Here is a 72,089-nt window from a genome sequence, read left to right on the forward strand (position 1 = left end):
TGTTGATGCTCATCAGGCTGGAAAAGGTTACGAAACCATCTCTGAAGAGTTTGGACTCCACCAATCCACAGTCAGACAGATTGTGTACAAATGGAGGAAATTCAAGACCATTGTTACCCTCCCCAGGAGTGGTCGACCAACAAAGATCACTCCAAGAGCAAGGTGAGTAATAGTCAGAGAGGTCACAAAGGACCCCAGGGTAACTTCTAAGCAACTGAAAGCCTCTCTCACATTGGGTAATGTTAATGTTCATGAGTCCACCATCAGTAGAACACTGAACAACAATGGTGTGCATGGCAGGGTTGCAAGGAGAAAGCCACTGCTCTCCAAAAAGAACATTGCTGCTTGTCTGCAGTTTGCTGAAGATCACATGGACAAGCCAGAAGGTGATTGGAAAAATGTTTTGTGGACAGAGGAGACAAAAATAGAACTTTTTGGTTTAAATGAGAAGCATGACATTTGGAGAAAGGAAAACACTGCATTCCAGCATAAGAACCTTATACCATTTGTGAAACATGGTGGTGGTAGTATCATGGTTTGGGACTGTTTTGCTGCATCTGGGCCAGGATGGTTTACCATCATCGATGGAACAATGAATTCTGAATTATACCAGCAAATTCTAAAGGAAAATCTCAGGACATCTGTCCATGAACTGAATCTCATAAGAAGGTGGGTCATGCAGCAAGACAACAACCCTAAACACGCAAGTCGTTCTACCAAAGAATGGTTAAAGAAGAATAAAGTTAATGTTTTGGAATGGCCAAGTCAAAGTCCTGACCTTAATCCAGTCGAAATGTTGTGGAAGGACCTGAAGTGAGCAGGATGTGAGGAAACACACCAACATCCCAGAGTTGAAGCTGTTCTGTACAGAGGAATGGGATAAAATTCCTCCAAGCCAGTGTGCAGGACTGATCAACAATGACCGGAAACATTTAGTTGCAGTTATTGCTGCACAAGGGGGTCACACCAGATACTGAAAGCAAAGGTTCACATACTTTTGCCACTCACAGATATGTAATATTGGATTATTTTCCTCAATAAATAAATGACAAAGTATAATAGTTTTGTCTCATTTGTTTAACTGGGTTCTCTTTATCTACTTTTAGGACTTGTGTGAAAATCTGATGACGTTTTAGGTCATATTTATGCAGAAATCTAGAAAATTCTAAAGGGTTCACAAACTTTCAAGCACCACTGTCTGTGAAAGGCAACTTATCTCATAAATACTTGACCACCGGACAATGAAATCTGTATCTTTATTTCCACTTGTAGATATATCTATTTTTTTTTTCAATCCAGCGTTTCTTTTTAATTTGCTTTTTAAAAAGTAACTTGGGATTATTGATGAACACATTTTGCACTCATTGGGAGCTTGGCTTTTAGACAGTGCTTATTAAGCACTGCCACAACAGCGCTGCAAACTTTATCTATCTATCTATCTATCTATCTATCTATCTATCTATCTATCTATCTATCTATCTATCTATCTATCTATCTATCTATCTATCTATCTATAATTGCATGAATACTTTATTGTGAATATTGTGTGTGTGTGCAAAGCTCTTATAACATTGCATGACAAAACTTTTGTTCCAGAAGATGGTGTCCAATTGCATCATATTGCTAGCTATAGTGTACCAATTAGCTGGCTATTTAGCTAGCTAGCAGCAGTTTGTCTAGTAGCATTTGAAAAGCAAAGCAAACAGTTGAAATATTTTCTGGAGTTACTGGAGTTTGGTGATAGAACAGAAGACATATCTCACATGTTGGGTTAAGACTCATATATGTACAGACAGCTTTTTTTTTTTATTCTGTAAATGCTAATAAAATCTCAGATTGATGACACCGGAGCCTACGATAAAATTGCTGCATTTAATTCTGACACATAAAAATCCATCCATGCATCCATTATCTGTAGCCGCTTATCCTGTACAGAGTCGCAGGCAAGCTGGAGCCTATCCCAGTTGACTATGGGCGAGACGCAGGGTACACCCTGGACAAGTCGCTAGGTTATCACAGGGCCATATAAAAATCCCTCGATCCCAGTTGGTGAATTTAAATGATAAACCAGAATTAAGCTTGAGCCTTCCAGCTACAACAAGTGGCTTTTCTTGTGATTCATGCTGGTTATATTCTGAACTGTAATAATCCTGATCATTAGCCCAGAATGTTCCAGAAAAGCTCCACCAGCAGATTTCCTTCCCGATGCTGGAGAGAGAATAACATAATTTATCTTTAATTACACAAAGCTCTGTGTGTGTGTGTGTGTGGGCACTGTTGTCAATGCTAAGCATCTTAGGTCTGGTCCAAATATTATTTTCCCCTGTTAAAGCCTTGCTTCGGTCTAAATTGTGTTACTTCACCCACACACACATACACAACACAACCCCATCTCACAGTGGAAAGCCCCTCCAAAAAAAGCCTGCCTAAACATGAGACAAGTGCAGCCAGCAAACACAATACAAGCACTTTCTATTCAAGCAGATAAACCATAAATAACCCCAACAAGATTAAGGACCATCTCGTGGTTACACAATATACCAGGTGTTCTGGTCTTGTTTGTGTATGTGGCACAAATGATTATCCATATCTGCCATTTTCCAGTCATTATATTTGCTTATTAAACTGCCACGCTAACATCGGCTGTCATGGTGAATGGCAGTCTTCGTGAGAAGCCACAGAATTTTGGGCTCATTTCTGTAGCAATGCAATATATTTATATATTTAAGTATCACATTGCCATTCTGATATTCTGACATGCATAAAATGATGTTTTAAAACTTGCTAACATAGCCTGTGTCACTAAGAAGACAGCAGCAAAAGCTATGCGTTGTGATTGGTCGCATGAAGACAGCACCATTTTTAGAAACCTCAAGCTCAACTCGATCCTTCCTCAACCAATTCTTATGAACACTAAATGAGAAATAGTGACAGCAACAAGCAAAAATGTTTTCCTCTTGCCAGGACTGGTATAATTTATGGAAGTGTATTGCTGCGCTGCCAAAAAAACACAAAATGGAAACACGGCTCAGTATCACATTATAAAGTAAAAGGTTATTGCTTTATTTTTTTTTTTTTGTTGTAACAGAATAGTTTCATGCTATAACAAGATTTTTCAGATTATTACAACATACAAATTATCATATTATAACAAGAAACTTTTTTTTATAACAATATACACTGCAACCCTGCTATGATGAACTCCTGGGGGGATGTCTGAATGGTTTGTTATACCGAAACAAGTGTTGCCAGGCAAAACAAACATCACCCAGCAGCACTTATTTTATTATATGTTGATAATGATAATATTTCTCGGGTGGTACGGTGGTGTAGTGGTTAGCACTGTCACCTCACAGCAAGAAGGTTCTAGGTTCAAGCCCAGCAGCCAATGGGGGCCTTTTTGTGTGGAGTTTGCATGTTCTCCCCATGTCTCTGTGGGTTTCCTCCGGGTGCTCTGGTTTCCCCCACAGTCCAAAGACATGCAGGTTAGGGTAATTGGTGGCTCTAAATTGACCGTAGGTGTGAATGTGAGTGTGAATGGTTGTTTGTCTCTACAGGTATGTGTCAGCCCTGCGATGACCTGGCGACTTGTCCAGGGTGTACCCCGCCTTTCGCCCATAGTCAGCTGGAATAGACTCCAGCTTGCCCGCAACCCTGCACAGGATGAGTGGTTACAGATAATGGATGGGTGAGTAATATTTCTCAATCATTAGCTGTCAGATTATAGTCCTATGAAAATCCATGACCTTTAGGTTGACATTTCAAAGCCATTCAAGGTCAAATGTCATGGTGCCAAATGAAAGCCCATATGGCACTTCCTATCAGTTGATAATGGTAAATATCTGTCTACCATCAACCGTTTTCACATTACAGCCCTCTGAAAATCTGTGACCTTAAGTTTGACCTTTGAAGGTCACTCAAGGTCAAAGATCATGGTGCCAAATGAAAGGCCATATGGGAGTTCCTATATGCTCATAATAGTAAACATTTGTCTATCAGCAACCGTTTTTGAGTTATAATGGAAAATATGTTATTTTGACTGAAAGATTGACCTTTCCAGTGACCTTGACCTTCACCTTGACCTGATTACCCCCAGAATTTAATCAGGTAATCTGTGGACCATTGCCAACCTTCCCTGAAAGTTTTAAGTCAATCAGTGTAACTGTCTAGATACCAGATTGTTAACAGACAGACAGACAGACAGACACACACACACACACACACACACACACACACACACACACAAACAAACCGCACTGATAACAATACCTCACCCTGCTTACTCTGTCGTGAGCAAGGTAAATATCGTAATACCGAAATGAACCCACTTGACACACCAAACACACATTATATGCGAAGTTTTAGGCATGTTCTCCTTATCATGAATTTCTCCTTCCAAGTCACTACTGCAGTTCATTAACTGAGTTAAAGAATCGCAAACAGAGGCAATGATTTCTTCATCTGTTATAGAAATGACGGAGGTGACCAGTGTGTCATGGACAGTGTCGAAACACTGACTCGATATGCTTTCTAAATCTTCACCATTCAGTTCATTCATGTGGTGCAAACCACCGATGATGTCATTTATGTCATGCCATAGGACTTGGTGGGGTGGGGGGGTATAAAAACACCACCAGTACATTTTAACTAGATAGTTTAGTTTAGTGGTATCAGCAGTCATTTCATCCTTTTATTGATCCTTTGATCAACGTTCTCCATAATTGTTCATAATTGACACCTGAGCGAGGCTCATTCAGCCTTTGTTTTATGATGTGAACATGTATTGTTAACTTGACTGCGGACTTGATTACTATTGTTTGTCTCTGGTGGGAAGACGAGTGTATGGCTCAGTGTGTCATGTTAGCAGGTGAATGACAGATGTAATTGCATGAAGAGTGTTGATTTACAAACAGGCAGGCGCGCAGGACAAAAACATAAGACAAAAGCAGGGTTGTGAAACGGGCAATGGTCACGTGAGGCATAAGCAGAATGGCAGAGGCAAAGATGAAAAGCAGAGTCCAAATCCACAAAACAAAGTCAAAACCAGAAAGGCAATACCCAGATACAATACACAAAGGCTTGATAATGTGAGACACCGAGTACAGCGCGTATTCTTCAGCAGGTCTATGTGTTTAGAGATTCCTTATAAGCAGATGCTGTGATTGCACGCTAATCTGGAACAGGTGCTTAGTAATTAGTCCTAGTGGAGCTGTGTGCTCCGAGTGCCAATGCGTATGGACATGACAGTGATTTTTTTTTTTTTTTAAGACTCCAAATCATTGTCACTAAAGATGGGGGACATAAACTTAGTTCCTGAGATGTGAAAGTTAGTAGTAAATGAGTTCATTATAGCAGGGCTGCTGTGCACTACTTATCTTGATATACAGTAACATGCTAAATTATAGTTATAACATAAAACATCCATCTATGCATTATCCGTAACCATGTATCCTGTGCAGGGTCACAAGCAAGCTGGAGCCTATCCCAGCTGACTATGAGTGAGAGGCGAAGGTACACCCTGGACAAGTTGACAGATCATCGCAGGGCTGACATATAGAGACAAAACAACTATTCACACTCACATTCACACCTACGGTCAATTTAGAGTCACCAATTAGCTTAACCTGCATGTCTTTGGACTGTAGGGGAAACCGGAGCACCCGGAGGAAACCCACAGAGACACGGGGCGAACATGCAAACTCCGCACAGAAAGGCCCCCGTCAGTCACTGGGCTGAAACCCAGAACCTTCTTGCTGTGAGGCAACAGTGCTAACCACTACACCACCAACAAAAAATTCATGTTATAACAAGATCATTTACATTGTTAGGCTATAAGGGGAAACTCATGTTTGAATTATGGCTCATTTACATAATTAGATTCAGTTCTACTTCATGCTTGGGTTGAGGCATGGCTGTAATAACAAGATAATTTTACTTTTTAGGTGATATTATAATAAGATTTTTTATTATAACGTGATAAGTTTGTGTGTCATAATAACATGAAAATATCTTGTTATAGCATGAAAAAAAAACGTATGTTATACTGATCTGATTTTCTTTTTCTGGCAATACACTTCCTTTAACATTAACACCATGCATGATGACAGTTGTTCAGAAGCTTTGGCAAACAGGTTAAAGGAGAACAATGAATGTTTGATGCATTTTCATCAAACACTGGCATGGCACAGGTGGAAGTCACATTGTCACTTTGTTTGAGTATACAATGTTTGATCATTTAAAACAGTTTATTGCATTATAGTAACTGGTGTGTCGAGTACATGTACATGTAAAATCATTTCTTATGTGCTTTATTTGCTACTTCTGATTCAAACAGCCAAGACATGATGCATATCTCTGGAACTAATCAAATAATTTACAGTAAATGGTGTGATGAATTATCATGCATAATTGTTCTAACTGATTATACATTATGCAGTTAAACTTAACCAGGGCAACTAGCATTGAAGGGGTGCAAATGAGTTAAATACAGTGACCTAAATGCACTTAAATGATGTAGTCATGGCATATGTGACAAATGTTAGAATGTTAGTTGACAATCCACAATATTTAAGCTTTCAACAAAATCTGTTTCTGTATGCAGGTATGAGAATTATATAGCGCCAAACTGACAGCCACGTCAGGACGAAGGTTCAGGGATGTGACAACACCTTTGATTCACGAGGCTCCCCGTCCTGAAGCTGGCAAGTGATCATTCATTAAGCTGTCACTCGCATCACTGAGTGTATTACTGACATCTGGAGCAAAGATTACAGAGCAAATTTTGGATTTTAAGTAGAAGAGCTTTAATTGGGTGTGAAATGCTTATCTTGGCAATAGCATAACTTTGAAACGCCTATAAGAACACTAGTGGAAACTGTGATAAAATAAAATAAAAGCTGTTTATTAAGTGACTTTACCAAGTATGCAGTGTCTTGCAAAAGTATTCATCCCCCTTGGTGTTTTTTTTTTTTTTTTGCATTACAATCTGGAATTAAAATTGATTTTTTTTTTTTTAATTTACACAACATGGGTGGCACGGTGGTGTAGTGGTTAGCACAGTCGTCTCACAGCAAGAAGGTTCCGGGTTGGAACCCAGCGGCCGGCGAGGGCCTTTCTGTGTGGAGTTTGCATGTTCTCCCCGTGTCTGCGTGGATTTCCTCCAGGTGCTCCAGTTTCCCCCACAATCCAAAGACATGCAGTTAGGTTGACGTGGGGCGGCCTTGGGCTGAGGTGCTCTTGAGCAAGGTACCGAACCCCTGACTGCTCCCTGGGCACTCTGGTGTGGCTGCCCACTGCTCTGAGTGAGTGAGTGAGTGAGTGCGTGTGTTCACTGCTTCAGATGGGTTAAATGCAGAGGATGAATTTCACTGTGCTTGAAGTGTGCATGTGATGAATAAAGGTTTCTTCTTTCTTCTTATGCCTACAAATTTAAAGGTGCAAATTGTTGTTTCTTTCTGAGACAAACAATAATTAAGATGAAAAAACAGAAATCTGGAGTGTGCATAGGTATTCACCCCCTTTCATATGAAACCTCTAAATAAGAACTGGTTCAACCAATTCACTTCATCTCATCTCATCATCTGTAGCCGCTTTATCCTGTTCTACAGGGTCGCAGGCAAGCTGGAGCCTATCCCAGCTGGCTACGGGCGAAAGGCAGGGTACACCCTGGACAAGTCACCAGGTCATCACAGGGCTGACACATAGACACAGACAACCATTCACACTCACATTCACACCTACGGTCAATTTAGAGCCACCAGTTAACCTAACCTGCATGTCTTTGGACTGTGGGGGAAACCGGAGCACCCGGAGGAAACCCACGCGGACAACATGCAAACTCTGCACAGAAAGGCCCTTGCCGGCCACGGGGCTCGAACCCGGACCTTCTAGGCTGTGAGGTGACAGCGCTAACCACTACGCCACCGTGCCGCCCCAATTCACTTCATAAGTCACATAATTAGTTGATTAAGATCCACCTGTGTGCAATCAGAGTGTCACATGATCTGTCACATGATGTCTGTATATATCAACCTGTTCTGGAAGGACCCTGACTCTGTAACACTACTTAGAAAGCAACATGAAAACCAAGGAGGCTCCAAACAGGTCAGAGACAAAGTTGTGGAGAAGTATAGATCAGGGTTGGGTTATAAAAAATATCCCAAACTTTGAATATCCCACAGAGCACCATTAAATCCATTATAGCAAAATGGAAAAAACATGGCACCACTACAAACCTGACAAGAGAAGGCCGCCCACCAAAACTCACAGAACAGGCAAGGAGGGCATTAATCAGAGATGCAACAAAGACACCAAATATAACACTGAAGGAGCTGCAAAGATCCACAGTGGAGATGGAAGTATCTGTCCATTGGACCACTTTAAGCCATACACTCAACAGAGCGGGGCTTTATGGAAGAGTGGCCAGAAAATAGTTATTGCTTAAGAAAACACGTTTGGAGTTTGCCCAACAGCATGTGGCAGACTCCCCAAGCACATGGAAGAAGATTCTCTGGTCAAGTGAGACTAAAATTGATCTTTTTGGCCATCATAGGAAATGCCATGTGTGGTTCAAACCCAACACCCTGAGAACACCATTTCTACAGTGAAGCATGGTGGTGGCGGCATCATGGTGTGGGGATATTTTTCATCTGCAGAGACAGGAAAGCTGGTCAGGACTGAAGTAAAGATGGACGGCACTAAATACAGGGCAATTCTGGAGGAAAACCTGCTTGAGTCGGCCAGAGGTTTGAGACTGGGACGAAGGTTCACATTCCAGCAGGACAATGACCCTAAGCAGACTGCTAAAACTACACTGGAGTGGTTTAAAGGGAAACATTTAAATGTCTTGGAATGGCCTAATCAAAGCCCAGACCTCAATCCAATTGAGAATCTGTGGCATAATTTGAAGATTGCTGTACACCAACGCAAATCATCTAACTTGAAGGAGTTGGAGCAGTTTTGCTTTAAGGAATGGTCAAAAATCCCAGTTGCTAGATGTGCTAAGCTAATAGAGACATACCCCAAGAGATTTGCAGCTGGAATTGGAGCAAAAGGTGGCTCTATAAAGTATCAACTTTGGGGGGTGAATACCTATGCACACTCCAGATTTCTGTTTTTTCATCTTAATTACCTCACCCGAGACAGAGTCCACCAGGGGGCGAGGTATTATTTTAGGCGGGGTTTGTTTGTTTCTTTGTTAATGATATTACGGGAAAACGTCTGGATCAATCTTCATGAAACTTTCAGGATAGATGGGCATTGGTCTCAAATAGAACCTCCAACATTTTGATGGTCATCCGGTCAAGGTCACCAAAAAGGTCAAAATCATTTTTGTTGTGGCTACTGCCTCATATAGAGACGCTGGTCACTATGTCATCATGCTGTAAGAATGTAAGAGTGTAACAATCACGCACTGTGCATGCACATACACGTGATCTGATTAAAATGGCTGGTGAGTGTATACAATTCGGTTCACCATTTGAAATAAATGGACTCGACTAAAGAAATCGCTTTCAGACATGTTTATGCTTATTACAGAAGGAAAGTGCGTTCCACTGAGCTCTAGTGCCAGGCCATTTCTGGGAAATAAGAGTTTGGGTCATGGCAACAGTGTGTGTATGTCAGCCTTGGTTCAGAGGTTTCAGTTTTGAAAACTGTAAGAGGTAAGAGTAGAATAATATAAAGTACACACACTTGGTATATTTTACTTCTGTGATTTTTAAATTGCTCATTTTTGGATTACGCTTCATTTTTGTGGCAACTGCCTCATAGAGTAAATATATGCTCTATTTACTGTATGGACATGGGATCAGAAAACACTTTTATTTATAAGCAGTAGCCACATGTACCCATAGGGTACCTATTTTTTCCCCGATATCTTTCTTATAGGTCGGCACGGTGGTGTAGTGGTTAGCGCTGTCACCTCACAGCAAGAAGGTCTGGGTTCGAGCCCCGTGGCTGGCGAGGGCCTCTCTGTGCGGAGTTTGCATTTGTCCGTGTGGGTTTCCTCTGGGTGCTCCAGTTTCCCCCACAGTCCAAAGACATGCAGGTTAGGTTAACTGGTGACTCTAAATTGACCATAGGTGTGAATGGTTGTCTGTGTCTATGTGTCAGCCCTGTGATGACCTGGTGACTTGTCCAGGGTGTACCCCGCCTCTTGCCCACAGTCAGCTGGGATAGGCTCCAGCTTGCCTGCGACCCTGTAGAACAGGATAAAGCGGCTAGAGATAATGAGATGAGATGAGATCTTTCTTATATTCATCATAAGTGCTACCAGGAGAGGTTTGTTTGCCTGGCACAATCAATAAATAAACAGATAAATAAAATAGTATCTCATCTCATCTCATTATCTCTAGCCGCTTTATCCTTCTACAGGGTCGCAGGCAAGCTGGAGCCTATCCCAGCTGACTACGGGCGAAAGGCGGGGTACACCCTGGACAAGTCGCCAGGTCATCACAGGGCTGACACATAGACACAGACAACCATTCACACTCACATTCACACCTACGGTCAATTTAGAGTCACCAGTTAACCTAACCTGCATGTCTTTGGACTGTGGGGGAAACCGGAGCACCCGGAGGAAACCCACGCAGACACGGGGAGAACATGCAAACTCCGCACAGAAAGGCCCTCGCCGGCCACGGGGCTCAAACCCAGGACCTTCTTGCTGTGAGGCGACAGCGCTAACCACTACACCACCGTGCCGCCTAATAATAATAAAATGCACCTTTAAAGTGGTTGGCATGTTGTGTCAGTCAAATGCTGCTAACCCCCCAAAAATCCATTTAATTCCAGCTTGCAATGTGACAAAACAGGACAAAAACCAAGGAGGATGAATACTTTTGCAAGGCACTGTATAAACATGTTTATATATACCGTACATGCAGTGTCTTGAAAAAGTATTCAACCCCCTTGGTGTTTGTCGTGTGTATATATATATATATATATATATATATATATATATATATATATATATATATATGTGTGTGTTAATCCTAATTCATGTGAATTTATATGTAATCCTGCATGCTGTATGGAAGAAACACTGAGGTAAATTAACTTTTAAATACCTTATATGTTACTTTAAATGAATATCAATAATGAATGTTGAGTGCGATAAAAAATTAGTCAAGGGGACTTGAAAAATTAAAGTGTTATCCATTATTTAAATAAATGAACACTTGCTTTTAAACTTGAAAGATTACACCCGTTTAGCACAAGTTGATTCAGTTCCCTGAGATCTTCATGAAATGTCTGTGACAGGCTTTGGTCAAAATACCACAAGGATAAAGCACCCCAGCTCCCTTCTCCCCCTGTCTAAACAGCCCTGTTCAAAACAGCTCATTTGAGTGCCTGTTCCTTGAAATGATAATGAGTCACTCTTCACCCCACCCCCCTCTTCAACTGACCAATCAGGTAGCAGATTTTCATGAATATTAATTCACAAAAGCAGTTCTCAATACATGAGTGGAGATACTCAGATGAGGGGGCGGGATTATTCGAACGAGCTCCGCTTGTGACATAGAAACAGGAGTCAAATCTGAACGGCTTGTTGAAGCACGTTTTCTGAAACAGGAGCACAAAACAAACTCACTGGGTCGTCTTATTTCAGATTCGGTGGCTTGATAGGCTCCAGATACCCAATTGACTGCACAAATAATACTGTGTTCCCTTTATAAGTTATTAAATTATTCCAATTTTTATTGATTCACGTAAAAAAGGCGAACTTGTAATTTTGATGATTTTGATAAGTAGCAACAAGAATCTGTATTTTCGTAGTCACTGATTCCACTGTGCTGTGTGAAGGCTGCCTTTGCCATGGCAACACGAGCATATGCTCTGTTCTTCCTGACGCTAATCCAGCACCTGTTGTGCATATGCAGCTCCATCCAGTCTGGACCTACAGCTACTCCTAATGATACACCTACTAAATTGAGATACCACACCGATAAATTTGAAGTCGTACTAATGAGGTATGCACACACACACACACACAATTGTAAAGCTTGCCAATAAAAACTAGAAATTAGGAAACTTTTTTGTTCATTCTGACCATTAGTGCTTGGCAGCTCTGGAGGTGGGAAGAATGACTAATGCTGTTGCTGTGATTCTGTGTGTGTGTGTGTGTGTGTGTGTGTGTGTGTAGTCGACCTGTCATTTGCAGCCTCGAATTCTCTGTTGGTGGAAACACTAGTCTTAAAGCAATTTCATCGGTCAGCACAATCTATAACGATTTACTCCCCCAAGCCTACACTTCCTTCCTGTTCCTGCTGAACCAGCATTACCTCTCACACCTTACACACACACACACACACACACACACACACTATATGTATATATATATATATATATATATATACACACACATGCAGGTGATTTTACACTAATCATTCCTCCTGATGAAGGGCCTCAAAGGCCCTGAACGTCAGCTACTAATATAGGCCTGGATGCTTCCCCTGTGAATTCCCAATGCACTGGCTGTTCTCGTATAGACTGAGAGAGGAAATGCTGCTGGTTGCTTGCTTTGGCAGACAGGTGCGGCTTAATGGGAGCTAATGGAATAGCCATTGTGAAACTTCCTGTTGGAGAAATTCCCCATGGGATTATATATAGGTACTGTGGCCCCGACACAGGAAGTGAGCTCAGTGCCAGTAGCCAGTGGTAATAAGGCACTTCCAACATGTCTGGTGCACCCAGATAAAAGCATGCAAAACACACACACACACACACACACACACACACACACAGATATGCACATCCGTATCTAAGATGTAAGATCTTTTCTGTATTTATTTACTTGACTCTACATTGTAATTGAATGCTTATGTGCCAACATGTCCAGAGGCTTGCACTGTGAAAGCCTTTTCCTCATGGGAACCAGACAAATGTCCCCAAAAAGTCAAAACTATCAGATATTCCTTTCCCTGTCAGGACAGTTGATCCGTACCAAGCTATAAAAAACATACCTCCTCTCCCACCCCACCCCATACACACAGCACAACCCTTGTCCAACCCACACTAGCTTTGCCATCCAGTTCACCTATCTTTCCCACCCATCCAGATGGAAAACATTCACATTTTAATGTCCCACAAATACTGATTTTCTCATTTTCTATATATAGAGGCCACTGTGATTTCTATTTTAGAAACGTGAAATAGGCTCTCGCTTATTAAAGGATTACACGCCACTAACAAAACACTTCTGGGACACGCCGTTCAGGGAAAAAAAATACCATTAGAAGTCATTCAAGCACAACAGGCAATCTCAGTGATGAGCACGCAGTGGAAAATTTAAATTCCAGATAGCTGGGTGTTTTTTATTTATTTATTTTTCCCCCACATAACGTAGAACAAAAGGGTTTGACTAAATGATTGCAGAAGTAGTGAACAATGAAGTGATAATCAAGTGTCTTTAATCTAGTAGGATAGTAGAATTGTTACTTCCTGTATTTATAAGATAATAAAAAAATAATGTGTTACTTAGTGCTCCTAATCTGTGCACAGAGGAAACATTGCCAAGTGTCTCATCCTGAACCAGACACATTGGGGGGGGGGGGGGGGGGGGGGGTCTAAAGAGATCTCTGTATTATCTTTATAATTTCGCCTAAACTGCAAAGAGATAAGATGGAAATGAAAGAGCGGAGTCTGCTTAAGTCTCAAAACACCTAAAGTTCTCAGATCAACCAAGTTAATGATTCACTCAAATTCATTGAACAATATTACCAAATTTACAACAAACAAAATAATTTATATTTGGATATAAAAAGACACTCGTATAAAACATATTTAGGTGTGCTAAACTCTCAGGTCTACTTATTTAATTTCCGTATTTAATTATTTATGGTTTTATGTGAGCAAGTTTACATTCTGTAATGCTATATTAATATGTTACAAACACATTATTTTTTTTAAATCAAGCTTTAACTGCATTTTGGGAAGATATTTCATTTTAACTTGCTTTTTAATGTGCATTTCTTCAGCCAATGCCTGAAAAAAAAAATTCAATACAACTGGATTCAATTTGATTGATAAAGCACTTTTAACGAGAGACACAAAACAACTTGAGAGAAATTTGGATATAAATTTAGATGTAGGTCTGTAATCAGCAAGCATAAGTATTTATTTATTTATTCATTCATTCATGAATACATATCAAATAATATCGCCCCATATGGAGCCACAGGAGTGCCATAAAAAGAATAGATATGTATAAATAAATAAATAAATAAATAAATAAATAAAAGAGACCTCCCTCCAAGGAAATGAAAATGCAATTGGAAATAAAGACAAAACAAAAGGGGGGGGGGGACAATAGGGAATAGCAAAAGCAATAAAAAAAAGCATTTATTTTCTTATTTTTAGTTTTATTTCTACATTATTTTCCTGTTCCTTTATATTCATAGATAGATAGATAGATAGATAGATAGATAGATAGATAGATAGATAGATAGATAGATAGATAGATAGATAGCGCTCACTTCACATCTGATGAAGACTTTGGAGTGGCTCTTCCTCAGCCTCCTCAGACCCCAGGTACAACATGCCCAGGACTGTCTGCAGGTGTTGGTGTGGAAGATGCCATCCTCTACCTGTTACACCGAGCCCACTCGCATCTGGATAAGGGAAATGGCACAGTGAGGATCCTCTTCTTGGACTTCTCGAGTGCCTTCAACACCATCCAGCCCCTACTGCTTCAGGACAAACTGAACAGGATGCGAGTGGACCCCTGCCTGGTCACCTGGATCTCCAGCTACCTCACTGACAGGCTGCAGTACATCAGGCTGAAGAACATCACATCTGACACTGTAATTAGCAGCACTGGAGCACCCCAGGGCACAGTGCTGGCCCCTCTTCTCTTCACCCTGTACACCGCGGACTTCTGCTACAACTCGGAGCTGTGTCACATTCAGATGTTTGCCGATGACACAGCCATCGTTGGATGTATCAGTGACGACAAAGAGGAGCAGTATAGGAGCCTGGTGAGGGACTTTGCTGTGTGGTGCAACAGGAACCATCTGCAGCTCAACACCTCGAAGACCAAGGAGCTGGTCATTGACTTTGGGAGGTCCAGACTAAGGTCATGACCAGTTCTGATTGAGGGAGTTGAGTTGGAGGCTGTGGATTCCTACAAGTACCTCGGGCTGTGCCTGGACAGCAAACTGGACTGGACTTGCAACACCAATCACTTATATAGGAAGTTAAAGAGCAGGCTGTACTTCCTTAGGAGGCTGCGGTCCTTTAACATCTGCAGGAAACTCCTGTGGATGTTCTATCAGTCTGTGGTCACCAGTGTCCTGTTTTACACCGTGGTGTGCTGGGGGGGCAGCACATCCAAGAAGGACACATCCAGGCTGGACAAACTGATCAGGCGGGCCAGCTCTGTGGTCGGCATGAAGCTGGACTCTCTGGTGACGGTGGCAGAGAAGAGGTCTATGGACAAACTATTGAACATCATGGACGATGCCAGTCACCCTCTGCACACCGTCATCAGCAACCAGAGGAGCCTGTTCAGTGACAGAATGCTCCTTCCCAAGTGCAGGACGAACAGACTTAAAAACTCCTTTGTCCCTCACGCCATCAGACTGTACAACTCCTCTCTGGGGGGGAGGAGGGGTAACAGGAGGACAGAGGATGGGAAGGAGCAGTAGCCTAGCCTAAGAATAAGCAATACCGGACAATGTGCAATATAAAGTGCAATATCTTTCCTGCTCCCCCACACACACACACACTTACCCTAACCCACTTCTCCCCCCTTTCCCCCCTCCCCCTTTCCTCTCTTCCCCATATCTTCTCATCTCATCTCATTATCTCTAGCCACTTTATTCTGTTCTACAGGGTCGCAGGCAAGCTGGAGCCTATCCCAGCTGACTACAGGCGAAAGGCGGGGTACACCCTGGACAAGTCGCCAGGTCATCACAGGGCTGACACATAGACACAGACAATCATTCACACTCACACCTACGGTCAATTTAGAGTCACCAGTTAACCTAACCTGCATGTCTTTGGACTGTGGGGGAAACCGGAGCACCCGGAGGAAACCCACGCGGACATGGGGAGAACATGCAAACTCCGCACAGAAAGGCCCTCGCCGGCCACGGGGCTCGAACCCGGACCTTTTTGCTGTGAGGCGACAGCGCTAACCACTACACCACCGTGCCGCCCTCCCCATATCTTATTTTTTTTATATTTGTATATGTAAATACTAATTTATCTAGAAGTTTTTCTCTATTTCTTTTCTCTGTTTATCTGTAATGATGCTGCTGGAATCTTAATTTCCCTGAGGGAACCTGCCCAAAGGGATCAATAAAGTTTTATCTAATCTAATCTCTAATCTAATATATGTGTGTGTGTGTGTGTGTGTGTGTGTGTGTGTGTGTGTGTGTGTGTGTGTGTGTGTGTAATTTCTGCATTTAATTTAATTTTTTTCCTTTTTCTTTTTAATTTTTTTCTTATTCTTTTTTTTCATATTTCACATATTTATTCTTCATTATGGCACCCCATAACTCCTTAGTCCCAACTAGTACAATTAAAATAAATAAATAAATAAATAAATAAATAAGCTGCTTAGTTGTTAGAAGTTTTGAGTTCAAATCCAGGTGTTTGTTGTTGTTGTTTTTTTGATTCTGAAATGGGAAGAAAAAAAAACAAACCAACCTCATGTCACTTTCTGTCTTGTATTGTTTCTCTGAAGACAGTGGTTTCTTCTAATGTAGTACCTACATGAACCACAAGTGCGAATCCACAACAAATCTTTTGAGATATCAAAGACAGTCCTTTAAGCAAAACTAACCACTACACCACCATGCCGCCCTGCAATACACTGCAAGCCTCTAACAAACTCTTCTACTACAAACTTTTGCATATAATGAACTTAGTTTGTGTCCCCGCCTTTAGTGACAATAAGTTGGAGTCCTCAAAAATACATCACTGAGCCATGCACTCACTACTCTTCCCCCAGAGACAACAGTAAGTAATCAAGTCTGCAGTCAATTTGTCAATACGCATCAACACCATAAAACAAAGGCTTAATTTACCTCACTCAGGTGTTGATCAGGGGTGGCACAGTGGTGTAGCAGTTAGCACTGTTGCCTCACAGCAAGAAGGTCTGGGTTCGAGCCCCGTGGCCGGCAAGGGCCTTTCTGTGTGGAGTTTGCATGTTCTCCCCGTGTCCGCGTGGGTTTCCTCCGGGTGCTCCGGTTTCCCCCACAGTCCAAAGACATGCAGGTTAGGTAAACTGGTGACTCTAAATTGACTGTAGGCGTGAATGGTTGTCTGTGTCTATGTGTCAGCCCTGTGATGACCTGGCGACTTGTCCAGGGTGTACCCCGCCTTTTGCCCATAGTCAGCTGGGATAGGCTCCAGCTTGCCTGCGACCCTGTAGAACAGGATAAAGCGGCTAGAGATGATGAGGTGTCGATCATGAACGATTATCGACAACAGCAATCACTGACTTAAAAAAATCCATTCAAAGGACATTATTTTACAAGCTAAAAGCAGTTTAACTCGAGTCTTTATTCTGTAAGCACTGTTGTCATGGTTACTTGTAAACATCCGATACTGTCCGTCAGAGACAAACGTATCCTAAAGCGTGGTGAGAATGCAATGAATTTGTCTAAAGAATATGGCATCCTGAAAAAGTCAATTTCAACTTTTAAAGCAAAAGAAATAGAGCTCTGAGACTTCGTCCATCACTGCAATCTGCATGATGGGCTGAAAAGAAAGAAAATAAGGCAAGTAAACGATGGTGAGTGTGTCTTATTTCCTTTACTCAAGAGTGACTTATTTCCTTTACTTCATAATCATGTAAGTGAATTAAGTGTAAATATAAATTAAGCACAGCTGGTCTTGTTTTAGGTAAGAGTTAGTGTTTGGTGTGATAAGTGGGTCCATTTCAGTATTATGAACTCTTCGGTAAAACAAACTCTTTGGACATCTCCCAAGGAATTCATTATAGCAGGGTTGCAGTATAGAAATGTTTCAGGGGGAAAAGAAAAAGAAAAACAAAAAGCTGCGTGCATTAGTGTGCACACCCTTCCCCATAATTATGAATTTGTTATTACTTTGTATAAGTAATACAGTATGGTGGAAGAGTCTACCATGAGAAAGGGCTTCCATTTAGCCGCTCTACGCCATAATCCAGATCTGTGAAGAATACAAGAAATTGTTTTCACATCTAGGGGAGTGCTATGGCCTTTCACATGATGTCATCATAACTGCTGATTTGTTTATACGGCCATGTTGCTGGCCAAGCTTTGTGTTTGACAACAACCGGCACAAGTGTACACAAGTGATTGTAAGCCCAATTCAGTAAACATCTACAGATAAACTTTTAACAGTTATATCTAAAAGAACAATGCCACCCCTCCTAGAACTGCCACCTTATTGTGGTGGAGGGGTTTGTGTGCTTGAATGATCCTAGGAGCTATGTTGTCGGGGGCATTATGCCCCTGTTAGGGTTTCCCAAGGCAGACAGGTCCTAGGTGACAGGCCAGACCAAGAGCAGTTCACCAAAAAACCCCTATGGAGAAAAAATCCAGGACCGTGACGTCGCCCGGTAGGACGCAGCCGGGGCCCCACCCTGGAGCCAGGCCCGGGGTTGGGGCTCGTATGCGAGTGCTTGGTGGTCGGGCCTTTGCCCATGGGGCCCGGCCGGGCTCAGCCCGAAGAGGCGACGTGGGCCCGACCTCCTGTGGGTTCACCACCCACAGAGGTAGCAGTAGGGGTTTGGTGCAGTGTGGATTGGGTGGCAGTCGAAGGCAGGGGCCTCGACGACCTGACCCCCGGACACAGCGGCTGGCTGTTGGGACATGGAATGTCACTTCGCTGGGGGGGAAGGAGCCTGAGCTTGTGCGGGAGGTTGAGAGGTACCGGCTAGAGATAGTCGGGCTCACCTCCACGCACAGCTTGGGCTCTGGAACCCAGCTCCTCGAGAGGGGCTGGACTTTCCACTTCTCTGGAGTCGCCCATGGTGAGCGGCGGCGGGCTGGTGTGGGCTTCCTTATAGCTCCCCAGCTCAGCCGCCATGTGTTGGAGTTTACCCCAGTGAACGAGAGGGTCGCCTCTCTGCGCCTTCGGATTGGGGAGAGGGCTCTTGCTGTTGTTTGTGCCTACGGGCCAAATAGCAGTATAGAGTATCCGGCCTTCTTGGAGTCCCTGGGAGAGGTACTGAGGGGTGCTCAGACTGGGGACTCCATTGTGCTACTGGGGGACTTCAATGCTCACGTGGGCGATGACAGTGACACCTGGAGGGGCGTGGTTGGGAGGAACGGCCTCCCCGATCTGAACCCGAGTGGTGTTTTGTTATTGGACTTCTGTGCTAGTCACAGTTTGTCCATAACGAACACCATGTTCGAGCATAGGGGTGTCCATAAGTGCACGTGGCACCAGGACACCTTAGGTCGGAGGTCGATGATCGACTTTGTAGTCGTGTCATCTGATCTCCGACCCTATGTCTTGGACACTCGGGTGAAGAGAGGGGCTGAGTTGTCAACTGATCACCACCTGGTGGTGAGTTGGATCCGCTGGCGGAGGAGGAAGCTGGACAGACCTGGCAGGCCCAAACGTATGGTGAGGGTCTGCTGGGAACGTCTGGCCGAGCACTCTGTTGGGGAGGTCTTTAACTCCCACCTCCGGGAGAGCTTTTCCCAGCTTCCGAGGGAGGCGGGGGACATTGAGTCTGAGTGGACCATGTTCTCTACCTCCATTGTGGACGCAGCTGTTCGGAGCTGTGGCCGCAAGGTCTCCGGTGCCTGTCGTGGCGGCAATCCCCGAACCCGGTGGTGGACACCGGAAGTAAGGGATGCCGTCAAGCTGAAGAAGGAGTCCTATCGGGCCATGTTGACCTCCGGGACTCCTGAGGCAGCCGACGGGTATCGGCAGGCCAGGCGTGCTGCAGCTCGGGCAGTTGCGGAGGCAAAAACTCGGAACTGGGAGGAGTTCGGGGAGGCCATGGAGAAGGACTATCGGTCGGCCTCGAAGAAATTCTGGCAAACCGTCCGGCGCCTCAGGAGGGGGAAGCAGTACTCTGCCAACACTGTTTACAGTGCGGGTGGGGAGCTGTTGACCTCGACTGGGGACATTGTCGGGCGGTGGAAGGAATACTTTGAGGATCTCCTCAATCCCACCGTCATGTCTTCCACTGAGGAGACTGAGGCTGATGACTCAGAGGTGGACTCGTCCATTACCCAAGCCGAAGTCACTGAGGTGGTTTGCAAGCTCCTCGGTGGCAAGGCACCGGGGGTGGATGAGATCCGCCCTGAGTATCTCAAGTCTCTGGATGTTGTGGGGCTGTCTTGGTTGACACGCCTCTGCAACATCGCGTGGCGGTCGGGGACAGTGCCTCTGGAGTGGCAGACTGGGGTGGTGGTCCCTCTTTTTAAGAAAGGGGACCGGAGAGTGTGCTCCAATTATAGGGGAATCACACTTCTCAGCCTCCCAGGGAAAGTTTACTCCAGGGTACTGGAGAGGAGAATTCGACCGATAGTCGAACCTCGGATCCAGGAGGAACAATGCGGTTTTCGTCCTGGTCGCGGAACACTGGACCAGCTCTATACCCTTCATAGGGTGCTCGAGGGTTCATGGGAGTTTGCCCAACCAGTCCACATGTGCTTTGTGGATCTGGAGAAGGCATTCGACCGTGTCCCCCGTGGTATTCTGTGGGGGGTGCTTCGGGAGTATGGGGTTCGGGGCTCTTTGCTAAGGGCTGTCCGGTCCCTGTACGAACGGAGCAGGAGTCTGGTTCGCATTGCCGGCAGTAAGTCAGACCTGTTCCCAGTGCATGTTGGACTCCGTCAGGGCTGCCCTTTGTCACCGGTTCTGTTCATAATTTTTATGGACAGAATTTCTAGGCGCAGCCAGGGGCCGGAAGGAATCCTGTTTGGGAACCACAGGATTTCATCTCTGCTTTTTGCGGATGATGTTGTCCTGTTGGCTTCTTCAAACCAGGACCTTCAGCATGCACTGGGGCGGTTTGCAGTCGAGTGTGAAGCGGCTGGGATGAGAATCAGCACCTCCAAGTCCGAGGCCATGGTTCTCGACCGGAAAAGGGTGGCTTGCCCTCTCCAGGTTGGTGGAGAAGTCCTGCCTCAAGTGGAGGAGTTTAAGTATCTCGGGATCTTGTTCACGAGTGAGGGAAGGATGGAGCGTGAGATCGACAGGCGGATCGGTGCAGCCTCCGCAGTGATGCGGTCGCTTTACCGGTCCGTCGTGGTGAAGAAGGAGCTGAGCCAAAAGGCGAAGCTCTCAATTTACCGGTCGATCTACGTTCCGACTCTCACCTATGGTCATGAGCTTTGGGTAATGACAGAAAGAACAAGATCGCGGATACAAGCGGCTGAAATGAGTTTCCTTCGCAGGGTGGCTGGGCGCTCCCTTAGAGATAGGGTGAGAAGCACAGTCACTCGGGAGGAGCTCGGAGTAGAGCCGCTGCTCCTCCACATCGAGAGGAACCAGCTGAGGTGGCTCGGGCATCTTTTTCGGATGCCTCCTGGACGCCTCCCTGGGGAGGTGTTCCAGGCATGTCCCCCCGGGAGGAGGCCCCGGGGAAGACCCAGGACACGCTGGAGGGACTATGTCTCTCGGCTGGCCTGGGAACGCCTCGGTGTTCTTCCCGAGGAGCTGGCCGAGGTGTCTGGGGAAAGGGAAGTTTGGGCTTCCATGCTTAGACTGCTGCCTCCGCGACCCGGTCCTGGATAAGCGGAAGAAGACGAGACGAGAACAATGCCAGAGACCTGTAGTGCTTTTGGATGTAATAACAGAGGTGGAGATAAGCCTGGTTTAACTTTTCACTGCTTCCCAGTGAACCCAGAAAGATGAAAAAAAATGGCAAGCTTGAGTTAAACGGGAAGACTGGATGATAAAGTATTCCCGTGTGTGTGGAGAACATTTTATATCAGGTTAGTATGAAAGCTCTGTGCACCTGTTATTTCTCCTAACAATTTTTCTATCTCGAGGCCATTCCGTTATAAAAATCCATTAGATCTAGATCTAGCTTCGGTGTACTCAAGTTAATGTTCAACAAGTCTGTAAGTTGGAGTAACATGGACAGAACTTTGGTCTAAATAATAAAGTTTTTAACTGCTTGCATGTTCTGACATGACTAAGTACAGTCTACTGATACATATCCAAGTGTGTCACACTTAGCAATTCTACTGCAATACAAAAAAAAAAACATGCCAAATGGTAAATGTATGAACATTAACATCTATATCTGGATGTGGGCTTTGGATGTGATATATTTTATTAGACCTAAAGCTTGGCGAGACTTGCAGCATGTTTGTTCTGTAGTGATAATGCAGACTCAGCTAAACACCATAAATATGCTAGATCTTGGCCCTGGCTTGTTTATTACTATTAAAAGTCCATGTTTGAACTTACCTTTGTCATAATAAGGTACTTTTTTAATCAGGAATTTCTCATAACATTCCGGCTTGCACGAAAGCTGCCTCGAAATATTGGTAGGCATCTGTACTTTTCTCAAGTGTATTTAGAAATCCCAAATACTAAATAGTTCAGGATGTTGTAGTGTCCCAAATCCAGTAGCTGTCTTGCCATACACTTTTCAAGCTGAATAAACACATTTGTAGGTAAATTATATGGATCTGTGATGCCTGCATGTTTCAGATTTTGGATGCAATGTGATCTGCTGGTATAATTTAAATTTTAATTGTTCCCAAGAGATTGTACTGATTGCAGTTGTCACGATTTTCATTATTAACTGTCACGGCTGTGTTTCTTTGTTTGCCTGGCAATATGGCAGACGCTGCATGAAAAACAAAAATCTGTGACTTCAGTGACATGCCCCTATAGGTCTCTTGGCAGCTTCCCTGGTACAAGTTTTCATCTTATCATGTCATCAGTTTTATAGCCAGCCCCCCCCCCCCCCCCCCCCCAAAAAAAAAAAAAATCATTTATATTTGTTGGTTGCGAAAACATAGATATTGAAGGATTTATCTTTATTTTAGGCGGCACGGTGGTGTAGTGGTTAGCGCTGTCGCCTCACAGCAAGAAGGTCCGGGTTCGAGCCCCGTGGCCGGCGAGGGCCTTTCTGTGCGGAGTTTGCATGTTCTCCCCGTGTCCGTGTGGGTTTCCTCCAGGTGCTCCGGTTTCCCCCACAGTCCAAAGACATGCAGGTTAGGTTAACTGGTGAGTCTAAATTGGCCGTAGGTGTGAATGTGAGTGTGAATGGTTGTCTGTGTCTATGTGTCAGCCCTGTGATGACCTGGCGACTTGTCCAGGGTGTACCCCGCCTTTCGCCCGTAGTCAGCTGGGATAGGCTCCAGCTTGCCTGCGACCCTGTAGAACAGGATAAAGCGGCTACAGATGATGAGATGAGATGAGATCTTTATTTTAAAATGTATAACTTTTTTACATCACAAAAACCTGCCATTATAACAGAGACATTTTATATCCACTATGTTCACACTGTCATCTAACTGCACTTTATTCAGCCCTGTGTCCCATGCTTAGCCCCCCACTGTAACCCTAGCTGTATAGGTGAGAGGCCGAGGGCTATTGAAACCGGCGCTGCACCCATACGCCTAAAAGAGTTGGTTAGTACTGGGACAGAAGACTGCCTGGGAAGACCAGATTCTGGCATGAAAGATACTTTGACTTGACTTGACTTGTATCCCATGCTACTGCAAGGTTTATATATAAGGGAATACATATAAAAAACCCACTTGACTTGAACATTGGAAGCTGCGACCACTAATTTGCAGTGAATGCTGTGTCAATAAACATGATGAAAATGTCAAACTTGAAACTCACCTCTGAAACTTTCCAGTAGAACTGCTGTAAAGAAGATGCAAGCGAGACATCTGGCAGTGAGTATACCAGAACAATCCAGAGTAAACATCTTGCCTGTTTTGAGCCAATGCAGATGTTTTAACAGGCTAGAAATTCTCACGTTACATGACAATTATTCTTATTCTGAGAACACTTTTTCTTAACACACAACACACACGCACACTACATGCAATAAACGGCAGGTTGTGTGTTAAAAATTTCAAGTTATACAGAGATAAAATAGTCAACTGGCAACATGAGAACAAGTGGCAATGTGTTTCGAACATTATTGTTAGATTTCGATCTGTCTTTATTGAAGGAGGTTGAATTGACAAAGTATGATTGAGGAATGTAGACCTCTGCCGTCTAAGAGATTCTGCCTCACGGATTGATCCGGAAGCAACCAGTCACTGACACAGACACAGCTGTTCAGAGAGGTTTCTCAATTTATTGTAGGACAAACGTGAGTTTATACAAGTATATTCACATTCAAGAGTGTGTTTTAGCTATGTGATTGGATGATGATCATGTGACTGATGAAGTGAAGTTATCTACTGTACGGTATGTATAACATAAATGGGTGATGAAGCATTACATCACTGATTTAGACTACACAACTTTATGAAAGAAGAGAGACATTATGTACCATTATTATACATACAGGACACTTTTTCGATTGAATAAAAACATGTGTTCTATTCCCTTCTGGCAGGTTTCATTCATTTGGTTTGACAGTATGCAATATTGTTAGCATATTGCTTATCCTACATGTATTACATCACTCTATCCAATGGAGAATGAGCGTTGGATATAATTTATGATATTGCCTGGTTGTCAAGACCACATGACATCACACGTTGGAGCTGATATCAATATCTAATGAGAATTTTCTCCTGTGCATGTGCAGAAGCATTTCTTTGTTTGCTGGGAAACAGAAAGACACGTTGAACACCCGAAAGGCTCCCAAAACCTCATTAGATATTCTTCATGCATATTTACAAGAGAAAAACACATCAGCGGACATCGAAAAACTGGAAGAGAGCGTATAATAATAATAATAATAATAATAATAATGCTTTTTTTCATGGTATAGTAGATATACTCCATTCAGCTAGCATGATATTGAATTCATCTTCAACTCGTTCAATATCATGCAAGCTGAATGCAATATATCTGATATACCACATAAAAAAGCCAGCCAATATTATTTAATTACATCACCCATCAGAATCGTAGTCTTATGAAAAGAAGAAAGACATTACTAGTCAACATCACCTTCATTAAGCAGAGAGAAGAATGTGCAAATCATTGAGATAATGCTCAAAGATTTAACTTACCAAAACAAGTAGCAATCAGGATTGCCTGTACCAGTTTCAAGAACAGGTCAAACAAATATCTCTATCAATTATTCAAACACCTTTTTTGAAGTTAATGGAAAGGTTCATGTTTACACTACAGTGCACGTATCAGAAGAAGAAGAAGAAGAAGAAGAAGGAGGAGGTAATAAAACATCTCACCAGCTCCCTGTTCTGCTGCTAGAGCAATTTTACAGAGGTTAACAGTGTGTGGATTGACTGCTCGAGCCTGAAAAGGTGCTCTTCAGGGATCCATTATGCTGGCCTGGAACTGACACTGACCCTATGAAGGAGAATAAAAGGAAGGTGGCTGAAGAAGTAAGGTACATTCAAAAAGAAAGGTAAAGCTGCACTTTGGCTGAAGTAATTTCCTCTTCACACTGATGTTACAGTCTTGAGTGTAAGCCTCGACAAAAGCATATATCTTAGGTGCAATGGTTTGCTTTCATCAAATCAAATTAATTCATTCTGATTGTGTATTCTAAATAAACTCCTTACATCTCCAGGCACAGGTATGCACGAATAGATGCAAAGTGAGGTGAAGTGTTAACATTAGCAAGATTAAAAGCTTGAGAGATTTGATATTGTATAACAAGTTGCCCAAAGCATCTGAAGGGTTATTTACACTGTTGTAGAATTCTTTCATTGTGAGTTAAAATCAGCGGCCTCAGGTCGCTTACAGGTAGGGTAGGTCATTTATTTTAGAAGCATTTTTTGTTATATTTCTTGAAATTCTCATTAGAGCCTGACAGCAAAGAATAAATCAAATGCTTTGACAATAAAACAGAAAAAAAATCTGTCATCCGTGGCAGTCACAGGGCTGTAAAAAGCCTGTCCAGTCATTTCATTTGGTCTGGATGAAATGATTGAATGGCCTACCTACCTTCCTACCTGTGTATACTCTGCCTGAGCACTCTTTGCACGTGATCAGAGTCTTCCCCAAGGGTTAGGCATATATATCACAGACATACTGCTAAAGCTAGTGTCAGCACAGTGGTGTAGTGGTTAGCACTGTTGCCTCACAGCAAGAAGGTTCTGGGATTGAGCCCAGTGGCTGATGGGGGCCTTTCTGTGTGGAGTTTGCATGTTCTCCCCATGTCTGCATGGGTTTCCCCCACAGTCCAAAGACATGCAGGTTAGGCTAATTGGTGGCTCTAAATTGACCGTAGGTGTGAATGTGAGTGTGAATGGTTATTTGTCTCTACAGTATTTGTTCAGCCCTGCAATGATCTGGCGACTTGTCCAGGGTGTACCCCACCTCTCACCTATAGTCAGTTGGGATAGGCTCCAGCTTGCTTGCAACCCTGCACAGGATAAGCGGTTATTGATAATGGATGGACACTAAAGCTAGTGAGCTAGTAGACAGCTGTGATGACTAACACTAGCCATGTTCATTGGTTACATTTATTATGATCATGTTAGCTGTTTTCTTACATGTGAATGAGACATGAGGTAGCTGGATATGACAAATGACACACAAACTATCCCCCCCCCACCCTCTCACATGGCCTCATCTACCAGCAATAGAGATCTTGCAGTCACGTGACCGGAAAGTACACAGACGCCATCTTGTCGGTAAAAAACACAGCTGAATACTGCTGCACTCGTGTACAGAATGGATCAATTTCAACCGACGGACTACACGGCTTTTTTCTAATGAACAGATAACTAGATATATGTCTAAAATAAACAATCTACAGATTAGTGACCCTTATGGCTTACCGGACGGAGTTTTCACGCCCGTGTCAGTGGATATGGAACTGCCAGCGGAATACCCAGACGTGTATAATTACCTCATTAACTTTCCCTCGCTGTTCAGTGGTGAAGCACTGCGTGCTTATAAATCTCTGCACAGTTATCTTTACAGAAATTCAGGATTTGTCAGCGACTCAGATGTGGCATCTTGTAAACAAGAAAATAATCCGCATTGGATGGGTAAGTCACTTAAGTATTACTAGTACTGCACTGACCAGCCGATTATAGAATAGAATAAGGTAATTCCAGCTGTAATTCCAAATCATCCGTTTTGTTTACCATGGATCTGGCGTTGGAGAGATAGAGGCTTAGCAGTGGAGATTTGAGTGGCTGTTTTCTGAGCTTAGTCAACAGGCCGGCTCTGCAGCCTCGCTTTTGCTTCCGCTCCCGATGCCGCCTCCTTCACTTTGCTTCCGATAACAATCCACGGAGACCCCGCTGGTCTCGCTATCTCATCCGGAATGTTGTTTTTTTTTCTCGTCCGGAATGTTGTGCATGCGATGGAAATCGCTACAAACCGTCATTTTCTGCTGGAAACCAATGTCCAGTAAGTCCATACGGTTGTAGTGGATATTGAAGTCCGGTACAGATGAACAACACGCAAAAATACACATAAAAAACGTGCACAGGTAGGGAGAGCTTGTAGCCGCAGCCGTTGTAGTAGAATTGTATATAGTAGGGTTTTCCAGAAGAAAAGGTAGAAGCAGAAGTAGAAGTAGAAGGCGGAAATATGGCGTTTGACCGACAAGATGGTGTCTGTCACAATCTGGATCGGCTGTGACGTCACATGCAAGTGCTCCATAGTCAGGCAGTGCATGTTCAAATGTTCTGGAGAAGTGGCTTTGGGGGGAGTGCTGAAGGAATGGAGTGGGACTTTTCAACTGGATGCTTTCAAAATTTACCTTACTCTTGCTGTTTGTTTGTTTGTTTGTTTGTTTGTTTGTTTGTTTGTTTGTTTGTTTGTTTGTTTGTTTGTTTGTTTGTTTGTTTTTCCAAAATTACCTACCCTTCAATGATTTGCCCACTGGCAGCCAATTAAACACCTTCACAACCAAAAATGATAGAAAAATAATTTTGGACCATGGTTGGTGCTAGAGCTCACATCTAACTTTATTGAATAGTAGGAATCAGGAGTGGCTTATGACCAGAGATTTTGGTGAGGCAGGATGATATTATTAATGACATAAACTCGAGCAAAATTAAGTTGAAAGGTGATAAGCTACTATCGAGTAAATTTTTAGAGGAACCCAGTTCAGGCTCAAAAATATACAGCCATCCTAGTTATAGTCTAGCAGCGATTCTGGATGCTTTTGTTCAACTATCTTCAATATAGCAGGTGTGTTTCCTGTTACCAATGTGTGAGATGCACACAGAAGCACTAATACTATTAGCAAGGGTTGCCAGCTTAGGTACATCTAAAAACAACACAAAAAATCCGAAATTAGCCCAAAAAATTCAGGCATTGGAAAATGGAGATACATTTTTTTTTCTTTTTTCCTTGCCTTTGTGTGGGAAACAAGTTCACTATGGTGTGCAAGCATTTCTGATGGATGAACATTATCTACTTCATAATCTACAGTTTCCTCTCACAATCCATGCAATATATCTTGCAGCCGAAATGGTTCTGTACATCATAGGTCATTTGTCGATACTTAAACTTTGCCTTTGTTTGCAGAAATATATGGATTTCATTCCAATCACTTGCTATCAAACAAAAATCCCTGTAAAAATAAAGTACCCTGATTTTGCATAAAACATGATCCTGTCATTAACTATTCTGTCTCCTGCTCCATTTCTCCTGAATCTTAATTAAGCACACATGGGGCAGTGCGATTCATACTCCAGTGGGCCTCTATTAATGCTTATTGCAATTCCCATTTTGACCACTAGGTGCAATCATAACTCTGTGGAGCTAAATTGCTGGGTTTCAGTCATGTGACTTTTCTTAGTGGTTTTACCGGAAGTGAAATAGCTGGTGGTCTAAACGGCTGCCATAGTGCAAACAACTAGTGATAACTTTTCATTACTTATGCTGGTAATCTAGAAGCCACTGCTTGCTTTAGATATATTCAGGAGATTGCTATGTGCAATGGAATCGACCCCTACAGTCTGGAAAAGAAGGATTTGTCATACAATCTCGAAAACTACCCTTCAGTCGAGTTCCCCGACATCTCGAACTATCTGGTGTTGCAGATTAGCCTTTGTTGAGCAGCTGATATAGTAGGGCTGTGCCTCACCTGCCCCTGTGGACGAGCCACCACTGGTAGGAATATTCTAAGAGAATCTTAATTGTAATCTGACTTGAAGCACTGATATTGAATAGGGTACACCAGAATTTAACCAATATTTTATTGTCATCATCTCGTACAGCGTGACAATTTTGAATTGTGACACTCTGTATAAAACAGCCTGTACAGAGTTCTCAATTATTCTGCTTTCATTTTCAGCCTTAACAAAGCTAACTGAAAAATGTAAGAAAAAAAATTGTCACATCATTCAGATTTGAAATATTATTTGGACAGTCATCCCTAAGGGCTCTAAGGTTTACATGGTGGTTATTCCTGTCTAATGGTTTATTAAACAGATTATCCACCTCATTCAGTTTGGATGGAATGCAAATCATTTGGATTCCCTTCAATAGGTTTACCCTTTCCTGATTTAGTTGTGTACATGAAGCTTTTTTTTCTTTCATTTTAATTGAGCTATCAATCAAATGATGAACGGATTATTAGGCTGCATGCAAATGTAGTGAGCCAGCCAGGTCAGGAGTGACATTTCTGATCTTACAATACTGCCATGGAAAAGAGAAGGCATCATATGCTTATATTTCCTACAGTTAAAGATATGAAAACACTTTTATATAGCAGTACATAATATAGCAGAGCATTAAATATGTTCTGCAGGTAACAGAAACAATGAGCTCAGACTATTAAGCTTCTCATTCCCCATGCTTATATCCAAGATATGTAATTAAGGTGTAGCATGTAACAAAAGAAGGTTATGATGGATTGCATATAAATTACAGGGAAGCAAAGGAAAATAATAAGTATCATATAAATAGGAAGATCCATCACTCAGGAATAAAATGAAGGGGAATAAGCCTTTCTACAAGAATGAAATTGGAAATAGCTTCGCAAAAGTACCTTGTTTCTTGCCTCTAATGTGGACATGCTATCCAATGTGCATAATAACAAACACTTCTCACTGGAGTGTCACGTTTTCTTTCTTTCTTTCGTTCTTTTTTAATAATGGAATATATTACTTTCAAGCAAATGTAATTTTTTTTTTTTTTTTTGGGGGGGGGGGGTCTCTGATGACATCAGAACCCATAAGCATTCATGCGGTTGTGTTGATACTAAATATTTAACCGCACCTCTGCTCCTTGTCAAATCCATTTTGCAGAAGATGCAAGTAGTGCCAAATCCATTTCCATAATGAAAGATGAACACAAAGCGCTTCTTCTCCTCAGGCAACTGGGGAACAATGAGGAGGGAAAGGGAGAAGGGCTGCATCGATTCCTCACATAAGAGGAAAAAAAAGATGGGGCAGTATAAAAGATCAGCCTCAGCAGAGGAATCTTTGTGTCGCTAACCTCTCCTTCCACCCGAGGGAGGAACGAAAAAAAAAATGAACGCGGTTTCCAAGGCGACAGCAAATCCAAATGCTAGAGCGTCTTTATTGGAAGTGACATATTAATAAACTGTAACCTCCCAAGGGCCCATAATCAAGCTTCAATTAAGCTCTCTCTCCCTCGTTCTCTCTCCGACCAACACTTTCCCCCTAGTTTTTCCTCTTTTTTTATCCACTTTAAAGATAGGAGGCCTGGTCTGAGGCGTTTAATAATGCACAGGGACACAGCCGTTTGTTCTCTCGATGCTAGGCATTATCCCAGTGTTTTATCGATCTGCTTGATGGAGTATTTCAGTGGTGATGTCGCCAGCCTGCTGGGATCAGATGAAGTTATGCTGATCATTGTTTTTGCCATTGGTGGGGCTGAATGAGTGTTGAGGATAACAGTGCTGGAAGTGGTATGAAAGAAGAGAACAACTGGTTTGAGAATACAAAAAAAAGTATGTGAATATAAAGGGAAAAGGGAAAAAGAAAAAAAGAGAATTTTTGAAGCAGGGAGACCATCCCTGGGCTTCACCTCTGTGTGGTTTTACAGCACATTACCCCCATCCTTAGAGATTTGGAGGAAAAAAAAAATGATACCTCACTTTAATTACAACCAGATAATCATAACATCAAAAATGAGCCTGTTGCATACTCTTTAAATAGAGATAATCCATCCATCCATCACCGCTTATCCTGTGCAGGGTCGAGGGCAAGCTGGAGCCTAGCCCAGCTGACTATGGGCAAAAGGTGGGGTACACCCTGGACAAGTTGCCAGATCATCACAGTGCTGACACATAGAGACAAACAACCATTCACACCTACGGTCAGTTTAGAGCCACCAATTAGCCTAACCTGCATGTCTTTGGACTGTGTTGGAAACCAGAGCACCCGGAGGGGACCCACGCAGACACAGGGAGAACATGCAAACTCCACACAGAAAGGCCCCTGTTGGCCACTGGGCTCGAACCCAGAACCTTCTTGCTGTGATGCGACGGTGCTAACCACTACACCACCGTGCCACCCTAAATAGAGATAATGCTAATGACATATGATGTGAGGATAATTACATTTGTTTTTTATCAATACAGTCAGCACCATGCATGTTGGAATTGAGCTAACAGACTGGTTTGAGGGAAAGGCCAGGACGGGGCAAGCCAACATTCAAGCCCCACCAATCTTCAACATTGTTCTGAACTGGGTAATTCCATTCAGGAGGAATCTGTTTCAAGAGGCTTTCTTCTCCAAAACCATAGGAGTTTGCAGTATCTGGCTCTTTACATGACTGACACAGACTATGCAGATGACATAGCCGCTCTAGACAGCTTTGCTGCCGAACTTCAGGAAACCACCACTCATATTGTGAATTTTGGTAAGGAAGCTGGCCTGCAAATTGGTGTAAACAAGATCAAGACCAGGCTTATTGGAAAGTTCCATAACCAGTGCCCTTATCACTTCTCCGAGATGCTGGACATAGAAGTTGATGGAGAACACGTAGAACAAGTCAATAATTTTTGCTACCTAGGATTCACTATTTCCAGCAATGGCTCCATTGGTAAAGAACTTAATGTCACGATTGGTCTAGCATCAAGCACTTTCCACACACTCAATAACATTTGGAAGAACAGGAGGATATCACTTGATACCAAGATCAAAATATATGAGTGTGGAGTTATTATAACACTTCTCTCTGGCTGTGTCACCTGGGTGCTGAAACAATAGCAGTTACATCAACTGAATGCCTTCCATCATAACTGTCTGTGCAGAATCCTAAAGTTACAGTTTCATGATAACATTTCAAATCTTGAGATAAGAAGGAGAACTGGTTGCTGTAGCCTGGGAATCAGCATAATCTACTGCTGTCTCCTTTACTTTGGGCATGTGGCACAAATGTCAGATGGCAGGCTCCCTAAATTCCTGCTAGATTAGGTTCCTGTCCATGGCTCTAGAGGTGTTGGATGCCCAAGACTAAACATCCTGAAGATGCTGGGTAATGATCTTGAGCTGTGTCTAGGAGAGGATTACAATATTGCAATGAGGAAGGTTTGTGCACTGGATCGAGCTAAATGTCGCTGAATCCTACGGTCTATCAAACAACAATTAAGAGATTATGAGCAGGCAGACCCGTCACAAGATGAATGAATACCTGAACAAGGTACAAGGTAAGATACAACCCCGATTCCAAAAAAGTTGGGACAAAGTACAAATTGTAAATAAAAACGGAATGTGGAAGTTTCAAAATTCCATATTTTATTCAGAATAGAACATAGATGACATATCAAATGTTTAAACTGAGAAAATGTATCATTTAAAGAGAAAAAATAGGTGATTTTAAATTTCATGACAACAACACATCTCAAAAAAGTTGGGACAAGGCCATGTTTACCACTGTGAGACATCCCCTTTTCTCTTTACAACAGTCTGTAAACGTCTGGGGACTGAGGAGACAAGTTGCTCAAGTTTAGGGATAGGAATGTTAACCCATTCTTGTCTAATGTAGGATTCTAGTTGCTCAACTGTCTTAGGTCTTTTTTGTCGTATCTTCCGTTTTATGATGCGCCAAATGTTTTCTATGGATGAAAGATCTGGACTGCAGGCTGGCCAGGTCAGTACCCAGACCCTTCTTCTACACAGCCAATGATGCTGTAATTGATGCAGTATGTGGTTTGGCATTGTCATGTTGGAAAATGCAAGGTCTTCCCTGAAAGAGACGTCGTCTGGATGGGAGCATATGTTGCTCTAGAACCTGGATATACCTTTCAGCATTGATGGTGTCTTTCCAGATGTGTAAGCTGCCCATGCCACACGCACTAATGCAACCCCATACCATTAGAGATGCAGGCTTCTGAACTGAGCGCTGATAACAACTTGGGTCGTCCTTCTCCTCTTTAGTCCGAATGACACGGCGTCCCTGATTTCCATGAAGAACTTCAAATTTTGATTCGTCTGACCACAGAACAGTTTTCCACTTTGCCACAGTCCATTTTAAATGAGCCTTGGCCCAGAGAAGACGTCTGCGCTTCTGGATCATGTTTAGATACGGCTTCCTCTTTGAACTATAGAGTTTTAGCTGGCAACGGCAGATGGCACGGTGAATTGTGTTCACAGATAATGTTCTCTGGAAATATTCCTGAGCCCATTTTGTGATTTCCAATACAGAAGCATGCCTGTATGTGATGCAGTGCCGTCTAAGGGCCCGAAGATCACGGGCACCCAGTATGGTTTTCCGGCCTTGACCCTTATGCACAGAGATTCTTCCAGATTCTCTGAATCTTTTGATGATATTATGCACTGTAGATGATGATATGTTCAAACTCTTTGCAATTTTACACTTTTGAACTCCTTTCTGATATTGCTCCACTATTTGTCGGGGCAGAATTAGGAGGATTGGTGATCCTCTTCCCATCTTTACTTCTGAGAGCCGCTGCCATTCCAAGATGCTCTTTTTATACCCAGTCATGTTAATGACCTATTGCCAATTGACCTAATGATATGCAATTTGGTCCTCCAGCTGTCCCTTTTTTGTACCTTGAACTTTTCCAGCCTCTTATTGCCCCTGTCCCAACTTTTTTGAGATGTGTTGCTGTCATGAAATTTCAAATGAGCCAATATTTGGCATGAAATTTCAAAATGTTTCACTTTCGACATTTGATATGTTGTCTATGTTCTATTGTGAATACAATATCAGTTTTTGAGATTCGTAAATTATTGCATTCTGTTTTTATTTACAATTTGTACTTTGTCCCAACTTTTTTGGAATCAGGGTTGTATAACATTTGTCATCTAATGAGGGGGTGGATCAGAGTAGCATCTGTTATTGGCCATGCATAATAAAAGAACATTCAAATCAAGTAGTTCCTTTTGTGGAAAGCACCTTTAACAATAGACATTGTCACAAAGCAGCTGTATAGAAATCCAGATTTAGCTATACATCCCTAATATGTAAACAAGGGGTTACAGTGGCAAGGAACATTAGAATCCACAATGGATTAAAGGGTAGAGAAGCAGCCTTGGGCCCAAAGGGTCACAGGTTTGATTCCCTGGACCAGCAAAAAAAAAAATCCATGGTTGAAGTGCCCTTGAGCAAGACGCCTAACCCCCGACTGCTCTCCAGGTGCTGGTTGTGTGGTTAGCACTGTAGCCTCACAGCAAGAAGGTTCTGGGTTTGAGCCCAATGGCTGACAGGGGCCTTTCTGGGTGGAGTTTGCATGTTATCCCTGTGTCTGTGTGGGTTTCCTCTGGGTTCTCTGTTTTCCCCCACAGTCCAAAGACCTGTGGCTAGATTAACATGGGGCAGCCATGACCTGAGGTTGGGCTGAAGTTCCACTGAGCAAGGCACCTAACCCCCAACTGCTCCCCAGGTGCTGTAGCATAGCTGCCCACTCCTCTGGGTATGTGCATGTGCTCATTGCTCACTTGTGTGTGCATGTGTGTGTTCACTGCTTCAGATGGGTTAAACGCAGACGTTAAATTCTACTATGTGCTTAAGTCTGTGCTTGAGTGTACATGTGACAAATAAAGGCTTCTTGGCTTGGCTTCTTCGTCTACTTGTTGTACATCGCTCTGGATAAGAGTGTCTGCCAAAAATGTAATGTAATCAGAATTGCTTTATTTGTCAAATGTACAATGTATACAAGAATATGACTTGGTGATGAAGGGCAATGAAATGAGGAAATATCCAAATGAAAAGTTGTGCAGAGCAGGATATTTGCGAAAATCACAAAGGAACGGAAGTTATTGCCGATTAGGTATTTTTAAAAGCTTTCACCTTGGTGACTTTGACCTTGACCCACAAAAACGAATGATGTCTTTGTGTGACCCTAGTGAGTTGTCCTGTGCATTTTGGTGAAGATTTGTCAAGAAATGATGATGCTAGTGCACCAACAAACAAACAAATGGACAGATCAACATACTTGCAAAAATCTCAAATAATAAGGCACATAAGGGAGAATAAAAAGAACCATAAGGATCAATGTATCAGTCTATCTTTATACTCCCTGAGACACAAAAGAGAAACTATCCTCTTCTGGGTGACAGTGATGTTATAAGTCACATTGTACAAACTTGCTGTAAAATTTACAGTCAATGAGAGCCAAAAGTAAAGTACTCTAATATCTTACATATCACAATCCAGTATATTTGGCTAAGAAGAATACAACTGAGCTAAAGGGTCATACTCAAGGATCCAACCCAACCATAGCAGCATGGTGGTGCTGGGATTTGAACACACAACCTTCCGATCTGAAACTCAAAGCCCTACCCACCAAGCCACCACAACTTGCAGTAACACAATGACTGCCACTGCTGAACTGAAATAATACCACAAAGAAACTACAAAAAGACAGCTCAATAATGAGAGGGAGAACAGATTATTCGGCATGTCTTTATTCTGTAGTGGTTTAAAATGATGTGTAATGTGATCAGATTGTAAGCACTCGTTGCATCAACTCAGTATAAGTATGTTCTCAATCATCTAATTGGTAATTGAGAACCTGCATGATGATTTTTTTTTCTTCTACAGCTGCTGTATCCTAGAGATCTGACTGTTAAATGATTACCTATTTTCACGTTCAGCTTCATGCCTGGCGTGAGACCACACCAACAGCTGTCCTATGCCATTGTGGCTGAACAATGGCTGTCAGAAGAGGCCCAGTGGCATAAAAGCAGGAAGACGGCATTACTGCGGAAGATAAACACAGGCCACTTCCTTTCTGAGTGAAGCTGGTATCAGCATATTGTTTAGCTCATTTCTTGTTATGAGCTGGTATGAAGAAAAATGCAGAACACAGGTCATTGTTCAGAAGATTATTATTTTTTTCAAACTACCTGTCAAAGACTTGCTGAGAAATGACTTGCGGAACAATTAAACACAAGTTTAATTACTGCAAGTTAATCAACTTATAACTTATATTCTCAGACACTCCAGTGAAAAAGAGAATGAAGAGGTTTACAATGAGCATACTCAAGGCTCACTGTCGCTCAATGACCCCCCCCCCCCCCCCCCCCCCCCCCAGGCAAAACCAAAGAGAAAAAAAAGATACAGAAAAGGGATGATGGATTTCTAATAATATTTCACTGTTATCCACTGCGGCTGATGAGCAAGTGCAACTCAAGCTAACATTGGCTGGTCTATATCCTTCAGAATGAGACATATGGTAATCCAAAGATTACCAAGTATCTACCTCTCTCTCCTTACACACACACACACACACGGCTTCATGTCTCACAATCCTCCCTCTTCAGTATTTATGGCACTGGCTGTCTCTCCTCTCCTCCTCCTGTGACCTGTGTAATTTCAGATGGCACAGGAAGCAGGGATGGATGGAGAGGAGATGTCTACACAAGAAACGATGGAACAGAGGTACAAATGAGGGAAAATATGTCACCAGGTGTGCTGTGAATTAAGCAGGATGTGAGGGCTTGTAAAACACACAACCCCACACACACACAAAATGCTAACATAATGCATTATAATGGCTGAATAACACACAAGTGACATGGCAGACAGGTGGAAATTCGCAAAGATGTGTGTATAACATGCTCAGATTCTCCTGACTGTACATTCGCACATGGAGGACGTTTCAAAATGAATATTCTTCCATTTCCTCCCAGTTACCATCACTGAGCTCATTCTTTCTCTCTTTAACACACAAACACAGAAGAAACTGAGGTCCATGTAAAATCACTGTCACACAACCACACTAAGGAACCCCATTCAACAGATAGATAGATAGATAGATAGATAAATCCATTGTCTTGCAAAAGTATTCATCCCCCTTGGTGTTTGTCCTGTTTTGTCGCATTACAAGCTGGAATTAAAATGGATTTTTGGAGGGTTAGCACCATTTAATTTATACAACATGCCGACAACTTTAAAGGTGAAAATTGTTGTTTTTTTGTGACACAAACAACAATTAAGATGAAAAAAAAACAGAAATCTGGAGTGTGCATAGATATTCTCACACACACACCAAAGTCAATACTTTGTAGAGCCACCTTTTGCTGCAGTTACAGCTGCAAGTTTCTTGGGGTATGTCTTGAGGTATTAGCTTTGCAAATCTAGCCACTGGGACTTTTGCCCATTCCTCAAGGCAAAACTGCTCCAACTCCTTCAAGTTAGATGGGTTGCGTTGGTGTACAGCAATCATCAAGTTATGCCACTGAATCTCAATTGGATTGAGGTTTGGGCTTTGATTAGGCCATTCCAAGACATTTAAATTTTCCCATTAAACTACTCCAGTGTAGCTTTAGCAGTATGTTTATGGTCATTGTCCTGCTGGAATGTGAACCTTCGTCCCAGTCTCAAACCTGGCCGACTCAAACAGGTTTTCCTCCAGATGGATGGCACTGTATTTAGTGCCATCCATCTTTCCTTCAATCCTGACCAGCTTTCCTGTCCCTGCAGACATTCCCACAGCATGATGCTGCCACCACCGTGCTTCACTGTAGGAATGGTGTTCTCTGGGTGTTGGGTTTGCACCACACATGGCGTTTCCCATGATGGCCCAAAAGTTCAATTTCAGTCTCAGCTGACCATAGAATCTTTTTCCATGTGTGTAGGGAGTCTGCCACATGCTGTTGGGCAAACTCCAAATGTGTTTTCTTCAGTAATTACATTTTTTTCTGGCCACTCTTCCATAAAGCCCCACTCTGTGGAGTGTACGGCTTAAAGTAGTCCTGTGGACAGATACTGCAAGACACTGTTTTTCCTAGTTTGTGCATATAATCTAATGTTAAATGTGCTGGGAAAATTTGGATTGATTAAACACAGTAATGTAAAAATGCTCTCAGTAGTAGTAGTAGTAGTTGTATTATATCCACTTTCACTGGATATGAGCGATTGCATGCTCTGATTGGCTACTCTACTACTAGGCTATCAGTTCATATACCATGAGTAGAGAAAAACAAAATGTCAGAGCATGTTGCTGAACCAACCGTGGATGAAATAAAAACTCTACTCAAAAACAAAACCTCAGAAATGATCAAGTATTTAAAAGAAACAGAAATAGCTAAAAGAATATAGTTTCTCCCCCAATATCCCCTGATGGAAAAGAAAGAAAATAATTGTGGTGAGATAATAGTACATATAATCATTCCAATTTCGACAGCAAGCCTAATTCAGGAACCTTACTAAAGAGATTCTCTCTCTCTCACACACACACACACACACACACACACACACACAAATTTGCTCTGGGCTATAAGCATGCATAATAATAAACAGTATGAGCTGGAAAAGCAGATGCTTGTGTCCTGAGCCCTATGCTAAGGTGTGTGTGTGTGTGTGTGTGTGTGTGTGTGTGTGTTCAGTATGCACAGTTAGTAGCGGTTTCAGGGGGGTTAAAGCAGAGGTCTGGAAAAGATCAAACAGAACATCATGTTGAATCAGTTAAAGCTCAGCTCTGGCCCTGTGGTACAACTCCACATCACATCCCTACATTATCTCAAGGGAACAAGGCAGATGATCCTCTACCCACGACAGTGTCTTACTAAAAGGTGTGGAGTGTGTCAGTGTGGCCATATGGAGGTATATGAAATGAATGAACAGAAGAGAAGCAATGTTTCATTTGTATTTTGCAGAAAAAAAGGCCTGAACTATGAAAGAGCTGATGTGTTACAGTACTGTGCAAAAGTCTTAGGCACATGTAAAGAAATGCTATAGACCAAAAATGGCTTAAAAATAATGAAATTAAATGTTTCAACGTTTTAAAAAAAAACAAAACAAAACTATAAACAGTAAGCATAATAAATGAAACAAAGTCAGTATTTGGTGTGAGACAACCCTTTGCTTTCAAAAAAAAAATAGTACTCTCAGGTGCAGTGAGTGCAGTTTTATGGGGAAATGAGCTGTAGGTTTTACTGAGCATCTTACAGAACCAGCCACAGTTCTTCTGGACACTTTGACTCTCACACTCGCTTCTAAATTTTGCACCAAAACCCAGCAGCCTTCATTATGATTTCTTTTTTAATCTGAAAAGTGCTCTCTTATGTAATATGCTGGTCAGATACAAACTTTTTTTTCTGTAACATTTAATTTTGTGCTGGAGAACAAAGTTTGGACTCTGAAATGTTTTTGTACTGATTCGATAATGTAGACAGAGGCGGTCTTACAATAGAGGCGAAGGTAGGCAATTGCCTTGGGCCCCTACAACTTTCCCATTCAGCAGGGGCCCCAGACCAGCTGCCCCTTCCCGAATCAGCTGGGGATTTGGGGGCCTTTGGACAGCGATCCATTCCTAAGCCATTGTGTTTGTAAATTGTAATTTTGTATGTTTAAATCGGAAACAAAGACAAAAAACTAAAATACAAAGGAATGAAATATTTGTACACCCCCCCCCGTTTGTGTTGAAATGGACTATTCCATGCAATGATCACGCGAGTCCGAGAACATTGCGCGAAAGACGAATGTGAACTGAACCTGAGTGAGTGAATTCAGAGAACTTCTAATAGCGACTGTGGTGAATTGTTTTGAACTTGTGATCAGCGAAATGAAGCGCCACTATCCAAGTGGTGCTACGAAAAAGAGGAAGCGGGATGAGGCAAAATCAAAGAATGATGCACTTCCCAAGCCTACAACTTTCTTTAATGTGTCAACACCGTCGGTTGACTCGAATGTTGTAGCGGAGCAGGAGGAGCCTGCTGAGGAGGAAGACATTGACAGTAAAGCAAGAGAGACATTAACATTCCAGGGAGAGAGAAGCAGAAGAAGAGAGAGGAGGAGAGCATAAAGAGAGGGACAAGAAGTGAAGGTAATCATTTAACAGTACATTTCAATGTGATTCATGTAACTACTTGAGTCCTACCGGATAATTAATCATTATCTTCACAAAGAAATGGACTTTGTACAGACTGTGTATCATATTGCAAGATTTTTTTTAAACTCTTGCTATGTTTTGTATTTATTTTCTCTGTTCCAGATATCTACAGATTATACACATCAGTGGCGGCTGGTAGTCTTTCAAACAGGGGAGGCTGGTCGGTTACGATATTTCCAGATTTTAAAAGAAAAAACACATCAATTTTGCCCATACTCTTGCCTCTGATCTGGCTGATTGTTGGCAGGGTCACAAACTGTGAAATAACAGGATCTTTTGGCCCATTAGCCTACTGTCCAATATACATGATGGTGGTGTTGGGGGGTATATTTTAACATTTTATATTTTAAAATTGTGGCATGTTGTTTAAAAATTGATCATTACTGAAAGCAGCTCTTTGTCAGGAACCTCAGCAGTAACAGCAGAGTGTTCTGGAATAGGCACAAGCACTGACCTTGGGGAGCCAAACATAGAGCTGGGTGCCACACACTTCATTCAATGACACTTTCCCTATATTTTACTTATTTTGACTGAGAAATGTTTTATTGACAATTTTGATAACCCTTCACTTTTAATCCAGGTCTGTAGTGTGAAATGTTCTCGGCTGTGTTTTTGTTTAAAAATGTTTTCCAAATTGTAGCTGTGTTTAATTCATATCCAGAAAATATATATTCCAATATAATATACTCAGCATAAACATTTTAAATAGATTCTATATTTTTGGTCCATCCATGACATATTACTAAAGTAGCCTATTTACTGTTGTTGATGTGAGTCACTTGCTGTTAGCCAATTCACTTTCTCGTACCAGGAGAGCTGAAAGGAACGAGTATTATTCCCTACCTTTTTCACCAAGTCAATTTGAGGCGTTGGTCTACCCTGCTCTTTAATTTAAATTTTTTCCTCGAAAGGAAGACTGGCAAATGGCTTCGCCAAAATTAAATCAGCAATGCTTGGCATCCGTGCACAGCTTTCTTGCTAGCTGACTAGCCCCCTCAAGTTCAAGTTCAGTCACTCAAATAAACAAAATTTCTGGAACTAAGATAGCAAACTTGACAACACTATATTTACACTTTATTTACAATGAAAATACATACAAACTAAAAAAGCTGGTAGAAACCGTATGTAATGAATGAAATCGAAATGTAAGCTGATCTCTTACAATACACCACAGCACTTGCGAATCCGCATGGGACTGAACTGAGATTCACCGCTGCCTGTCTATATTTGAAATGAGCTGTCAATCAAAGAAAATATCCGGCCGCTTTCACCAATCACCAGTCTCCTCGCGGAAAGCTTTGCCATGTCCCTCCCATGTGAGGCTGGGAGTCCGTAGGCGGGCATTTTCACAGTATTTGTCCAATAACCATCTTGCATTTTGAGATTGAAAAGCGCATAGCTCCCAAATGCCATTGAAGTCCATTGAGGCTGGGAGTCCGTGAGACTCCGTGGGCGGGTGTTTTCGCAGTATTTGTCCAATAACCGTCTTGCATTTTGAGATTGAAAAGTGCATAGCTCCCGAATGCCATTGAAGTCCACTGAGGCTGGGAGTCCGTGAGACTCCGTGGGCGGGCATTTTCGCAGTATTTGTCCAATAACCGTCTTGCATTTTGAGATTGAAAAGCGCATAGCTCCCAAATGCCATTGAAGTCCACTGAGGCTGGGAGTCCGTGAGACTCCATGGGCGGGCGTTTTCGCAGTATTTGTCCAATAACCGTCTTGCATTTTGAGATTGAAAAGCGCATAGCTCCCAAATGCCATTGAAGTGCACTGAGGCTGCGCTGCATCGCGTTGTCACGAGGGGGAAAAACTCACGCACACATTAAAGCTATAAGGGAATGATTTCGCACTGTAGTTGGGTTGAGCACATATATTTCTATGATTCTGGATCTGAAATAGCAATGTTATAAGGTCGGCTATAACATAAGCCTAGCGCAATTCATCCTACACGATGTTCGTCATTTTTAGAGGAGGCTGCGCCTCCCTCGTTGTCTTAGAGCAATTGCCCGTGATACACATTTCTGAGGCATGAAGACCAGTGACAAGAAATGAAGGTAATCATTTTACAGTACATTTCAATAGGCTATGATTTATGTAACTACTTGAGTCCTGCTGGATATTTAATCATTATCTTCTCAAACAAATATCCTTTTTATATACTGTGTATCATATTTCAAGAAAAAAAAGTTGAACTGTTACTATGTTTTGTGTTTATTTTCTCTGTTTCAGATATCTACAGATTATACACATTCTCGATTCTTGAAGACCAGTGACAGACTTAACAATGTAGTTACAGCTTTAGTTATAGATTAAATGGGCATGACTGACTCACTCGTACATATACTCTCAGTCAAACTATTAAACCATTTAAAAAAATAAATATTCTGTATTTTGGCATACAATTTTTGTCTGAAACTTCTCTCTCACATAGTTAAAGGTCCTTGTTAAAAGAAAGGATTTGAAGGGCCCCCTAGCTAAATTTGCCTTGGGCCACCAAATTTCTAAATCTGCCACTGAATGTAGAAGTCATAAAATAGAAATATATAACAAAGTCTGTCTGAAAAAAAAAAGAAGGTGACTCAAACTTTTGCACTAAAACCACTGGGAATTTTTTATTTTTATTTTTAAAGAGCATTTTTATTGTTATGAAAGGTACTTTCGTTCATGGGTACTGAGTATCAGGCTAATGTACCAGTGATCTTATTCACAAAAGAACTAAAACAAATAACCGGAGATGTTGTGTCAATGTCTGTGTTCAATAATGTAGCTACAGTGTGTGTATATATATATATATATATATATATCAGGGCTTTGAACCGGTTCAAGGAATGAAAACGAAAACCGGGAACTTTTTCTATTTCACATGGAACAGAAACGAAACCAGAAACTTTATTATTTTTTATGTTCCGGAACAGAAATGCTTATTAAAAATAATGGTAACCGGTTAATACCGGTTTTTATTTCGTTCCTCAAAGTTTCCGTAGCCTACAAATAAAAAAGTCATTCTTCTCCTGCGCAAGTTTCTATGACCCGCTGGGGTTCACTTCCTGTGTGACGGTCGCTGACTGAATGGAGAGAGCAGGAAGGTGGACTACTATCACGTCTCCATGTGATAATAAGTGCATTACTGAGTGTCTGAGCAAAGAAGAGCCTGAACGTTGCAACCTCCCTATTGGCTGTTTGTAAAAATGTATCAGTTGTTGCCCTTCCCACGGGAATCATCGCGGACTCGAGAGACGAGACCTGACGAGTTAGTTCGTTGGTAGCAGAACAAAATGTCTGGACACAAATCGGGTTTTCAGAAAAGGAAAGAAAATAAACGGAGGGTCGAAAATACAAAAAAGGAGGCAGAAAATGCAAAATGAGTTTTAAGGTAGGACAAATGGTTACTTTTTAAGGCAGCCTGCCATGGCTGCAGGCTTTCAGTTGTGTCATTGAATGGTTACTTTTCTGAGGCAGCCCGCTGTGGCTGCCTGCAGGCTTATTTATTATAGCCCATTTAGTTAAAATAGTTGATATAAAATGTTTATAGTTATAGTTATGTGATGGTTGTCCTGATTTAGACTGTTTTTTTTTTTTTTTGGGGGGGGGGGGGGGGGGGTGGTTTTGCGCGATGTTGCACCCGGGTCCAGATTAGGGCAGAACCGGCCCTGGCTACATTTCAGGTGTAGTTTGTTTTATGTATGTATGTACTTGCATAGATGTGTACTTGGTCTTCCAATATGGCGCCTAACAAAATCTCGCGGCGCGGTGACGTCATGCGGTAGCCCTCTATAGGGCCTGACTAGCCTTTGGTAACACACTAAACGAATTCTCTTTCATTTTTGGCACTTTTTCTGTTTGTGTAGATGGGAAGACATACTGAGAATCCAAATCGCCAACATTTGAAATAATAATTGTTTTGAATTATTTCTTGTCTTATTTAATGAAGGTTGTAATAGAATTAGCCTACATTTGGCTTAAGCTGGATGAGACAGAGACATAATTTTATAGCCATTTGTTAAACAGCTGACAGGGAACGTAATTAACCGTTCCGGGAACGAAATTTTTTTGTTCTAACCGGTTCGGGAACGTCTATTTAATGGTGGAACCCCAAACCGGAAACGTTAAAATTCCGTTTCTGTTCGGAACGAACCAATAGGAAAAAAATTCTGGTTCAAAGCCCTGATATATATATATATATTATGTCTGTACCCATCTACAATATTTTATCTGACAGTTGCCAGACATATTGTGTATAGAAAAACAAATATGACATCATTGAGTCTCTCGGGGAATAACATCACTTCGCCTGATTTAAATATCAACCAGAAAATAGTGCATTGAACAACCAGAAAGTTCTCCCTTTTGACTTCTTTCTTTCTTTTTTTTTCGACATGAATCTATCTGGCACAGTGAGATGACTCACTAGTTTCCCCAAATGCCTGAGTTCATTTTCTCACTGATGCACTTCTTCGAATGAAAGAGGATAAACATAAGCCCTTTGCTAGCATCTCTCCGCTAGGTGAGAGCACCTCGAGTGCTAGAGTGTGTATTTACAGGAGTCTAAACTCAGAGTGTCTCTCGAAAGACCCAAAGCAAAGATCAGGATATCACAGGAATTGGTGTTCACACCTTTGTCTATTGAGTGCCAAGACAACTTAGCATTCCCTGCTACTTCCTGCTAATACGGCATTCGTGACATCACCTGGAGAATGAAAAACGTCAGATGAGGCCACTGTATAGACAAAGTCAACAAGCACTTGCATTTTCAAGCCTTGAGGAACAGAACGCGGCTCCGAGCCGGCCTTTCTCTCAGAGGACGAGAAGGTGAGGTGTGAGTTAGCTGGAAGCACATGAGAATTACGCAGCCACTGTGAAAGGTGTAAGAGTTTTAATGAGGTTTTCTTTTGCGGCCCTTGATGTGTGAACTAATCTCTGGCGGTGTATGGATATGTGGGTGTATGGACCCAGAGAGAGCCAGCATCTGAGAACAGCCTTCTCTGGTTCACCTGTGTCACACATTGGCTAACAGCTAGTGTTTTTTTTTTTTTAAACTTCCTTTCAACACTTTTAAATAACTTTGCACTTAGGTCGAGTCTGCCACTTTGTGCCGCACTTCTCTGCACTGATAAATTTTGCTAATTAGGTTTCAGTGGAATGTTAGTTAAACGTCATTGACAACTTGTAGCTACATTTTTTCCCCTTTCTCAACTCTTTTCTTTTGAGTTTAATTATAACAGTATGCGCCAACAAGCATAACGTTGGGAAAATGTTTGCCAGGTTTTCATAATGTTTATAGATTAAATTAGAACTTGTGAGCCATCAGCAATGACAGATCGATTTCACATAGCCACAGGCAGTATGTTTGTGGGAAATGTTTGTCAGAGTTGCACATGTGCCACCAGGCCCAATACGAAAGGCTCTGGCCTGGGCGATGCATGCCGAGCAGATGTCGCTGATGTGTCTCACCAAACACATCTCTGTACGTGTGTGTGAGTGTGTGTGGGCCGGTGTGTGTGCCATAGGGAAAATAAGAGAGAGAAAGAAAGATGGTTAGATACTCTGCAGTACCTCAGCCAGCAGATGTGTGTGAGCCACAAGACAAACATTACCACAGTCATTTATCTGTCAGGATCCAGACTGGAAAACAACAAAGCCTGTCACTCTCTCTCTCTCTCTCTCTCTCTCTCAGTCACATCTTTTTTCCAGCACCAACAACTGCACATACACGCATCATCCACTCGAGCAAATTTATCGTTTTGAGTAAAATGCTTCCTCAGATCTTAGTGTCAGGAAAATAACAGCTTTTCTTCTCTTCCATTTGAACATTTCATGAAGTATTGAAAGAACACATGCACTTCATTGGTCTCGATGTTGCACAGATGCTTTTGTTCTTTAAGACCAGAAAATGAACTTAATCTGAAGTAACACTCTGACATAGACCAGGAGTTTTCAAGTAAAAAAATAAAATATAATAATAATAATAATAATGTCCATTTAAGGCCTGCGATGACCCAGTGAATTGTCCAGGGTGTACCCTGCCTCTTACCCATCGTCAGCTGGGATAAGTTCCAGCTCGCCCACGATCCCGCACAGGATAAGCAGTTATGGATAATGGATGGAAGGTCCACTTAATTTATACTTGTGGCTTACAAAAGTACAGAAAAGGACTAATGTGACAAAATGGCAGCAACAGTTACCTTTGACAATTTTACAGTTTATATAGTTTATAAATAAGACAGTTCATATATATATGAACTGTCTTATTGTGTGTGTATATCTATCTATCTATCTATCTATCTATCTATCTATCTATCTATCTATCTATCTATCTATCTATCTATCTATCTATCTATATACACACACACAGGGTGTTTCAAAAAAATTTATATTATTTGAGATGTAAATATCACAGAAACTACATAGTCGAGGCAAATGAAACTGAACAGGCTTAATTTTGAGCAATATAAGATTTATTCCTCAAAATTTGAATGAAAAATTCAAAGGTATGTGGATTCCATGAACGATTTCACAAATTTTCAATATTCGTGAACCAACTCGACCATCTTTTCCAACGCTGGTAGTCATCCAGATCCTTTTGTCCTGCACAGACAGCCTTCCTCTTTGAATTTTTTTGTGCCGTGTCCAAATCTGCATTGCAGTTGGTGCATTTTTAGAGAATTCTCTCACAAATGCACACTGCGCAGTCTTGTTCGACTGTGTTCGAGCGTACTCTAACACACACAGCGCCTTTTCTTTTCCAGTGAATGGCATTTCTATACTTAAAAAGATAAAAACAAACAAAAAAAACATTAAACATAAAATTTTGACCTGTTTCCACACATGCTGTTAAAATTTGAGGTCAATTGAATGAGAATTGGGAAAGTTATTAGATTGTGAAATGATATTTTTTTTTTGAAACACTCTGTATACTGCCGTTACTACCTTACCACTCTGTCATGAAGCATCTGTTTTGAGCTTGACCAGGATAAGCATATTATTGATTTATTTGTTTATTTATTTACTTATTCATTTATTTGTCATTTTCTTTGCCGTCGACTTTTCTGTCATCAATTTGCCAATCAGACCATGAACTAAAATGAAAAATGTATCTGTCGAAATTTTCCCCTTTTCTGATCTAATATCTCTCACCCTCTAGATGGACTCTGGACCAATGAACTGCTTTCAGGTAAATTTTCTTCTTCTTCTTCTTCTTCTTCTTCTTCTTCTTCTTCCAGTTTGTTCCACTTCTGTGTGTGGGGTCACTGCCATGTCCTTCACATGCCATATTAATTGGAGCCTAGTTTTACGCTGGATGCCGTTCCTGCTACACCCATCCCATTTCTGGGTTTGGGAGCAACCATTCACACACACATTCACACCTATGGACAATTTAGAGTAGCCATGGAACCTAATTGTATGTCTTTGGAGTGTGGGGGGAAACCAGAGCACTGGGAAAAAAACCCACACAGACATGGGGAGAACATGCAAACTCCACACAAAAAGGCCCCTGTCGGCCACTGGGCTCGAACCCAGAACCTTCTTGCTGTGATAACCTGAACTTTCAGCTAAATAATTTACATAAAAGCATTTGATTGATTGTAAGCCTCATTGGTTTAGAAAACTGGACAATTAACCACATCCTTATTTATCTCATCTCATCTCATCTCATCTCATTATCTCTAGCCGCTTTATCCTTCTACAGGGTCGCAGGCAAGCTGGAGCCTATCCCAGCTGACTATGGGCGAAAGGCGGGGTACACCCTGGACAAGTCACCAGGTCATCACAGGGCTGACACATAGACACAGACAACCATTCACACTCACATTCACACCTACGGTCAATTTAGAGTCACCAGTTAACCTAACCTGCATGTCTTTGGACTGTGGGGGAAACCGGAGCACCCGGAGGAAACCCACGCAGACACCATGCAAACTCCGCACAGAAAGGCCCTCGCCGGCCCCGGGGCTCGAACCCAGGACCTTCTTGCTGTGAGGCGACAGCGCTAACCACTACACCACCGTGCCGCCCCATCCTTATTTATTTATTTATTTATTTATTTATTTATTTTCATGTTTATCAGGTCTAAAATGTATTGTTCCAAATACTCGGTTTGGTTCACTTGAACACTTTGCTTAGTTTAGATATCCAGCCTGTAATGTGCTAGTTAATGACCCCTAGTGCAGGCCATCATCTCACCAACTTGTACCAGGATGCATTATATCACACTGAACCAACAAATAACCAATTCTTCATTAAAATGTCACCCTGGCTTTCTGAGTCTGCTCAGGTTATAAATAAAGCTCACTAGCATTCCACCGTGTGTGTGTCAATATTATAAAGCGGGTCCACACGGACTGTCTGGCAGAATAGGGTAAATGTCAGCATATGGCAAGGGACCTTCTGGGTGAAGTCACATAGGCCTGTTCTCTACCAGACAAATCATGTCTGTCTGGCAAAGCACCTCTCTAATCCAGCAACCTTTCAACTTTCTGGACTAACTCTTTTTAATTCGCTGCCATTCATTCAGTCAAATCATTTTCATATTAGCTTTCTCAAATGCTTGGTTTCTAAACACAGCATGATTTTGACTACAAAGCATTACACATACGAATACAGCTCTGTTTGCCTCGTCTTCCTCTTTGTGTGAAATTGTATATAAATAAATGTGTTATGTTTGAGCTGTGGCATCCGTCTCGCTAAGAGAGTTTGAAGTGAAAAGCCTTTCATCTGAGATGAGATGGAAAACCTCTGCAGCAGTTGTACTGGTTGAATCTGAGCATGTTTGTGGAGAGGGGAAGAATCTAAGTGAAGAAAAGGGCCTCGAGAACAACCTCAAGGACAGACATCAGTATCGATTAAAATACAGAGAGCAAAAACAAAATGAAGTGAAGGATTCCTTTCTGTAGACCTCAACTTAGCCTCAGCTCCTCATTCTTTCCCAGCACTTACACACACTATAAATATCCTTCACTCATCCGTTACCTATGGGTTCTTGCTCTCCATAGAGCACACTACAGGGACACACTATTCATTAGGCCACTTGGCAGCTCATAAAACCCCAGATCACCAGCTCAGGAGGGCTAACGCATGCTCCAGTGTGCTCCCTCTGCACTACAATGTTGCAGGGACTATGTGGTAATGCGAGAACATGAGATGTCATCATCCATGAGCTATGAGGAAGGAAGGGAACAGTGCAATAAAGGAGTCACATCCATGGTGCCATCATGATGAAGGCCTCCTTTAAGACAATTCTGAGATTTACACTCACTGACATCTACACACCTGCTCATTCATTCAGTTGTTCAATCAACCAATCATGTTGCAGCAGGGGTATATAGAAAAGCATGCAGATACAAGCCAAGAGACTTTATGTTCAAATCAAATATTAGATTGGGGGAGAAAATCTGAGGCAGCAAGGCAGTGTAGTGGTTAGCACTGCCGCTTCACAGCAAGAAGGTCCTGGGTTCAAGCCCAGTAGCCAACAGGGGCCTTTCTGTGTGGAGTTTGCATGTTCTCCCCATGTCTGTGTGGGTTTCCTCCGGGTGCTCTGGTTTCCCCCACAGTCCAAAGACATGCATATTAGGCTAATTGGTGGCTCTGAATTGACTGTGAGTGTGAATGGTTGTTTGTCTCTATGTGTCAGCCCTGTGATGATCTAGCAACTTGTCCAGGGTGTACCCCACCTCTCACCCATAGTCAGCTGGGATAGGCTCCAGCTTGCCTGTGACCCTGCACAGGATACGTGGCTACAGATAATGGATGGATGGATGGATGGATGGATGGATGGGAGAAAATCTGATCTCAGTGACTTTGACCTTGGAATGATTGTTGGTGTCAGATGTTCTGGTTTGAGTATTTCAGATACTGCTGATCTCCTGAGATTTTCATGCAAAGCCATTTCTTTACACATAATAGTAGGGGAAAAAATCCAGTGAGCAGCAGTTCTGTGGGTGGAAATGCCTTGTTGATGAGACAGGGCAGAGGAGAATGCCCAGACTGGTTTGAGCTGACAGGATGTCTACAGTAACTCAAATAACCACTCTGTGCATCCACAGTGAGCAGAAAAGCATCTCAGAACATGCAATGTGCCAAACCCTGAAGCAGGTGGGCTACAACAGCAGAAGATCACATCATGTTGCACTCCTGTCAGCCAGGAACAGGAATCTGAGGCTGCAGTGGGCACCAAAACTTGACAGTTGAAGACTGGAAAATCACTGGTCGTAATAAAGTGGTAGGCAAGCCCAGATGGATAGTAGTAGGAGTGGGAGTTTGTAGTGGTTGAGTGTTCGGGCCAGGAACACTACCTGTTATAGGATAAAGATCTGAACTAATTTTGGCCATTTGAGGAAAGTCAAATATGTGTCATTTTGAAAGAGCTGCAGATGGTCATGGTAAGTAGCTGAGTCAAGCAATATTGGTCGAGACGTGATTCTTACTGGCACTCACAGCCACTTGAAAATAATAAGTCATGAACTGTGAGAACAGGTTATCATTTTGCTTCAAGAACTGTGGAATAACTGTACCATTAATCCACTCCAGATTTTGGAAAGTGTACTTGCTTCCTGAACAAAAGGTACCCATACTCAACACATCAGTGAAACTCCCACTCACCGTAACAAACTTTTGTTTTGACATGGCAAACTGGCAGTCTTGGTGAATAGGTTCCAAGCTCTTAAAGCAAGAATGATATGCTCTGGTCTCATTCAGAGCACTCTTAGAAGAGTTAGCCTCTCACCGCTAAAAGCAAATCAAGAAAGACAGGTAATGATCCAAGTGGCAGGGGGTGAACAGGTCTGTCTGAACTGGTAAACATATGGAGCACAAAGTACCACCGGAAGGCCTGCTAGACGCAGAAGTATCAAGACAATACACTCTCAAATTAAAAAAAAAAAGGACTAAATTGTACCTTTCCTTATTACCGGGTTGGTATCTGTAGTGTGTATCTTTCACCTCCTGTATACTGTCAGAAATAGGGGTGGAGTAAGAGTCCATTTCTGTCCCCCAAGGTATAATCTTCACTTATGTATCCCCTAGGGCTCATTATTGGTCCTCAAGGTAACTATGTGTACCTTTTTAGGGCCAAAAAGGTACATCTATGTTTCCACATAGTATAAAAAGGGTACCTTAGAGGGTACTGCCCCAGTGACAACCTGTTGTACCCCTAAAGACACAATAAAGTACTTTATTTCCTGAGAGTGTAGGACATATTTAAGACTTAAAACAGCTCTGTCATTTCAGGTGAATTATAAATATTACAGTGCCTTGAAAAAGTATTCATACCCCTTGAATTTTTTCACATTTTTCCACCTTACAACCACGAACTTAAAAGTTTTTTATTGAGATTTTATGTGATAGACCAACACAGAGTAGAAAATACCGTAATTGTGAAGTGAAACAAAAATGATAAATGGTCTTCAAAATTTTAAACAAATAAAAATCTGAAAAAATGTGGTGTGCATTAGTATTCAGCCCCCTGTACTCTGATACCTCTAAATACAATCCAGTGCAATCAATTGCCTTCAGAAGTCATCTAATTAGTTAATAGAGTCCTACTGTGTGTAATTTACCCTCAGCATAAATACACTTGTTCTGTGAAGGCCTCAGTGGTTTGTTAGAGAACACTGAAGAACAGACAGCATCATGAAGACCAAAGAACTCACCAGACAGGTCAGGGATAAAGTTCTGGAGAAGTTTAAAGCAGGGTTAGGTTATAAAAAAAAATCCCAAGCTCTGAACATCTCAAGAAGCACTGTTCAATCCATCATTCAAAAATGGAAAAAGTATGGCACAACTGCAAACCTGCCAAGACATGGCCATCCACCTAAACTGATAGAGCGAGCAAGGAGAGCACTGGTCAGAGAAGCAGCCAAGAGGCCCATGATCACTCTGGAGGAGCTGCAGAAATCCACAGCTCAGGTGGGAGAATCTGTGCACAGGACAACTATAAGTCGTACACTCCACAAATCTGGCCTTTTTGGAAGAGTGGCAAGAAGAAAGCCATGGTTGAAAGACAGGCATAAGAAGTCCTGTTTGCAGTTTGCCAGAAGCCATGTAGGGGACACAGCAAACATGTGGAAGAAGGTGCTTTGGTCAGATGAGACCAAAGTTGAACTTTTTGGCTTAAATGCAAAGTGCTATGTGTGGTGGAAAACTAACACTGCTCATCACCCTGCACACACCATCCCCACTGTGAAACATGGTGGTGGCAGCATCATGCTATGGGGATGCTTTTCTTCAGCAGGGACAGGGAAGCTGGTCAGAGTTGATGGGAAGATGGATGGAGCTAAATACAGGGCAATCCTGGAAGAAAACCTGTTGAAGGCTGCAAAAGACTTGAGACTGGGAGGGAGATTCACCTTCCAGCAAGACAATAACCCTAAACATACAGCCAGAGCTACAATGGAATGGTTTAGATCAAAGAATATTCATGTGTTAGAATGGCCCAGTCAAAGTCCAGACCTAAATCCCATTGAGCATCTGTGGCAAGACTTGAAAATTGCTGTTCACAGACACTCTCCATCCAAGCTGGCTGAGCTTGAGCTGTTTTGCAAAGAAGAATGGGCAAAAATGTCAGTGTCTAGATGTGCAAAGCTGGTAGAGACATACCACAAAAGACTTGCAGCTGTAATTGCAGCAAAGGTGGCTCTACAAAGTATTGATGCAGGGGGGCTGAATACTAATGCACACCACATTTTTCAGATTTTTATTTGTTTAAAATTTTGAAGACCATTTATCATTTTCGTTTCACTTCACAATTATGTGGTTCTCTGTGTTGGTCTATCACATAAAATCTCAATAAAAAACTTTTAAGTTTGTGGTTGTAAGGTGGAAAAATGTGAAAAAGTTCAAGGGGTATGAATACTTTTTCAAGGCACTGTAAATATACAGAAGATGTATCCTTGGTGGTACTAGGCCAGCGACAATAAAAGGGACAGTTAAAGACATTTTGTTTTGGAGAGTCCAAAGTGTTTATTGCTAGATTTGACTAAACTTGGAAACGGGAAGCAATATAAGACTTCAACACCACCCAAGAACAAGTAATTGCTCCTGTTTAACATACCTCTTACAATACAAAATATAAATGCATGTGGAGTTATATTTTGCCTATGAATTCCAAAGACCGTGTTTCAAAATACTTCATCTTCTTATGCTCACAATAATACACCAATCAGCCATAACATTATGACCACTGACAGGTAACATGAATAACATTCATTATCTCATTATAGTGGCACCTATCAAGGGGTGGGATATATTAGGCAGCCAGAGAACAGTCAGTTCTTGAAGTTGATGTAATGGAAGCAGGAAAAATGGGCAAGCGTAAGGATCTGAGTGACTTTGACAAAGGCCAAATTGTGATGGTGAGATGACTAGCTGGCTAATTGTGATGGAATTGTAATTGTGATGGCTAGCTGGATCAGACTGGGTCTGAGCATCTCCAAAATGGCATATCTTGTGGGGTGTTCCCAGTATGCAGTGATTAGTACCTACCAAAAGTGGTCCAAGGAAGGACAACAGTAGCTCTTCTGTGGGATTGGATCATATGGGCTGATATATCTTTCTGTGACTAAAAGCTAGTTAATCGAGCCTTCATGCCCCATGCGAATCAATGAGCCTTTGGCACCCATGACCCTGTTGCCAGTTCACCGGTTGTCCTTCCTTGGACCACTTTTCGTAGGTACTAACCACTGCATACTGGGGACACCCCATAAGATGTGCCATTTTGGAGATGCTCAGACCCAGTCATCTAGCCATCACAATCTGGCCCTTGTCAAAGTCACTCAGATCTTTACGCTTGCTCATTTTTCATGCTTCACATCAGCACAACTTCAAGAATTTATTGTTCTCTTGCTGCTTAATATCCCACCTCTTGAGAGGTGTCATTGTAATGAGATCATCAGTGTTATCCCCTTCACCTGTCAGTGGTCATAATGTTATGGCTGATTGGTGTATAGTATGAATACATGTAATTACACAGCTATATTTCATCACAGAAAGATATATAAGCCTAAGTCATGCCGATGTCCTGTGTATGTATTTGTACAAAATGATAATACAAAAGTAGATAGGTTACTATAGTTAATTCAAGAGAAATTTCATGTCAGGTTAGAAAGATACCAGTAAATTAACACATTTGAGCACCTGGTCTCGGTCTTGACACGGGCTCAGCCATGTATGACGTTGGTCTAATCTTTGTCTTGCTCCGATGTCATACTCAGTCTTGACTCGGACTCCATTAACTAGGTCTTGATCTTGACTCGGTCTCAGTCTCAAGGTGGTCTTGAACCCAAGACTACTGCTGATCATGTGAAGATCCATGTTGAGATGTCGTCATATGCAGAAACTTAGGACTTAGGGCACTTTCCTGACTTTCCAAGTAGGAATTCCAAGTTGTAAGGGTATTTTCTTTGTTTTATTCCAAGTTCAGAGGACGGAAATTCCAAGTTGCAAGCTTTAGTTGAATGCAACATAACTGCAACTGTTGTGTTTCATCCATCCATCCATTATCTGTAGCTGCTTATCCTGTACAGGGTCACAGGCAAGCTGGATCCTATCCCAGCTGACTATGGGTGAGAAGCGGGGTACACCCTGGACAAGTCATCGCAGGGCTGACACATAGAGACAAACAACCACTCACATTCACACCTACGGTCAATTTAGAGCTACCAATTAACCTAACCTGCATGTCTTTGGACTGTGGGGGAAACTGGAGCACCCGGAGGAAACCCACACAGACATGGGGAGAACATGCAGACTCCACACAGAAAGGCCCCCGTCGGCCACTGGGCTCGAACTCAGAACCTTCTTACTGTGAGGCAACAGTGCTAACCACTACACCACCATGCTGCCCTGTTTTGTTTAATTCAAATCTTGTGTGTATAGCACTTTTAATAAAAGGATATTGACAGAAATGTGGATGTACTGTCGATTACTAATGAGCAAGCCAGATGTCAGGTAAAGAAAAACTCCCTGAGATGACATAAAATAAATTTGTAGAGGAATCAGACTCAAAAATCTCTGAATGAAATCTATCCTCTTCTGACATCCAATATCTTAAGAGGGTTTTCACCTCCTGCAGCTTCAGAAGCACTTCACTTGCACAGCTGACAAAGGAATATTGTCCACCATGTCCAGTTTCTCTGAAAACTTTGTGTACTTCACTAAATTTTTACTTCATATACTGTATAAGTTTGTTTCCTAATGTTCAATCACTGGAGATCTTGACAGCTCCCATCGGTTATCTCCATCTGTTTTCACTCAGTTGTGTTCTCTTGAACTGAAACCCCACCCCAATAATCCTCTGCAATGTCATACACAGAGACACTCTCTCTCTCCCTCCCTCCCTCTCTCACACTTAAACTTTACCTATACACACTCGTTAGCAGGATGGATGGCAGGGCCCTAATGGCTCTACCTAATCTAGTAGGTAAGCATACACATACATGCACACTTTCACATACACACACACAGACAGTGACTGTGCTGCATGATATACACAGCACCTCGCCGTACTCACTCTGCTGGGATTAACTTGTCACACACACAGTGTGTGGGGAAACTTGCAGGCTGTGATGTTTCGACTCAGTGGTCCAGACCTTCGTTAGCTATGAGCTCAGTCCCTCCTCCGGGACAAAATCAGCTTGTTTCTCAAATCCCATCATTTTAGTGGGCTGCCAGACACTCTACACTTTTTTTCTTTTTTGCTTTCGAGTAAACATTTGGCAGCGACACCAAGCAGAAAAGACACATCTCCATCAGGAGGTTAAAAGCAAGAACGTATTGCAAATATATATGTCAGTTAAAGCAAAGCAACTGAGCAGGTTTCAATTAATTGTATATTTTGGGATAACATAAAATAAAATAAAATAAATCTGCTTACGCACACCCATGACGTGACTGATGAAAGAACACAGAAGCAGAACTATCTAAACAACCTGACAAACAAACCTCGAACGAGGCACAGAAGCGAATCTGACACTCGGCTCTTATACAGGGCTAGCAGGTACGGCCGAAGACAATCAGTCAGCAAACACAAGCTGTTCAGCGCAGATGTTGTTGATGGGTGACAGTTGTTATGCCCCGTCATGCTCGTGTGGAGCGGAAACAGCTAAAGCCCCTCTCTCGCTGCCTCACAGGACTTGGATGTGCTTAAAATCAAAGAGCGCTCACATCTGCAGATCCTTGGGGTTGTCAGAGAAACACAGTACAAGCCTTTATAAAGTATTTGGTCGTGAAGAGATAATAGAAAAAAAAAAGACTGGAGCCATGGCATATGCTGAATCACTGACCCTATACGCCTTCCGCCTCAGCTGTGAAAACAAACAGTCGGTCCTGCTCCTTTACAGTACAGCCTCTCAGAACTTAGACTGTGTGTATTTGATCCTGTCTGGGAGACACAGTACAGCATACACACACACACGGAGATAGAGAATATCCAGATATCTGGAGCATCTAGTATGAATAATATGGCGTGTGAGATTACATGTAAGCCCTGGTGTGTGTGTGTGTGTTTCTCTGCATACAAGAAGTGTGTGCAAGTGTGTGCGTGGGATCTGATGCATGGCAGAGTATGTTACCGCTGTCTAAGCCATCTGCAGCTGCACACTACACTTATCCTTATCTGTTCAAGACTCTGTGTGCGTGTGTGTGTCTACTGATTTACACCAGGTCCGAGTTAGTAGGAGAGGGTTCAGAAAGAAGGCAGCCATTGTGTCAGAACAGCAGCATGTAGTCTCTAAAACAGCAGATTACCGCTTTAGATCTGAAGTGCGTGTTCAATCTGAAAGCACCTGGATTGTGTCACATCAGCACAGCATGAGGCAATACAGTGTACAATATGGCTATTGTACAGAGCAGGCCAGGCCTTTGTGTTTGAGCCATGGATATGCACAGCGTCAGTCCAGTTAATCAGCAGAACAAGGGAGTGAGAGAGAGAGAAGGAAAAGAGATTATTCACTGGGGGATGAGGGAAGGACAAAAGAACTCATATTTATAGCATGGTAATGTAGATACACTGCCTTGCCAAAAAAAAAAAAAGTTGCACACTCTAATTTTGGTTGGACCGCCTTTAGCTTTGATTACAGCATGCATTTGCCATGGCATTTTTTCTATAAACTCATGCAATGTCACAACATTTATTTCAGTCCAGACTTGTATTCATTTTTCACCGAGATCTTCTCTTGACGATGGGAGAGTTGAACCACTCTGTAAAGTTTTCTCCAGCATCCCAAAGGTTCTCAATAGGGTTAAGGTCAGGACTCTGGTGGCCAGTTCATGTGTGAAAACGATTCCTCATGCTTCCTGAACCACTCTTTTACAATCTGAGCCCTAATTTTATGCCCGTGCCATGAGGGAAGAAAAAAATCCATTGATGTGATGATAACTTGTATCATCTGATAATTCAGTACATTCAGGTCGTCAGCTGACTTCATTTTATTGCCACCATGGGGCGGCACAGTGGTGTAGTGGTTAGCACGGTTGCCTCACAGCAAGAAGGTTCTGGGTTTGAACCCAACAGCTGGCAAGGGCCTTTCTGTGTGGAGTTTGCATGTTCTCCCTGTGGGTTTCCTCCGGGTGCTCCGGTTTTCCCCACAGTTCAAAGACATGCAGTTAGGTTAATATGGGACGGCCTTGGGCTGGGGTGCCCTTGAGCGAGGCACCTAACTCCCGATTGCTCCCCGGGTGCTGTTAGCATGGCTGCCCACTGCTCTGGGTATGTATGTATGTGTGCTCATTGCTCACGTGTGTGTGTGCATGTGTGTGTTCACTGCTTCAGATGGGTTAAATGCAGAGAGGAAATTTCACAAGTGTGTGATGAATAAAGTTGTGCTTTCTTTCTTTCTTAACATTGCTGAGCCTCGACCTGACCAACTGAAGCAACCCCAGATCATAACACTGCTTCCAGAGGCTTGTACAGTGGATACTATGCATGATGGGTGTATTGCTTCATGAGCTTCCTTTCTTACCCTGAGACACCCATCGCTCAGGAATAGGGTCAGTCTGGACTCATCAAACCACATGACCTTTTTCCATTGCTCCAGATGCCAATCTTTATGCTCCCTAGCAAATTGAAGCCTTTTCTCCTGATTAGTCTCACTAACAAGTGGTTTTCTTATGGATACACAGCTGTTTAATCCCAATCCTGTGGAGTTCTCATCACATTGTAAGTGTGGAAATGCTTTTAATTTCACTATTAAGCATAGTTGTGAGTTATCTCATCTCATTATCTCTAGCCACTTTATCCTGTTCTACAGGGTCGCAGGCAAGCTGGAGCCTATCCCAGCTGACTACGGGCGAAAGGCGGGGTACACCCTGGACAAGTCGCCAGGTCATCACAGGGCTGACACATAGACACAGACAACCATTCACACTCACATTCACACCTACGGTCAATTTAGAGTCACCAGTTAACCTAACCTGCATGTCTTTGGACTGTGGGGGAAACCGGAGCACCCGGAGGAAACCCACGCGGACACGGGGAGAACATGCAAACTCCACACAGAAAGGCCCTCGCCGGCCACGGGGCTCGAACCCGGACCTTCTTGCTGTGAGGCGACAGCGCTAACCACTACACCACCGTGCCGCCCCACCCACATTAGTATTTACATTTATAGTTTCTTGAGTTCTGTGATCATAATAATCACATAAAGGAATATAACAGTTCTATCATTGACAGGGTATACAGTGGTGCTTGAAAGTTTGTGAACCCTTTAGAATTTTCTATATTTCTGCATAAATATGACCTAAAACATCATCAGATTTTCACACAAGTCCTAAAAGTAGATAAAGAGAACCCAGTTAAACAAATGAGACAAAAATATTATACTTGGTCATTTATTTATTGAGGAAAATGATCCAATATTACATATCTGTGAGTGGCAAAAGTATGTGAACCTTTGCTTTCAGTATCTGGTGTGACCCCCTTGTGCAGCAATAACTGCAACTAAATGTTTCTGGTCATTGTTGATCAGTCCTGCACACCGGCTTGGAGGAATTTTAGCCTGTTCCTCTGTACAGAACAGCTTCAACTCTGGGATGTTGGTGGGTTTCCTCACATGAACTGCTTGCTTCAGGTCCTTCCACAACATTTTGATTGGATTAAGGTCAGGACTTTGACTTGGCCATTCCAAAACATCCACTTTATTCTTCTTTAACCATTCTTTGGTAGAACGACTTGTCTGCTTAGGGTCGTTGTCTTGCTGCATGACCCACCTTCTCTTGAGATTCAGTTCATGGACAGATGTCCTGACATTTTCATTTAGAATTCGCTGGTATAATTATGAGCAGCAATGTTCTTTTTGGAGAGCAGTGGCTTTCTCCTTGCAACCCTGGCATGCACACCATTCTTGCTCAGTGTTCTCCTGATGGTGGACTCATGAACATTAACATCAGCCAGTGTGAGAGAGGCCTTCGATTGCTTAGAAATTACCCTGGGGTCCTTTGTGACCTCGCCGACTATTACACACCTTGCTCTTGGAGTGACTCTTGATCTTGGTCGACCACTCCTGGGGAGGGTAACAATGGTCTTGAATTTCCTCCATTTGTACACAATCTGTCTGACTGTGGATTGGTGGAGTCCAAACTCTTTAGAGATGGTTTTGTAACCTTTTCCAGCCTGATGAGCTTCAGCAACGCTTTTTCTGAGGTCCTCAGAAATCTCCTTTGTTCGTGCCATGATACACTTCCACAAACATGTGTTGTGAAGATCAGACTTTGATAGATCCCTGTTCTTTAAATAAAACAGGGTGCCCACTCACACCTGATTGTCATCCCATTGATTGAAAACACCTGACTCTAATTTCATCTTCAAATCAAGTGCTAATCCTAGAGTTTCACATACTTTTGCCATTCACAGATATGCAATATTGGATCATTTCCCTCAATAAATAAATGACCAAGTATAATATTTTTGCCTCATTTTTTCACTGGGTTCTCTTTATCTACTTTTAGGACTTGTGTGAAATTCTGACGATGTTTTAGGTCATATTTATGCAGAAATCTAGAAATTCTAAAGGGTTCACAAACTTTCAAGCACCACTGTATGTTTGGCAGCTTAGAAAATCCTTCATGGTGAAATTTTCACATTTTACTCTATATGTACATAATTTTCCTGCCAAATGTTATCTGTGATTTAATCTACTCTTGTACAGATTCTTTTACTGTCATAAAATTTTAGCTTGCTCTTGCAGGGATTTGACTTGCTCACACTCAAAACCGTGTGAAAATTTGCTCAAAATTCAAAATTTGCTCTTCTTATGTTTAAAAAGTGTATGCACGCCATCAAATTCACCCTGCACACTCTCAAACCTTGTATCGCTTGCCTCTCCCAGATTGAGTAAAAAAAAAAACAAAAAAACAGTCAATCAGAAGTTGCCATGGGCTTTAGCCAGTGAAATTGTTCCTACTTGCATTCATTATCCTTGGTTGGGAAAGTGAACCACAATCCAGCACCTACCCTGGAGGTAAAGAAAGCTGATAATGTAGTTTCAAAGTCAGTGACCTCAAGCAAGTTTAGTAAATAGTTTGGCTTTTTTTAATGTGGACTTTAATAACAAATACTTCATCTACCTCTTCATTTATAACCAAATCTACTGTATTTATGCAAAAACAACAATAGTGCTAGTTTTTTATAGAGCCTCCTCATCATCTACTTTACTCGAACGATCTCTGTTCATGATCACATCAGTTCTGAAATAATCACTGATGAAAGCAATCAGGTCTGTTTGCTAAATTTCTTGCTGTTAATGCCATTTTATTATGTATTTTAAACATTTTAACCCTTTATTGTAATCTGGACAGAATGTCTGAGCTCGTTTCTCTGTTTTGATGATCACGTGACAGGAACCATCGCTGATATTTTGCCAGCCAGTATCTGAATAGGTTTTAAGAATCTTTAGGCATGCTGACTATATTTACAGCTGTATTTGTTCAACGTTGCAGGCAGAAAGCCAAGACAAGGTTTTGATAAAATATACTCATGGTTTTGAAAGTATACAGTAGATGTCAGTGTATTTTTAATCCACAGCTTCCCTGTTCTTTCCTTGGTGCATGGAAATGTGCTAATGTGCCGAATTATTCCTTTCGACTAGACATGCAAGGTCATATTATAACATTTGGGGAACACACACAGACACATCTTCTCAACAAATTAGCTGGTCATGAATTAAGCTTCCTTGCAGAAAGTCCAAACTGCGGTCCAGAATCTTCCCACATCCCATGAGCCTTTGCTCTGTGGTTGCAAGACACAGTTGAGCTCGAGTTTCAAGGAAATGAAAAGGTGCATAACAGATGTGCATGATGGGGGATTACTGGGCTTACAAAAATACTGAGCCCTGATGAGTTTAACATGCGAGAGGGTGTTAAAAGTATTAAATCGCCATCCGTTTTGGAGGGAGTGTGTTAAATTAACACGTAAATAAGAAGTTTTGCAGGGCTGAAACCGCATGCTAAAACTACTCGAGATGTTTGGGTGTGTATGTTTAGCCTTCATATGTGTAGTGGTGCATGGTTCCCTTATAGCCGTATAATGTGTGTGTGTGTGTGTGTGTGTGTGTGTGTGTGTGTGCGCACACAAGTCTGCAAGTCTTGCAGTAGGTACTCATGGATATGTACTGTAGCAAATATTTGAGAATTATGAGCTGTGTGTGTGTGTAGCGACGTACCGATGGCAGGTTGGAAGCAGCCGGAGTTTCTCCTTAAGAAAACCTCCTGCTGTGCGGCCATGATGGTCGTCTTCTCACATGTAATCACTCCACTATAATTAGCTACTAATTGCACCCTGTGATAAAACAATATGCTTCAAATACTTTCCATTACCCACAAACTGCAGGGGAAAACACTTAACTGCATGCTTTTTCGACAAATTTAAATCATTTTTTGTCTTTTGTCTTTGAACTCACGTTTGAAGCATATTCAGTTTGATCTGCCACAATGCATATGCAATTAAAGTTCAGAATGTTAGCTCTAATTTGGCATTTGCCTCGGTATCATCTGAACGACACAGAAATCCAAGAAATAACAGTAAGTTTAAAAGACAATAAGGAAGTGGTCAATTAGTAGTTCTCCTTCTTGGCCATCTGTGAGTGTTTCCATCACGCAGAGGAGATTTGAGATGTGCATCTGGAGTTTGTTGCTGTTGTCTCTCATCATGAAGAGGAAAGGGCTGTTAATGGCAGGAAAACAGGCCATTATGAGGCTGAAAATGGGAAATAGACAAAAGTTGTGTCAGAATCTGTTCAATGTTTTTTTAAGAACCAAGAAGGAACAGATGAAGACTTTCAACCATGATGCAAAATGGATGAAAATGACAATCAAGTGAACAACACACAAGGACAATTTAAGCAGGCTCAACCATGAAACCAGCCAATGAAACAACCAACAAAAAACAACCAAAAAAAAAAAACAACAACCATGAACCAATGAATGAACCAGCAGGTTCATTTATTGGTTCCATTGGAACCAAATGACCAAACAAAAACCATCCATCCATTATCCATAACTGCTTATCCTGTGCAGGGTAACAGGCAAGCTGAAGCCTATCCCAGCTGACTATGGCCGAGAGGCAGGGTACACCCTGGACAAGTCGCCAGATCATCGCAGGGCTGACACATAGAGACAAACAAAAATTCACACTCACATTCACACCTATGGTCAATTTAGAGCCACCAATTAGCCTAACCTGCATGTCTTTGGACTGTAGAGGAAACCAGAGCACCCGGAGGAAACCCTCACAGACACGGGGAGAACATGCAAACTCCACACAGAAAGGCCCCCATTGGCCACTGGGCTCAAACCCAGAACCTTCTTGCTGTGAGGCAACCGTTCTAACCATTACACCACCGTGCCACCCAACCAAAAAGCAATCAACCCAAAAACAGTCAACTGAGAAATGAACCAACCAAATCCCAATCAACCAACCAACCAACCAACCAACCAATCAAGGCAATGGAAAAGTGGATAACATTTTTAGAAAAGGGAAGATTGTTATTTTTAAATGGGGTCATCACATGACATCACATTGCACCCCTGCTCAAATCCATGGAAGGTTTTTCACGCCAAAATGAGCTTTTACACAATTGGTGCATAATCCAGGGATGTCAAACATATGCCCGATAATGTTTCTAATGCAGGACATCAAATACATTTTGAATGTAAGTTTTTCATTCAGAATGTACCTTCCAGAAAAATGTCAGTAAATGAACATATTGAAGAGTAGTTGCTGATTTCTTGTTGGGTTACTAAACTGATTTGCATTACATTACAGGCATTTAGCACATACTCTTATCCAGACCAACATACAACAGGACCCTGACATACCCCACCCAGGGAGCAATAAGGGGTCAGATACCTTGCTCAAGGGCACTTCAGCCATTTCTGCTGGTCCAGGGAATCTAACCAGCGACCTTTTAGTCCCAAAGCTGCTTCCCTAAACTCTAGACCATGGCTTCCCATTGATTTATTTTATTTAACTGGCTCACTTGATATTGAAATAAGTGTAACGTGGGCTGTTACGTAAAATCAGTTTGACACCTCTGTGTGGTCCTAATTTCTGACACTGGTTTGACTTAAACCATATTTAACATTTTGTCCCTGCCTGTGTAAGGCAGGGAGATAGTAAAGAAAGATAGCATTGTCAAGCATCGATTTGTGCCAAGCCTGACAGGCTTTTTGTGCCATATTCATGTAACTTTAGTGCTGTACAGTAGCCCCATTATGTCTATTCAGCTGAAAGGACAGGGACAAACGGCAGACATATCTGGAGTGTCAGAGGATGATGGAAGATGAAGAAGAATCGAAGGATGTGCAAGAGCAAAAATGTGGAAGAAAAGGCAAAATGCTAAGGAGTGGAATGAAGCATTGGAAGCATTTATCAGCTGTTAAATCTGTCTCTGAACACAAGGCAACACTGCTATTTTTGTGTGGCTAGTTTAGCCACAGACCGTAATCTTGGTGACATTTCCCAAGCTTCTGAACTGCTGATTGAAAGACTTTATCGGCCAAAACCACCACCCGTTAAGAGTTAGCACTTTGACTGGGCATCTAAACAGACCAGAAGAGCTAACATACTATATTATGAAAATTGATGTTATATCCTGTTAGCCTGAAGCCCTTGTCTCACTAATAAAGAGGAAAAATCAGAAGCATTTGGCTCCAGTATCTTGACCAGTACATAAAATATGTGATGGTTGCTCTTAGCGGTATCATTTTAGTTTGGTTTAGGTTTCTACTTTGACATGTTGAATAACTGTTTGTTGCATTTGGACAGCAAGTGGTTCTGTGCTCCAATTCAAAGAAGCAACATCATGGCTAAGTGGTGATCATCCTGAACAATAAATGTCAAATAAAACAGCACAGCCAGATCCATATGGCATCATTCTGGAAGTGCAAAAGCCATTTAGCGCTCCAGAGAAAATAAAAATATTCCAGTGAACCTCCCTTCTATGACCCTTTGAATCTCCGCCTGTCTCATCTATGACTATATATTCAGTATCACTCTGAAATATTAAAACCTTGGATATGTTTCTGTGAGAGCTGAATTCCTTTGAGTGCACAGTCCATCTGTCTCTATATACTTGTGCAACTGGAATACCCCACAATACCCGGAGATGTTCCAAGCTTACAAAGTAATGGAGCAGGAAAAAGCTTCCCTTGGTACCATGTAATTCTTAATTCTCAATCACTGAAATTAAGCATGCTTTGAGGGTCAAATGTCTGCACTTTTTTCTTTAAAAAATGGGGATCTAGACCACGCTTAACGCACCAGCACTTGGTCATCTTTCGTGGGTTATGGGCTCTGAAGTGTCGGAAATTACTTATGAGTGCCGACTTGTGTGCAAATTCTGGAAAATTGGACATCACTTGGGAAAATCATCTTTTTCTTTTTTTTATTTTTATTTCAAAAATTACAGAAAACATGCAGGATTTAATTAGAGCTGTTTAAGAGCCAAGAATGTCTCTCTCACACATGCACATGCTCACTCATCTGCATCAGTTTAGATGCAAATCATGCATGTTTACTTAACTACTGAAATGTATAGTGCAGGGTGAAAACAAGGAGGAAAGAAGGAGAGAAAAGACTGTCAGGTCAAAATGTTAATTGAAAGCATTAGGAGTGGAACAAACAGGATGCCAGGATTTATACGATTCATAATTAGTCATTTTAAAAAGCTTCCTTTTTCTGAAGAGTAGCCGTGTATGTGAGTGACTGTGTGTTGTTGACTATTTTGTGCCTTACTCCAAAGTAGTTACCTCCACATGGAAGAAAAAAAAAAGCACTCCTTATCAGAAAACATCACACAACCATGTGTGTTCTGTAGCAGGATGCCACCTTATTTCTGTCTTGGGATCAATTTTGGCTTTGCGCTGAGGCTCAGTGAGTAGTGCTGACATCTTACAGTTCAATCTTGAGCTGAGGTTAGTGCCTGTGCACAGTTTTGCATGTCCATATGTCCATGTGGTGTTTTTTAGGGTCTCAAGGACTGCAGGTAGGTGTTTTGGTGACTACAGAATGTTCATAAGTGGAAAAAAAAGTGTACATACTGCCTTATCCTCTTGTATTCCCACCTCATGCCCAGTGTTCCCAGTATAGGCTTCCCATCTGCCCTGACTAGAGCTAAAGTGTTGACTGAAAATGGCTGAAAGTTTTTCATTCCTTTTTTTTCTCCACTTCTTATCTATTATTGTGTAACAAGCTAGAAGTGAGTGACATGCAGGTGATACTTGCTTTCAGAGTGAGACTTTGGGTTTATTGGATAGACTTTGATTTATTGGATAGACTCACACATCTAGCTTGAGCTTTGTCCTTGCTGCACTGCTCTTCTTCTGCACCACTCTCCTAACAGTTTCCTGTTTCTGGTTAGTCTTATATATATCCTCCGGGAAAACCAGTGAGATTCAAAGGGGACACATTATGAAAAAACTGACTTTTCCAGTCTTTGTGCACATACATTTGGGTATCTGGAGCCCATAGTCAGCTGGGATAGGCTCCAGCTTGCCCACAATCCTGCACAGGATAAGTAGTTATAGATAATGGATGGATGGATGGATGGATTATTGAGACAGCATCACTCTCACTACACCACCTCACTGCCCCAACTTAGGCTACGTTTACACTAGACCGTATCTGTCTCGTTTTCTTCGCGGACGCACTGTCCGTTTACATTAACCCCCCTGAAAAAGCGGGGAAACGGGAATCCGCCAGCGTCCACGTATTCAATCTAGATCGTATCAGCTCCGGTGCTGTGTAAACATTCAGAATACGCGAATACGCTGTGCTGAGCTCTAGCTGGCGTCTCATTGGACAACGTCACTGTGACATCCACCTTCCTGATTCGCTGGCGTTGGTCATGTGACGCGACTGCTGAAAAACGGCGCAGACTTCCGCCTTGTATCACCTTTCATTAAAGAGTATAAAAGTATGAAAATACTGCAAATACTGATGCAAATACTGCCCATTGTGTAGTTATGATTGTCTTTAGGCTTGCCATCCTTCCACTTGCAAGTAATAAGTGATCTGCGCTGGGATCTCACACACAGCGGCTCAGTCCCGAATCGTGGCTTGTTCACTTCACTCGCGCGCTCTGTGAGCTGCGCAGGGCCGGAGTGCGCACCCTCCAGAGGGCACTCGCTGTTCAGGGCGGAGTGATTTGGAGCGCAGGATGCCTGCGGAGCCGAGCGTATCCGCGTATTGGTGTTGCTGTGTGCACGGCTAACGGTTTTAGTGTAAACGCGAATCGTTTTAAGAACGTTAATCTGATGATCCGCTGATTCGACGTAATGTAAACGTAGCCTTAGACAATACAGAAGTCTGATTGCCTTTTTAACCACACAAGAGTTGTTAGGCATGCTGATTATCATTATCAGAACTAGAGCAGGAACAATATGATCAAATTCCTCCAATACTAGAAAGTTGTTTGATAAGAAGAAAATTAATTCGGCAGCACAGTGGTGCACTGTCACCTCACAGCAAAAAGGTTCTGGGTTTGAACCTCATAGCCAACTGGGGCCTTTCTGTGTGGAGTTTGCATGTTCTCCCTGTGCCTGTTTGGATTTCCTCTGGGTGCTCTGGTTTCCTCCTACAGTCCAAAGACATGCAGATTATGTCAGCTGGCTAGTCTGAATAGCCCCCAAGCATAACTATGCCATCATTTGTTTACTGCAATGCATTGTGGGGGATAGCCGGGGTCAGTAGTTGAGCGATATGACGGATGTCAGATTAATTTTATGTGAGAGGAGTGATTTTGCCATAGTCTGTCATGGAAGACAATGAAATTGGTGATTTGAAGAGGTGGATAACATGTTGAGGGTTTATAGCAGGAAAATTGGAATCCAAATCAAGCTTAGTGAGAAGGTAAGAGTCTAGACCGAATTTACCACACTGTACAACAACAACAACATCAAATCTCAGAATATCTTATTTCTGAGGACGTATACTGGATCACGAAGCAATCTTAGACTTAAGTCTAAATTTGTTTTTTTTTTTTAAATCTACAGTTATTCCTTACCATTTTCTAAGAAGCTTTGTTCTAATGAAATCTTAGCCTTGTACTTAATCTTGATCAAGCAAAATGAAAGTTACAGATGCAGTAAGGGAAACTATTATGAAAAATCAACTTTTGACTTAAGTCTAAGATTGCTTCATGATCCCAAGCCCAGATGAACAGAATCAAAACATTTTTCAATGAGTGATTAGTTAAATAAATCTTGATATCAGGAAACATCCATCCATCCATTATCCATAACCGCTTATCCTGTTCAGGGTTGTGGGCAAGCTGGAGCCTATCCCAGCTGACTATGGGCAAGAGGCGGGGTACACCCTGGACTAGTCGCCAGATCATCGCAGGACTGACACATAGAGACAAACAACCATTCACACTCACATTCACACCTACAGTCAATTTAGAACCACCAATTAGCCTAACCTGCATGTCCTTTGACTGTGGGGGAAACCAGAGCGCCCGGAGGAAAGCCACACAGACACAAGGAGAACATGCAAACTCCACACAGAAAGGCCCCCATTGGCCACTGGGCTCGAACCCAGAACCTTCTTGCTGTGAGGTGACAGTGCTAACCACTACACCACCATGCCACCATCAGGAAACGTCACAAAAAAAAAATCTTTGGAAACCCGCTGATCTGCCATGTCATGTTCAGTATAAATGCATTTACTTCAGTGAATGCCACTAGTGAGGTACACTGAACATTATCCATACCCGAAAGAGAACCCTTCATGGTTTGGGAGTTTTATCGGTCCGACCGGCTCATTTGGCTGTCAAGTGCTTCAACACATTGAGAAGCAAAGGCCAAAGAATGCTTCTTTGTTTTACAGTGTTTGGAATATCGCAAGTTTCAGACGATGAACAGTGTCGATTGTTATAATCTTCTATAACCAAAGGCCGTTCCACAGACCATGGAAATATCGCTGGGTCACAGTTTAAGTACGTCTTTTTCCCACCAGAGAAATGTAAGCTACAAACACTTGTCCATTTTGATTAAGTTCAAAGGTTTTCACTGCAGATTAAACTTATCCATTTCTTTCTTCTCTTCTTCTCGACTGGCAGCTGATAAAAGCTCAAATTAGGTGTTCTCTTCTCTTTGTTTTGGAGACACAGGAAGGCACACAGCAATTCACTATAAGCATGGTTAAAACCAGTTAGACACAACAATGCAGTGTTTAACGAAGGCTAAAGTAAACAATGCGGTGGAGCTGACCCTGGGTATTGCCCATAATGCATTGCGGTAAACAAGCGATGATGTAATTATGGGTTAGGGTCATTGCCCACAGGTGTGAATGTGAGTGTGAATGACTGTTCATCTCTGTGTTAGACCTGTGATAGATTGGCGACCTGCCAAAGGTCTACCACACCTCTTACCAAGTCAGCTGGGATTGGCTCCAGCTTCCCCTATGACCCTGATGGATAAGCGGTGTAGATAAAGGATGGATGGAAAGTTAATTAAAGAAGACATTGAAAGTGAAGAGGTGAAAATTTTAAAAAATGAGAAGACATATATTTTTTCAATCTTCAACTGTTCAGTTTTGGTGAGCCTGTGTCCAGATTTCTGTTCTTGGTTGACATGGATGGAACTTTACCTGGTCTTCTGCTGTTGTAGCCCATCTGCCTCAATGTTCAGCATGTTATATGTTCTGACATGCTCTGACATTTCTGCTCACCACAGATGTACAGAGTGGTGATTTAAGTTAAAGTAGACTTCCTGTCAAAGTGGCTTGAACCATGTTTGCCATTCTCCTCTGACCTCCTCTCATTAGCAAGGCGTTTGCACCTGCAAATCAAGCACTCACTGGATGCATTTGTTTTTCATACCATTCTGTGTAAATGTTAGAAACAGTTGCGTGTGAAAATCACAGGAGATCAGCAATTTCTGAAATGCTCAAACAACAACACAGATGCGGGAGGACGCTCCTTCTCAAGCTAAGCACACTTCTCAATATAGCCATGAGTAAGGACATTACCAAGTGGATTCTTTTTCTGCTAAAAAGTAAGGGTCCTCCAACTCCAAATCAAACACACACTCCAAGTACTCCAACCATAAAAGTGTGTGTGTGTGTGTTTTATTTGAAGATCCTCCCCCATACTGCTACTTCAATAGCATGACAATACATGCCAGTGCCATCCAGCTCGGCCCTCACCTGGAGCCATCCATAAATAACATCACACAAGCTAACTAGTACAGATCACAGTATGATGCTTGATGACATTTAGAGTCTCTAGCTGTGCTCTGTGTTTGTGTAAGACTGAATGTGTGTGGATGTTCTTTATAGGAAGCTCAATACAATTTGCATGGACATTGCACTGACTTTTCAGCACTCCGTGTGTGTGTGTGTGGATGCAGAAAGTTGATCCTGATGTCCATGCAAACACGATCAGACTTTCTCTTGGCATGGTAGGAAGCATCCAGCATTTCAGTAATGCATACTTAACTCTGTAAAAATTCTGGGGAATTTCTGGGTTTCAGTCACATGACTTTTCTTAGCGATTTTACCAGAAGTGAAATAGCTGGAGGTCTAAACGACAGCCGTAGTGCAAACAACTAGCGATAATTTATCAGAGTACGCTCGTAATCTAGAAGCCACTGCTTGCTTTAGATATATTCAGGAGATTGCTATGTGCAATGGAATCGACCCCTACAGTCTGGGAAAGAAGGATTTGTCATACGAACTCGAAAACTACCCTTCAGTCGAGTTCCCCGACATCTCGAACTATCTGGTGTTGCAGACGTCCTTCTACACCACAAAACAGATGAAAGCGTGGAAGAGTATGGAGGCTTACAACTTTTTTGTATGTGGCTGGGTAAAGGACCTCGGTATCAAGTCGCTGCTGAATGAATCCTGTATTGTTTTTGCCCGTGTATGTATGTTTTTTTTAGCTTTTCATTTGCGTCTTTACAACAAAGCGCTGCAAGTTGAAGTGTAAACAAACAACGGTTCATTTGATTCTCACTTGTGTTGGCTCTTATCTCTCAGGTAAATCATTCACAAAGATCATCAGAAGCCCCTTTAAAGACCTGGATCTTAGTTAAGCAAGATGGAGAAGTGATCACAGCACATTGTAACTGTATGGCTGGGTAAGAATTTTGTCACAACCTTCATGCATATGGACTTTGTGAGGAGTAAACAAAGAAACAGCTGGGGACTTTAGCGCTTCGTGACTAAAAAAAAGTACCGTAAAATAACGACACAGCAAGAAAAGTACTTGGAAAACACTAAGGACATAGCTGAGAGGGATATATAAACCTTTCACCAAGTGATTACTGCAAACTCGAGCATGCTTCTGTCACAGTCTGGTCCAGTACATCCATGCCTTAGACTGTGGGACTTCCATGCCAGCTCCAGGACAGGAATTCAGTCCTGCCTTGCTGAAGGCCATTTCCTGAAGCGGCACTCCCACACCTGCTACCACTCCTCTCCCTGTTTGGAGCTACTCCATTTCCCAGACTGTCTCTTGTAGACTTTCCTTGCCTTGCTTCAGCTCATTGGTATTGTGTCTTCTTGATTCTCTCTGCCTGAATTTTTCCTTGTTTTTTGTCAAGTTTTTCTGTCCAGTTTTTGTCCCTGTTTTTTGCCTGCCTGTTCTTTTGAATTGTGTCTTTTGCTACCTCTGCCTGGATTTCCCTTGTCCCTGTGTTCATCAATTTTTATGAAGATTTTTCTTTCCTGTTTTTTTGTCCCTGATTGTGTCTACCTGCTCCTCTGTGTTTTTGACCTCCTGGCCTGTTTTTTGACTACCGATTTTTGCCTGAGCCCTACTGTACCTTTGCCTTTCTGCCATCTACTTCATTAAAGAAGTTTTCTCTTTACACTGCCTGTTTCTGAGTCTGCTCTTGGGTCCTCACTTCACCTCAGCTCGCCACTCGTGACAGCTTCGACTCGGGTCCCTTCGATTTCACTGAAAGGTTCAAAAGCCACCTCTCTTGATGTCTTTTTGTGAAATCCTGTGTTCGTTCACCCTTTTTTATTAGTTCATGAGGAACCCTGAAGAAACTTTTACCAGTTTCATGGTTTGATCAATTCGAACAACCTAAAACAACGCAAGTGTAAGGCATTTTTCATGCGAGGAATGCACCTTCTCCATTCAAACACTTTGTCAACTGAAAAATTTTGAATAACAAAAATTTTGAATAACTAATGAGGCAGATGTGATGTCATGTGAAACCCAGCAATAGTGCAGTCCTGACCGCTTCAGTAACAAATATTCAGTTAATGCCCAATAAGACCAAACATTGATAAATCTTTAAGTGCATTCAAGCTTATGCCAAGGACTGGGTA

The sequence above is a fragment of the Neoarius graeffei genome, chromosome 9 (genome assembly GCF_027579695.1).
Source record: "Neoarius graeffei isolate fNeoGra1 chromosome 9, fNeoGra1.pri, whole genome shotgun sequence".
Lineage (NCBI taxonomy): Eukaryota > Metazoa > Chordata > Actinopteri > Siluriformes > Ariidae > Neoarius > Neoarius graeffei.